The sequence below is a fragment of the Staurois parvus genome, unplaced genomic scaffold (genome assembly GCF_062004578.1).
Source record: "Staurois parvus isolate SC_StPar_1 unplaced genomic scaffold, SC_StPar_1.0 ptg000493l, whole genome shotgun sequence".
In the NCBI taxonomy this organism is placed as follows: Eukaryota; Metazoa; Chordata; class Amphibia; order Anura; family Ranidae; genus Staurois; species Staurois parvus.
In genome coordinates this window covers 687,389-754,908 of record NW_028318289.1, presented here as the reverse complement: position 1 = coordinate 754,908, position 67,520 = coordinate 687,389, and the positions used below count along the sequence as shown (strand labels likewise).

Below are 67,520 nucleotides of genomic sequence, written 5' to 3'. Positions count from 1 at the left end.
GCCCGCCTATGCACATGCACACTTCTTTGCGCGAATTGGCGTGGCCATATTGCGAATTGGCGCATTTGCCCGGGCTTCCTCGTCTTTTCCTCTGACGACCTCTGTGCTTCTACAGTGATTAGCACCCCATTAAAATGAACACTCACCAGATTATGGTGAATAATCAGCAGTATAAATTATCCTCCTTCTTTAAGTTATCAACCAGCAGTATAAGATCTCCTCCTCTTGGGCTCACCATCAGCCAGCAATCAGGCCAGAGTCACAGATCCAATGCATAAGTGGAGAGTAAAATAGACCACAAAAAGTAACTCTGTTTAGAAATGTTTATTGCCTCTGTCCCCTATTAAAAATTACTCACATTCAATAAACTGCAATGTGCATTTAAAACTTATGTGCAAAGATGTTCACCGCTTATTCAGTGCCTCTGACATTTCACCACGCTTCTGTGCACAGCGCCACTGTTTCACTTCCGTGTGTGGGAGGTCCCGTACTGCCGGTGAACGTGCTGACATCACGGATGGTCACGCACCGACGCATTTCATCTTTACAATTTCCTCTAAGGGTGTGGCCATACATGAAAGCGAGTGGCCTTATAAAGCTCCATTCAATTAACCATTTAATTAGCCATTCAATTAAACCGTTGCCATCTAGTAAGTGAAAAACTCCACTACACTTGCTATTTTTAAATAGCATTCTCAAACATCATAAAGGATACTGCATTATAAATATACAAAGCAAATTAATATATCAGCACCATGATCACAAATAATTTGATATAAGCCTTATGTGCCTCCCAGATAGTAACAACAGATACCTCTTCAGTTTCATTCAGAGCAAAAAATTGGTCTATTTCCTCCATTAAACTTTTCTCTATTTCAGGGTCTTGTATAAGCGTCTCGTTTAATCTCCACATAGCCCTTTTATTCCATTCACCTCCTACCCGTATTCTTGCCGTGACAGGAGCATGATCTGAGATAGACATAACTTCTATATTAGACTTAACCAGTAAGTCCAGTTGTCTATGCTCGATCATTACGTAATCCAATCGTGAATACAATCTATGCGCTGGAGAGAAGGAGCTTTCATCTCTTTCTCTAGGATGTTTCACTCTCCATATATCTATTAATTGACTTTGATCTAACATCTTTTTCACCGTTCTTATTATTCTACCACCCTCTCTTTGCTTTCTTGAAGACATATTCATCCATGGATCAAAACAAAAATTAAAATCTCCTGCCACGATCAGACTACCCCTCTTAAAATCCATAAGTTTCCCCAACACCCCTTCCAGAAATAATTCTGGATTTTTATTCGGGCAATAAATTTTATCCAGTGTACATATTTGTCCATGCATTTTCCCTCTTAAACACAAAAAACCAACCTTCTGAATCCACCAATTTCTCCTCCACATCAAAACCTATGTTTTTTGAGAACCCGATTGCTAATCGATTGGCGAGTCTGCGTAGTACCAGGTTGGATAGTGCCTCGAGTATAACTTAACATTTGTATCGTAAGATAAATGTGTCTCTTCTAAAAACACCACATCTATAGAGTGTTGGTGAATTTCCCTAAGTATCTTATGTCTTTTAGTTGGAGAGTTTAAACCTTTCATGTTATAAGTCATAAGATTGATCAAGCTCATTTCTGTTTACTATTGCTCTTCTCCTCTGTATTTCCATTCAAAGGAATAGAGAAAGACTATTCAAGTCATGGACATTCTCCCTACCCACCCAACACGACCCCCTCCTTTCTACTACCCCCCTCATTCCCACTACCCCCCCCCCCCACCTTCCCACCCACTCTTTCCCTTACCTACATTACTCTTAAAAAGCCCTGGCCTATATATTGCCCTGGAATCTGACGTGCAATTCCCCCACTGATGATTCCTATTTTGGGGTATAACTCTAAACATGCACGCCTACTCTGGCCCCCAGCTCGCAGCATAAGGGTTCTAGAGTTTAAAATCATATTTGGCCTCCTGATATCCCGCCATTTCTCATTCATCTTCCTCAAGATTGCCTAAGGATACAAGGGGTGAGGGAGTCATGTCAGGGGGGGGGGGGGTGCGAGAGAGAGAGAGAGAGAGAGAAAGAGAAAAAAAAGGGGGGGAGAAACCGGGGGCTCTCTGCCCCCTCCCCCCACCACCTCATCTCTCTCCCACCACCCATCACCCTGACCCCCTCCCCTCAGCCCAAGTCTGTGCAAGTGGGGGGTGGGTCACGGAGGGGAAGCGGGGAGAGAGAGAAGAAGAAAAAAAAGAGAAGGAAAAAACCCACTTCCCCAGACCAGGGGGAGATGCCGGGGTATTACTACTCCCTCCTCCATGTACTCTCTACTTCTTCATCTCTTGTTAACATTCGTCCCAGGTCAATATGAATTACCGCCTTTTAATTTTCATGGAAAGTTCCAATTTTGCAAACATTTCTGCCATCTGTTTTTGTAGGTATTTGTGACATAGCTCCGTTTTTCCGAGACATTTTGATCTATTACACTGTCAACACTTATGGATTCATTTGTCTTGTGTCCCAAATGACAATCTAGACTGCTCTCCATCATATTTTCTGCTTCCTTCCTGTTTCTCCAGGCTTTGGATCTCTGGGCTTTTTTCCTGTAATGGCATATATTTTTTTATTGTGCTGGTGTTTGCATTGAGTTGTGGGGTTTATGCACCCCCACCTTTAGCGGATCTGCTCTTCATATTGGTTAAGCTTAGCCACTGGTTTTCTGCTCAATACTCAATTGCGGTATTGTCTCACCCAGAGAAGATGACTCCTCCTTATTCTCCTCCGGTAACTTTTAGAGTCCCGAATTACTTTGGAAACGTAAACACAATCACTTGGCCTCTGAGATCACCCAGCACCTTGACCTTCCAACCACCTCACCCACTAATCAGGTGTACAATTGATTACAACAGAGACAGTAGCAACTTAAGCATCCTGCCATTGCCCATGGCAACTCACCAACACCCTCCGAGCCTGGAGTACTGGGTCCCTCCGTCTCTGTGCGCTCTTCTATCCCTGTCAAAATCTCAATTCCAGATTGACAGGATCACCTGAGGGGGGGTCTGGGCGGGAGCTCGAGATGTTCCGTTCTTTAGGGTGTCTCAGGGTCACCAAGGCAGGTTGCTTTTCCCGGCCCGTTAGGAGGTCCGACTGCCATCACAACAAATCCACGTGTAGACAGACACTCCTGGCGTCCCTCTCTCCAAGCTCTCTCCTTGATCTCCTCATGTGCCGCCACCATCCGCCTGTCTCAGCGCCCTCCTCCGCTCCACCAGTCACCTCCGTCGCCTCAGCCCTGGTCCACTGCAGCGCAGTCCTCCGCTCAGGACCCACGACTGCTACTGACCGCTACACAGTCTCCAGAGACACTGCTGGAACACTGCTCAGTCCTGGACGGGTCCTCAGGTAAGCTCTGGGGGTAAGATCCAGAGTAGTCTAAGTCTAGGCAGCTTCCATGTGGTGGGCGTCTGGTGCTCCTGCAGTAAGTAGTCTCACAGCGCCATGTTCAGGCCCCTCCCCAGGATGTCAAACCATATGAATTTGACAAAGGAATCTCCCACCATTTGTCATAAGGGGTGAGGTTGTCTTTTCTACAAGCTATAGATACTGGAATGGCCCACCTAGATGTGCCAGAGGGTGAGTTTGAGTTGCCCTCCACTGAACCTGTAGTGGAAAAGAACAGCTTTTTGTGAGTTGAAAATGGCTTCTTCAGAATTTTCACCTAAGGTATCGTAAGTCAGTCTTTTTTGGGGCTGAATTGTTCGCTTTTCTCTTTGTTCTTTGGATTCTGGTGACTCTGGTACAACTGGCTCTTCCTCTGGTGCTACAAGTGAATGGAGAGCTTCTGTGTCCTCTGTAGTAAGGGGGTTTGGACGGTCTTCTTTACTTGTCAGAGATTGGCTTTGGGGCATGAATTTTGGAGCTTCAAGCCTGAGGGTCCTAGTACCTGTCTCTCTAGAAAGGGAAGGAGTGTCAGTCTGCCCATACCCATTTCTTCTTCCTCATCATCCTCTTCATCTGTGTTTGGTGGCATAGATTGAGACCTCTTTGAGAGGTGGCTTGATTAGGCCGTGTATCTGTTTGTTGAGGTACACAAACCGCTTCTGATAGGGACAGTAAGTAATTACGGTACCAGTTCTTTTGTGGGCCCGTTTCCCTCTGGGCAAATCTAGTATATTGGCAACCCTGGTAACTGCTTGATATAGGGCTGTGACTTCCAGCGGTCAGCTAGTTTTTGTTTCCTGGGGATGCCTAGATTCTTCAGTAACTGTCTATCACTAGGCTGCATGTCATGCACCCTCACTTTCTTATCAAATTTCCTTATTTTTCTCTTCCCCCCGGTGTCTGAGGGAGCTTGGGCTTTCTCATAAGCTCTTTTTAGACTCTTCCTCAAACAGTCAACATACAGTATTTACTGTGGCCCCGGACTGAAAACTCATTGGGCCCCCGGGCAATAGGGGATCATGGGGCCCCTGTGTCCTCACCCACAATCAAACCACACCCAAAAAAGCCCATGAAAGGTACTAGTGGCATCTCATGGGGCCCCCTACTGATCCTGGGCCCTCGGGCAGTGCCTAAGTGTCCAAATGGTCAGTCCGCCCCTGACTGTGGGACATCATTGAGGTGTGATCTCGGCATGTGCCGAATGCTAAATTAACTGGTAGTCAAGCTTCTCTCTCAAACATCAGCCTGTATGGGGAAATAGCCAGTAGCATAATTTTTAGTACTGTTGTAGGACTGTACGATAGCTGCAGTTTGTCTGCTCCAATTCTGTTTCTTCTCAGCAGAAGAGTCCTAAGCATATCTAGGAAAGTCCAGTTACATTGCTTTGGCTGAGGATCCCTTTGATGGTGGTAGGGGGTTGTTCTTGACTTATGAATACCTAAAAGGTCTAACAGTCTCTTAATGAGTCTACTCTTAGAGTCTTCCTTGGTCAGAGTGAATGTGCTGACGTAGGACATAGTGGATGAAGTTTTCTACCAGAACTTTGGACACTGTAGATCAGTGGTTCTTAACCTTGTTGGAGGTACTGAACCCCACCAGTTTCATATGCGCATTCACCGAACCCTTCTTAATTGGAAAAATAAAATATGATTTTTAAAATTCAAAACATAGGTATATATTTAGGTATATATTTATACATAGGTGCACAAAATGAACAAAACCGTTAAGAACAAAGAACAAAACCATTAAAACATGATTTTCACACAAAAACAAAAACATAATAATGAATATTTACTGCACGAATCATATGAGTCGGGTGTGGGTCTTCACCTCCGCCGAACCCGCGAGACTGACTCACCGAACCCCTGGGGTTCGATCGAACCCAGGTTCAGAACCACTGCTGTAGATGCTTGCTGGTCTTCAGTTGGGAATGCTTAGGCATACTGAGTTAAGTGATCAGTTAACACTAAGGCATTTACCTGTCAACTCGGGTCAAGCTCTAGACACAGAAAGTCAATGCACACCAATTCCATTGGTCCTTGAATTTTGTAGATGGCCCATTGGGGCAGCTCTTCCTGGTAAAGTTTCATCATCCGTGAAGACTACAGAAACTTCCTCAGGTTCCGATGGTACCGCAATAATGATGTCAACGATGAAGTCATAGACTATCAAATGAAGGTACATGTTTTCAGTAACAGTCCTTCTCCTGCAGTAGCAATTTGTGGACTGAGGAAAACAGCTCAAGAGGGTGAGAAAGTATTTGGATCTGATGCAAGACAGTTTGTCGAAAGGAATTTCTATGTAAACGATGGACTCAAATCTCTGCCCAATGAAGAAGAAGCTATAGACCTTCTTACTAGAACCCAGAACATACCTCAGACTTCACAAAATCATCTCTAACAGCGACAAGATCATGATAGCCTTTCCTTCTGATGACCATGCTGTCAGTGTGAAGAATTTCCAACTAGGATCTGACTTTTCTGTTACACAACCCAGTCTTGGATTGCTTTGGAATGTTAAACAAGACACATTCACATTTCAAGCATCAGCCTGTGACAAGCCCTTCACAAAGTGAGGAGTATTGTCTACAGTGAACAGCATTTATGATCTGTTTCATTACTCCTCTCATCATTCAGGGTAAGATACTGTTGTGACAACTTACTTCTGAAAGCTCAGACTGGGATACCCCCTTACCCAAGGAGAAACAACAAAGGTGGGAATCCTGGAAACAATTTCTAAATCCTGAACAATGGCACTATGTTCCCACAAGCCTCAACCCTGCTGACTGCAGTACCTACTACTGCATTTTCGGGACACATCTTGGCTATATCCACCATGAAAGAAGGTTCTGCACACCTTTACTTCAGGCCTATAAAGGAACTAGTACTACTTTTGCCCAAAGAGGAAGACAAGTCATCAACCTGATTTAAAGCGAGGTAAGAAGGAATCGTACATGTTGCTGCCTTCTTCTCTGAATATGGATTTCCATGTCTCAGCCTGGACTTTTGAGACCAACATCTGCAAGTATTATGCTAAATGTTTGCATTGTTATCCTTTGTTCTTCCTTTCCCTCTTATTTTGCAGATGTTCCTGGAAAGAATCTTCAATATTTATATTGGACTTGAACTAAAGTTTATTATAATAGAAATCATATATTTGGACGAGGAATGTCATGTTTCACATGACTGTCATATTGACTGTCATATGCCTTTAAGTGTTTCTATATTTTGTTTCTGCTCCTCCCTTTCCTTTGGTTTAGTTAATGCTGTATAGATAGCTCTCCCCTTTTCCCAAAAATGCATTGCAGCTCTAGCCTCATGTCATGAAGTAAATCACATTATGATCTTTTGACCTATCAAATGTTCATTGTTGTAAGAGTCTCTCAGTTTATGGAATAAACATCACAAGATGTCTTATCAATTGAGTCACTGACTGTGGTATCCAACTGAGAGTAGGGTTATCGCTATCTCATCACAACTGTAAGTTACAGAGATCACACTATCAATGCTTAGATTGGAGAGACAGAACATAACTCTTCCTTCTCCCAGCCTATGACACCATACCTAGACATAATAAATTAAAATACAAAAAGTAATTGCTTTTTATTAAATGCACATTTTCAAAAATAAATGCAACATAGGAAAAAACAATTATTCTCTGGCTATAAGAGATTTCTGCACATTTTCTGCAACTGCTGTTGGAAAAAGATTAATATCTCTTTGAACTGTATTTTCAATATTTGAATTATCATTGTTTCCCCATGTTCTGTAGGTCCATTGCAACTTATTTCCTTTACAATCTTTACAAATGGGTAACATATAAATAAATTACACATATTTATGAGCGGGAAGGGGTAGTGAAACAAGGGAGCAAAAGAAAGTCATGTCTCTTTAAGATGAGGAAGTCTGGTATACTGTTGGTCCACCACCCATCCCATTTTGTGTCACATAAGGGGGTGGTTGCTGAGGAGGGTACGTAGGATAGAATCCAGGAACTGCAGATGGAGCACTGTTCTGTAACACAAATACCTGGGAAAAAATAATACATTAGATGCATAGATGTAACAAAAAGAGTTGTATTGCAGAGTAGGTGTAGCATAGAAATAGCTATCAGTATTTTTAGCAAATTCTCCCCTTGTCGCGGTTTTAAAATATACCTCTGACAAACCACAGTACTTTTTTTTTAAATTTAGAAAAAAATAGAAACAAACTTGTTTTAACCACTTCAAGTCGGGACACTTTCACCCCCTTCCTGTCAAGGGCAATTTTCAGATTTCAGTGCTATCACACTTTGAATCGCTGTGATTGGCCAATCAGCGATCACATGATCGGGACCTCACACAGAGGTCCTGTACAGCGATCAGTGGCGGCGCGCTCCCAGGGAGCACGGACAGACAGGGAATGCGAGTACCGTTTATAAACGGCAACCTGCTTCGGCACTGCTCCCATTCGGCTATTTATGTACATGGGCCAGACAGGAAGTGGTTAAAAGATATATCATAATAACCAGTCAGATTATTTCTTTCATTTTTTCCCAGAGAATAAAAGATTACATCTAATAGGGTAACAATATCACTTGTTTTCTTTGTGCTAACTTCACCCAGTAAATATACTTACACAGCACTTTGACAAGAATGATTTTGAATCTCACCTTAGCATGTTTCAATATATTCCTTCCATAAACAGTAATAAGAAAATACACTTTTCACAATTTTAATTTGCTATAAATTAAAAAATGCATTGAATAACTAAAGAAAATAAATGCTAAGAGTTAGAGGTTTTTTTTGGGGTAGAAGAGACTTTGCTTGGTTTTCTGCCAAAATATTACAGTACAAGCACAATGTGCACTGTTGGCCTAAGAAGTGTCAAGAATGGAGGTTGGTCCCAAGGCGATGAAACTTAGAGCGCATACATAAGTTTTACATCATCAGAGGCCATCCAATGGGCAAAGAAAAGAAGAAATTGGATGCAGGTAAAGCTGCAGAGATTGGCAGCAATGGTGGATGAAGCAGCGAGGGGAGTTGTCACATTTTAGCAGGTAATTCTGCCATAATGTGCAGGTGTCTCAAATGTATGGCAAATGCCTTATCTGGACCTCCACAGTGTTGGAGCTGATAACATTGATATAATGTAGATGCAGCTTTAATATAAGTTAAAATGTGCCTCCTTGAAATGAAGATTAATAGCTTTCCATTAAGGTGATCAACAAAAGGGTCTTCTAGCAATTACACTGATTAATGGATGAATTTCTGAGAGTCATAAGCCTACTGGACAGTTTGCCCATGTGAGGCTATTCATGAAGATATATCTGTTGGTGGGATCAATTGGCTGGAAGCTCTCTCTTGTACTGTTTCTACCATTTTCAGAGATTAAAGGAATATCCACATAAATGTACACAAATAAAAGGCACATGGAGGGGTGCCTATGTAGGAAAACGTGCTTGATTGTGCTACATGTTACGTGCTGATGTACACACCAAAATCAGAGCAATAATTCTAGGGCCATTATTCCTGGTAAAATCTAAACCGATGACCTTTTAAAGTTTTTAAAGCATATCCTATGGAAAATTTAGGGTACCAAACTTTGTGACTGTTTCATGGGCATGCCCAATGTGCGGTAAAATAACTTTTTCAGTTCACTCCTTAGCCAGGAACTTTTTTAAACAGCATTTCCCAACCTTTTTACCCTTGAGGAACCTTTGAAATAGCTTCCAGATGTTAGAGGAACCCTTATTTCAAAGAATTCTACTGGGTTGGCTGTCCTAACAATATGCCACAAATTGACTGAGGTGCCCCATGATAACACTTCCATGGCCTTTTTGCTTCATCTCAACCATCAAGCGATGCAAGAACTCACTTTTAATCCACCTAGTAAACACCTAAACCTAACAGGATATGACTTCTCTGGCACTTACCTGAGCAGCTGGTGTTGGATTTGAGTTCTCTTGACCTCGACAGGCAAACACGGAAAGGCTAACAGAAACGGAGAACTGCAGCAGATATGTAATAATGAATAATCCACGGATAATATGGCCTCCAACCTGTACAAATAAACACGTTAAAGGGTGAGTCCACCTAAATCTGACAATTCAGTGTTAGAAGACAGTGTCAAGTGGTGTAACTTTACAGCATCTACCAAACTCTTGAGGACTTATATTACAGAGATGTTAGCAGGAATAACAGAAACACTCAAATTTCCCCAGAAACGGAGTTGGGAATCATGAAAAGGACATCTCTTTGTTGGATCACATAAAACATTTACAGTTGAAGTTTAGCAAAAAAAAACATCCCTACAGCTTTATGAACATCACTTGCATGTAATTAAGTATTTCCCCTGTCCTGGCAGCTGGTTTCAGAAGACATCTTCACTGCAGGGATGCCTGTCTTCTTCCTGTCTCTGAACTTCCTCTGCTGAAATTGTTAGCAGTAGTGATAAGCCGACTTTTGCCCGTTTGGCTCCATGTTCAGCGGGAATGGATAATCATATATAGAAGCGATATTTCTAATGCCTCTATATTGGACAGTAGAAGTAAATATAGCGCCATTTATCCAACCGTACATCCAGAGCACTACAATTACATCAGTTTTTTTTTTCCTTTTCTTTTTGTCACTGGTTCTTAAGGAAGGTGTAGGTGCCACAAGGTGAAAGAAGCAAAAGGAAATAATCTGTTGCTGTAATTGCTTAAAAGGGGGTGCTCTGGATGTACAGCTGGATAAATGGCTCCATGCTTCTATTGTCCAAAATAGAGGCATTAGAAATATCGCTTTCCTGCTGAGCATGGGGCCGAATGGGCAAAAGTCGACTTATCACTACTGCAGCACAAAAAATTCAGAGACAGGAAGAGAAGAGGCACCTCTGCAGTGAAGATTTCTCCCGAATCCAGCCACCAGGACAAGAGACATATGTCATTACAGGCAAGTGATGTTACTAAAACTGTAGGGATTTTTTTTTCCGCTAAACTTCAGCTGTAAATATTTTATGTGTTCCCTAGGAACAGCTGACATCACTGGAAATCGCTACCATGTAAGCAAAGGGGCAGGAATAGCAGTGATACCACTGGCCATATGTGGGCATCTTTTTTTTTTTTGTGAATGAGTAGGTGTATTTTGTACCCAATACTCTTTCATGAAGGGGAGATCTGGTATCTGGAGCTCTCTTTATTATTATAGGTGGATTCTGAAAAGCCCCCCACCCACAGATCTTCACAACTGCTGGCCAGGGTTGTTGAGGAGAAGCCCATGGAGTCTGTTCAATCAAAGAATTCTCCCCACCATTCACAGATCATGTTACAGTCTAATCAGTAATAGAACATTTCTCATTGGAGGAGGAAGAAGGAGGAGGTGTGTCCCCATCAGACCATGAAGGCCCGAAGCTCCAAAACTGTTAACCATTGCAGCACTGGAAGTTCAGAGCCAGGAAGAGGACAGGGCATCCCTGCAGTAAAGATTTCTCCAGGAATATCCTTAATTAAAGGCATATGATGTAACTAAAAGGTATAGGGAGTTTTTCCAGCTAAACTTCAGTTTTAAGAAGCCAGGAGCTGGCTGAATGCATCTGGCTCCTCCTATGACTAAAATATCACTTTGTGAGATAACTCAATATTTAAAAGTATTCTTTAACCTGTAAATGTAAAATACATGTAAACAAGTCCACTTTGATGTGGATAGTCTGAAAAAATATCATTATTTTCCTGGTGTAGCTCTCTGCCTCTGTTAGGCTAAATTTAGTTTTTGGCTTCACTATAGTCAATGGAGCGGAGCAAGGGTCGATTTTTTGGTCTGGTCAGCGTTTGATAGTCTGAGTGTTTGATTGCTTCTGCCTGTTTCTGGAGGGAGCTTCTAGAAAATAGAGCAGGAAGGATCAATTAGTTATGAATATTTATCAGACTTTTGCCAATCTCTGGGAGAAGATGCCCAGAAGGTGGCTGAAGAAGGTGATAAATATTTGGTAGGCCCATCCAGAGGGTTCTTTCCTCTACAGAGAGGGTTCCAGTTCTCCTGGGGTTGCTGCCCCTGGGAGATAACTAGTGAGACAAGAATTGCAGTCTGAGCCTCAGCAGGTGCTGGGTCGATAGCCTGGAGAAGACTACTAAAGGATTTTTGCTGGAGGGCAGTATCCTGGAGTCCTGGTGGTCTGGAGAAGGATGTTTTGTCCCCCTCACTCAAAAGTGTCATGTGGAAGCCTGGTGGCAGTCAGCTCCCGGGACTCTGTGAGTCACACCTGGTTTTGGAACTTTCATGTGTGCCTGCAGCTATAAGGATTTTTGCTAAGAAGTTTGTTTTCTGTTGATTTTGATATTATTTTTGAGTATCCTGCACCCTTATTCCCTCCTGTTCAAGTTTCTGCAAAAAAAATTCACAAAAAGGCATCCCTTAGACTGAGCCTGTGTTGTCAGTGTGATTGGAGCTGTGTCTGTGGAAGTCAACCTCTGTACTAACAGAGATCAAGGCATATTCTTAGTAGCCCCTTCGGGAAGGAACACTACACTGAGGATAGTAAACCAAGGCTAACCGGCATATATGAAGGGGATCCTATTTGTAATGCCTCCTTTGGGGTGTGTATCTAAAGATTTAATGAATTACGGCCTGGACATAAAATGATTATACTCAGAAATCCACTGTATCTAAGTGGCTGGATTACAGTCCTCTGAGCCTTGGACAGAGGGGGCACTAGATAAGTACCTCTAGGGGGGATGGCTCAGCTTAGGTTAGTTTAAAGGGTTTAGAACCTGGGCAGGGGTGTCTTTAAAAAAATCCTTAAAATCTAATCTTTATTCAAAAATGTTTTATGCTTGGTAAAACTGGAAGTATTCTTTTGAACCATGTCCGAGTTTTGAGTAAAGTATTTTCACTAGCTGGTTAGACTATGAAAGGTACCAGGGGCATCTCATGGGGCCCCCTACTGACTCCGGGCCCTGGGGCAGTGCCCGAGATCCCAAATGGTCAGTCCGCCCCTGAGATAGATAGATAGATAGATAGATAGATAGATAGATAGATAGATAAATAGATAGATACTTACAACTAAATTATTACAGTCATAATAATAATTATTATAATCATAGCAATAATATTTAACAAAGAAATCCACAGCGTTCAGTATCACTCCAAGAACCGAGAAAATGGATATTATAATGCTCAAGCCAAGGGTTCCTTGTATCTGTAAAAAAAAAAGTTTAAAAACTCATGTAAATCTAGTATTTTGTTTCAGGCAGAACACACAGTCAACTTCTAATTATAATGTCACAATACTGTACACAGGCAGTACATATAGTCTTGGAAGAACCATAAAATCACTTTTTTCCAAGACTGTGTATGCTGTATTTTGCTGATCTGCATGACTATTGCACCAGAGATAGGCTCGTCCACTTTCCCATTACCACCATTACCGTTCCGCACCAACCCCCTTCCCCTTAACCAATTATACTAACAAAAGACATAACACCAATTTTGGAGTAAATGGCCAACATGGCCTTTTATTAACAACTCAAGTTACAATACACCAACCATTCCTTATAACAAAAACCCACAGAATTGTTGTTGGTCTTCGAAGGCACCCCAAAACGATCCGAAATGCACCTGCGGACAACCATATACACTAGGCCTCCAGCCGCAACCAACCAGCTAGGGAGACAACCATACCGTCCGCAGTGCAGCACCACCACCTTCCAGTTAAACCTTGGTTAACTGGGAATGTCCCCGGGCATCCCATACCACGGATGGGTCCCACACCATTGTTGTTTACCTTCCAAATAAGAACCGCCTCCAAAGACCAACAACCGCCACCAACCATTCCCTACAACAGAAACCCACAGAATTGTTGTTGGTCTTCGAAGGCACCCCAAAACGATCAGAAATGCACCTGCGGACAACCATATACACTAGGCCTCCAGCCGCAACCAACCAGCTCGGAGACAACCATACCGTCCGCAGTGCAGCACCAACCACCTTCCAGTTAAACCTTGGTTAACTGGGAATGTCCCCGGGCATCCCATACCACGGATGGGTCCCACACCATTGTTGTTTACCTTCCAAATAAGAACCGCCTCCAAAGACCAACAACCGCCCATGAACCAACATAATCCCCCCCTCTACCTGGAGGGACCCAAAACTCACCCAAACAGGGAGGGCGGGAGGGAAGCTCACACTCTTGCCGTCCAGCTAACTGACGCCCCTTCACAGAACCTCCCACCCTAAGATGCAGCAAAACCCCACCTACACCAACCTCTACCAATCAGCTACCCCCCACTAACAATAACAAATCCCCCTGGAGCTACCTTAACCCTTTCTGCTCTTCCTTCCCCCACTCTGGGCCTAGTCATGTATGCCCTGCGCTATTTCTTCTTTATTTCGCTACGGGCATTTCTTTCTAGAAACAGCAACATCAGAATGATCGAGCAGTATGGAACCTGGCTCTAGAGAATTGCACTCCTCCGCACTAAAATTTTTAGGCTGATTTACTAAATGTTCACATAATGAAATGTGAACATTCACTTTGATTATTCAATCATGTAACAAGAAAATCTTTTACTTATTACATCTGCACTTGATTGGATAATCAAAAGGGAATATTCATGAACATTTTCAAATCGTTTAGTAATTCAGTCTCCTTGTCTCTAGTTATAAACATTAGGACACCATTTTTTTTTCTAGGGCTGCTCCAATGTTGTCAAGGTATGGGGTCTTCCATAGATAGATGACTACATGAAAAGGAGTGAGGTCTTGTAGATAGGAAAAAGAACATTGTGATTTAGCAGCAGCATTGTCACCATACCGCACATGCTCCTTCAAATAATCCTTGCGTTCCTATTAGGACTGTGCATGCCTTCCACAGATCTGGTAGGCAGCCCAATGGCCAACTGAGTGCTCATGGCAAGCTGACAACGCTTAGAAAGCAGTAGCTTAGTGTTCTCAGCCTGAAACAGGAAGTGCTGTTATTGGCAGAATTTTCAGATAAGAAACTTTGCATCAGATTCACAAAAATAATTTGTTTAGTGACACTAAAGCTTTAGTTTTTTTTTTTAATAACAAACATGTCTATACTCTGTAATGGTTTTGCCCAGAGTAGTCTAGATCCTCTTCTTTTCGGGTCCCCACCAGTGCTACCATGGAAAGCCATTCGCCCTGGTGGCACCACTGCATGCTCATCCTTGAGCCACTGTTCTATGCGTCCGTAAAACACATAGAGCCATGGTTGGGCCCAGTCCCCTGCTCTCTCCTCATTTGCTCACTGGCTGTGAGTAACAGTTCCCACTGCTGTCTCAGCAAATGAGGCGGAAGAGTCCACAGACAGCAGCAGCTGTCGAGAACGTCACTTGATCAAAGGGGCTCAGGTAAGGATTGGACAGGGATGGGGGTCTGCTGCACACAGGTGGTTTTTTACCTTCATGCATAGAATACCTTGAGCCTTTAGAACCACTTTAAGAAAGCTATACAGTAAGAAATTGTGCTAAACATAGATACATTTATATGGCGTTCCATCCATCCATTTAACCTAGTGAAAAATATACCTTATGGCGCTGCTCCAACCTATGGATAGAAGGAAAAGGATCACCCTACCAGCAAGTGAGAAGAGGGGAGCATGAGTCCGAGCGATTCCAGTGTCAGCCAATACAAGTGAAGGGATGGACAGTGCAAAACCAACCCCAGGAGTCCAATGTTGAGGAATGGCCTCAGCCGTCATTCCAGCCACCCCCTCTGACTCGTTTCGCCCCCCACCACCACCAACAGAGGTCACACTCTGGACTCCTGTGGACAGTTGAGAAGCGTCCATCCCTACACATCCATTACCTGTTTTAAATCTCTCACTGGGTTTTAGTATACAGCTTTCATGCTTGTTTAAATTATTGTACAAATATAGACATTAGTTGATCATTCTCTAGAGATTCCAGATTTATTTTGATGACATCATCGCACATGCATGAATGATGACATCATGGAAGCATGATGTGGTGGTCATTTTGAGGGGATTCTATGAATTTAAGACAAGCAGGAGATAGTCATCATTTGCTATATGGTGTTTGCTGCACATTGTATTTTTAAAATTTATGGATACCCCTGATGAAGCTGTTTTGAGTGAAACATATAAGATCTATTTTTTTTCCTTTTGCTGCACTCATTTTTCTTTTTGGTTTCACATGCTTTGGTGGGCGAGGGTTTGATTGCCCCATGGTTACCTCCTTTTTTTATCTGATTGACATATACAGAGGGTTTTTTTTTATTAGAAACAGGATTGGGATTAGGCATCAGTATTTTCTTAGGGGGATTATTGATTACTCCTATGAAATGTCCCACCTGTATGCAAGTGTTGTACTTTTAGTGTATTTGAGCACTTTTACCATTGGAGATAAAACCTAAGTGTGTGTGCACCCTAGGGGATAAGCAATATTTGATATTGATACCTCTTTAGTATGGTCATCTTGATTTCTGTGTGTGAGTTACTCATATACTGTTTGGAGATCATTAGGGGGATTCTCTTTTACGTTAACCACTCCCTTTAAGTAAAACACAACAATCACTTTATTCAATAAAGTCCTTATATATTTAGGCATTGTCTTTTGGGCCTTGATATGTGAATATGCACATCCCCATTTGTACAGATTGGAACCTTGGCACACAGGTAACATTCATTTTGGTTTTAAATTCAGCAAAGTGACTGCTATGAGGTCAGCATTAGGGAATCTTCTTAAAGGCCAGAGTTTAAACTCAACCAAAGACCCAATCTATGTGATGTTTGTTTCTGTCTGTAATGGCTTCCACTCAATAGTGTCCTATTTGCGTGTATTGCTATGATATGGAAGCTAGAAGGCAAGTTATACTATGTTCTCTATACAACATCTTGGTCAATGCGATGGTGAAATTATTGGTTGGGAATTATTTGTATCCACCTGCAGCCTTATCAAGGGTGCACCACTCTCCCTGTTGAATTTGCAATCTAAACCAGGAAACTAAATATCAAACTTTAAAATGTATCAAAAGCCATTTTCTTTAGCTTTGAAAAGAGTGGTGATGAGTTAGAACCTCTTTGAAGATTTTATTGCCACCAGTGTCTCAGTTATAGAGATTCGTTCTCTCTATTTATCTCAATGACCACTGTCTGCACGCCCCACACAGGGAGAACACAATAGCTTCATTGGAGGGATACCGCCATCAACACTGACTGTGTAGATGGGGGAATGGAGCATTTTTTTTCCTGCAAATCTGCATAATCTATGGCCTGCTTTAATCTGTCTACAAGCCGTTATCCTCTGTGCAGCATCCCTCAGATTGGAAGAGGGAAGGTCAGTGCTCTGAGACAACCACCACGCTACTTAGGGGCATACTTACCACAAAGTGTTTGCCTTGGATGGCATTTTTCTGGGGGGTGGCGCCGCCCCCCAGAAGAAGAAACTTTGGTTGTCCTGTGCACCCTGTGCTCTGCCTTCAGCCCCCAGTTCTTGTGTGGTGATGTCGTGCTGGTGACCAGGAGCTGATGGCGCTTTGTATGAGGAGGTTCCGAGGGGCACTGGGGCTGGGCGGCAGGTGGAAGAGCCAGGTGAGGGGAGCAGCCGTGAGACTCTAGGAAGGGAGCTGGGATTCCAAAAAGCTATGATGGTGAGTCTCTCTCCTCTCCTGGGGCAGCACAAAACCTAAATACACCACTAACTCGACTGCTTTATACAGTACCATTAGTCAAACACAATGAACATGCTTACAGGAGATTATAATCTGGCTGGAATGATGGTTGAAATTTGTGAATCCTTCTGATAGACAAGGAGTGGGATTCCACAGAAAGATAGGGGTGGATACAGAAAATATATGAGATGATTTCAGATTGGGGTTTCAAGGAGATATAAGGGGCCAGATGGTGATTCAACACACCCACAGCCCAGCCACCACCTATGCCAGTTTTAATGTGATGACTTTTTAGCTTGCTCTGTGACAATATAAGCAATCATAACTTAATGTGTACGAGGAGTTATATTGGTTCACTTACCAGACACATGGAAGACTTGGACACAGCTGCCACAGATAAAGACCCTGCAATGATGTTCTGAAAAATATAAGCAAAGTGGACTTTAACTGAAAATGGTGGATCCATAAATTTAGACTTTGCCATGTGAGTAGAATTGTGGTTCAACCGTTGTTTTGTTCATAATGAACGTATTCACTGATCTGAGCTGTGTGCTGGGAGACAGACAGCTAGCATTTTCAGAAGGTAAGAAATAGCAGCTTACTTTTTCACTTAGCAAGGTTCAGAAGAAATACTGGAGTCTGGTTATGATCCACTTTGACCTTGCTTAAAATCAGAAGAATACAATAATAACAGGAGCATGTGCTATAAGTTTTAAACAATGACGTCAAAGAGGATCATAATCAAACTCCAATGGTTTTTCATTTCTTTGAATGGATTGCCATTGTGATTGGACAGGAATTCAACTGTGGAGATGGCATGCCATGGGCTGCATAGGTGGAAAGGTAAAGTTATTTTTCTCTGTTTATCAAGGGTTTACTTTAATTAGTTGCCTACTGCCCTATAGCAGCTTTACTGTACGTGTACAGTGAGAAACAGATGTATTTGAACACCCTGCGATTTTCTCCCACTTAGAAATCATGGAGGGGTCACATTGTAGGTGCATTCCCACTCTGAGAGACAGAATTAAAAAAAAAAATCAGGAAATCACACTGTATGATTTTTAAAGAATTTATTTGTTTTGCACTGCTGAACATAAGTATTTGAACACCTAAGAAACAGCAAGAATTCTGGCTCTCAAAGACCTGTTACTGTGCCTTTTAAAAGTCCACCTCTACTCCACTCATTAATCTAACTTAGTAGCACCTGTCTGAGCTCTTTAAAGATACCTGTCCACCCCACAGTCAGTCAGACGCCAACTACTACTATGGGCAACACCAAAGAGCTGTCAAAAGATACCAGAGACAAAATTATGGACCTCTACAAGGCTGGAAAGGGCTACAGGGCAATTGCCAAGCAGCTTGGTGAAAATAGATAAACTGTTGGAGCAATTGTTAGAAAATGGAAGAGGCTAAAGACGACTGTCAGTCTCCCTCGGACTGGGGCTCCATGCAAGATCTCACTTCGTGGGGTATCACTGATGATAAGAGAGGTGAGGAATCAGCCCAGAACTACAAGGGAGAGCTGGTCAATGACATGAAGAGAGCTGGGACCACAGTTTCAAAGGTCACAGTCGGTGGAACACTACGCCGTCATGGTTTCAAATCATGCATTGCACGGAAGGTTCCCCTGCTCAAGTCATCACATGTCCAGGCCCTGCCAATGACCATCTGGATGATCCAGAGGAGGCATGGGAGAAAGTCATGTGGTCAGATGAGACCAAAGTAGAACTTTTTGGTGTAAACTTTACTCGTCGTGTTTGGAGGAAAAAGGATACGTTGCATCCCAAGAACACCATCCCTACTGTGAAGCATGGGGGTGGTAACATCATGCTTTGGGGGTGCTTTTCTGCAAAGGGGACAGGAGGACTGCACTGTATTAAGGAGAGGATGAATGGGGCCATTTATTGTGAGATTTTGAGCAACAACCTCCTTCCCTCAGTCAGAGCATTGAAGATGGGTCGTGGCTGGGTCTTCCAACATGACAACAACCCGAAGCACACAGCCAGGATAACTAAGAAGTGGCTCCGTAAGAAGCATATCAAGGTTCTGGAGTGGCCTAGCCAGTCTCCAGACCTAAATCCAATAGAACATCTTTGGAGGGAGCTGAAACTCCGTGTTGCTCAGCGACAGCCCCGAAACCTGACAGATCTAGAGGAGATCTGTGTGGAGGAGTGGGCCAAAATCCCTGTTGCAGTGTGTGCAAACCTGGTCAAGAACTACAGGAAACTTTTGACCTCTGTAATTGCAAACAAAGGCTTCTGTACCAAATATTAACACTGATTTTCTCAGGTGTTCAAATACTTATGTTCAGCACTGCAAGACAAATAAATTCTTTAAAAATCATACAATGTGATTTCCTGATTTTTTTTTAAATTCTGTCTCTCAGAGTGGGAATGCACCTACAATGTGAATTTCAGACCCCTCCATGATTTCTAAGTGGGAGAACTTACAAAATCCCAGGGTGTTCAAATACTTATGTTCCTCATTGTATATAGCGAGTCTGCTTTTCCAGGCAGGGGGTGTGCGTGCGTGTGCACACCTACCCATGCTCTCATTGACTCCTGTACATGTCAATCACTGGGACTCTGTGATCAGTGGAGAAAATGTCTTTCTTGTCAGTGTGGATGTGCCGGTTTTTGCAGGGAGATAAAAACCAGTACTAGTAAAACACCACACAGTACACACAAATAACATTGAATAACACACCCCTTTGATTGCTTCAGTTGTTAACCCCTTCCTTCCCTGTGTCATTAGTACAGTGACAATGCTTTTTATTAACACTGATCACTGTATTAGTGTCACTGGAGATGGCAGTGGCAGTTCCCACCCAATGTCAGGTAGTGTTAGAATGTCTGCCATACAATCACAGTTCGGCCATTACTAGTATTAAAAAAGAATTCAGTATCTATACCATTGTTTTTAGACTCTATAATTTTCACTCAAACCAATTAATTACAAATAATTATTAATTAATAACACTTATTAGCAGAACACAAATTTATGAAGACATAATATTTTTATATTGGATATGTTTTATAGCAAAAAGTTAAAAATATTGTTGCGTCTTTTAAATTTTCCATCTTTTTTGTTTATAGAGTAAAAAATAAAAAACCCAGTAGTGATCAAAAAACATCAAAGGAAAGCTCTATTTATGTAAAAGAAATTATATAAATGTCATTTGTGTACAGCGTTGCATGGCCGTGCAATTGTCAGTTAAAGTAGCGCTGCTCATATAGCAAAAAATGGCATGGTCGTGAAGGGGGGCAAATCTTTCGGAGGGCAAGTGGTTAAAAAGCTTTTCATCCAAAATTCATCGCTATTCTATGTGAGTGTGCATTTATATAGATGGATATCAGATGCTCATGGTTGGTGTCTACAGCAGCATGATACATGAGGTGTATAGTAGCTCCTTGGAGATAGCAGCTATGTATTGTTTTAAAGTACATGCATTATTTTGGCACCTCCCAAGTTAAGAACATTGAATGTTGATTTCTTGAAAACATTATAAGTATTTTTTTCACTTACAAAAATAGCTCCCCAAAATGAGATTCCACTGTACATTGCAGTATAGGATGATGTGTACAAATGACCAATACCCATGCCAATGTGTACGATGCCCACAATGATCAGGATAATCTAAAATCAGAATCAGAACAATAGTTATTTCCATGCTGACTACACTTAGGTCATTTTTATGTTACATAGTTACATAATTAGTCTGGCTGAAAAAAGACAAAAGTCCATCCAGTTCAACTATAACAAAAAGTTATAATCCTACACCCAGAGTTGATCCAGAGGAAGGCCAAAAAACCCAGCAAAGCATGATCCAATTTGCTCCTGCAGCAGAAAAAAATTCTTCCTGATTCGCCGAGAGGCAATCGGATATTCCCTGGATCAACTTTACCTATAAATGTTAGTATCCAGTTATATTCTGTGTATCCAAGAAACAATCCAGGCCTTTTTTAAAGCAATCCACTGAGCTGGCCAGAACCAACTCTTGAGGGAATCTATTCCACATTTTCACAGCTCTTACTGTGAAGAAACCTTTCCGTGTTTGGAGATGAAATTTCTTTTCCTCCAGACGTAAAGTGTGCCCCCTTGTCCTCTGTGATGACTTCAGGGAGTAGCTCTACATCGAGTTCACTATATGAACCACTGATGTATTTATACATGGAGATCATATCCCCCCTTATGTATTATACATTGAGATCATATCCCCCCTTATGTATTATACATGGAGATCATATCCCCCCTTATGTATTATACATGGAGATCATATCCCCCTTATGTATTATACATGGAGATCATATCTCCCCTTATGTATTATACACGGAGATCATACCCCCCCTTATGTATTATACACGGAGATCATATCCCCTCTTATGTATTATACATGGTGATCATATCCCCCCTTATGTATTATACACGGAGATCATATCCCCCTTATGTATTATACATGGAGATCATACCCCCCTTATGTATTATACATGGAGATCATACCCCCCTTATGTATTATACATGGAGATCATATCCCCCTTATGTTTTATACATGGAGATCATATCCCCCTTATGTATTATACACGGAGATCATACCCCCTTATGTATTATACATGGAGATCATATCCCCCCTTATGTATTATACATGGAGATCATATCCCCCCCCCTTATGTATTATACATGGAGATCATATCCCCCCTTATGTATTATACATGGAGATCATATCCCCCCCTTATGTATTATACATAGAGATCATTTCCCCCTTATGTATTATACATGGAGATCATATCCCCCTTATGTATTATACATAGAGATCATTTCCCCCTTATGTATTATACATGGAGATCATATCCCCCCCTTATGTATTATACATGGAGATCATATCCCCTCTTATGTATTATACATGGTGATCATATCCCCCCTTAATCTCCTCTTCTCAAGAGAGAATACATTCAGTTCCTCTAATCTTTCCTCATAGCTGAGCTCCTCCATGCCTCTTATCAGTTTGGTTGCCCTTCTCTGTACTTCCTCCAGTTCCCCAATGTTCTTTTTGTGAATTGGTGCCTAAAACAGAACTGCATATTCCAGATGAGGTATTACTAATGATTTGTACCGGGGTAATATGATATCTCTCTCTGGAGTCTATACCTCTTTTAATACAAGAGAAGATTCTGCTCACTTTAGAATGCACAGCTTGGCATTGCATGCCATTATTAAACTTACACTGTATTATGTATAAATCAAAAATGGTAACAATGGTTAATTAATGTATCTTCATCCAGTACTATATGACAATGAACAGATTATGCAGTGGTAAACAACCTCTACTCCTGGGGAGCACATAAAGCCTGCCTTAGCCATGTCCAGCTGACACTGACCAGGGTATATTACATAAAACACAATTCCTATCCACATGCTTAAAAATTCAACAAACAACTTTTCATTGGTGCAGGGATTGTGCTGTGCTCCCCTCCTTTGTATCCCCACTCACCGACTGATGTGGACTCTTGATCACCAAGAGTAAATATCGCTTGGATAAGGAACTTTTCTAGATGTGGATTCTCCTTTCTTCCATTTCTCCAACACTCCACCAAATTCAAAATAAACTTTAAAATCAAATTACAGTGGCAAAGTAATGATAAAGCCTGTATATTGAGCTGGAAATGGCTTCTGAATATGCCCAGTGGGAAAGGGGAAACGCGTTAGCAGGGACTTCTAGCAGCATGACGTCCGGCCATTGGACAGCAAAAACAAAGAGTCCTTTGCACGGTTGAACTTTTTGTTACTGGACTGCACTTTATTTATGGACTGCACTTACTACACTTTTATTGAATTTTTAAGCACGTGGGAATTGTGTTTATGCAACATAAGAGCAGCGCTGTTAAATTGTATGCGTTATGCTATTTGAAGGGTCTGCCCTTTTCAGACAGCAGCAGCTCTACATCTCTTACTTTGTTGTAGACACACACAGGTTGATTTATTAAATGCACATTAGCCATAGTATTTTGCATTATGTAAATAGTTGTTATTTATCAAATTGTTTTACTACTCAATCAAATTTTGTAGGTCCTGTTTAGGCTTCTATGGGATCTAGCATAGTCTAAATTTTATTTCATTATTAAGCGTGCAAGGGACTGTAGTGTGGGATTTCCTCCCTGTGATGTTCTATGCCCAGTAAGACGGTACTATACTTTCTTATTAAGGCAACATTTTATAGGAAAATGTAGTGTAGCACCCTCCTAGATAGCTAGGGGAGCTAGATTAAGTTTTCAGCTTAGAGAGGCTCCATAGAAGCCTGGGCCAAATTAGAGGGGGTTATTTCAGGGGGTCAGGGCTGAGAGGCTCTGCAGGCCAGTTCCTTGACACCTCCCTCTGCTTTAGAATCTTGAAGAAGATTCTAGAAGCAGTGGGTTGTGGTATGAGGGACTGGTCTGCACACTTAGAGGACCTTGACCAATCCCCAAGCAGGAGGCTTGGCATCAGTCCAGGGCAGCCTTCAAATGTGGTGGGTCCTGCTGAGCAGCAGGAGAGTTTGGGTAGAAGATAGAATGAGAAGGCAGGAGCCTGGAAGGGGGCACGTTTAGGAAGGGGCTCACCTCCAGGCAGTGATGTTGGAAAGGGAGGAAAGCTGAGGACCACCTGTTTAGCAGGGAAGGAGTGGCCAAGCCACCGACCCACCAGCTCATAGGCAGATGACTGAGTGAGTACACCTGCACCCCCTAGCCCAGGTAAGAGGAAAGAAGCACTCTGGTGGGAAACAGGATTAGCTCCTTGCCAGGGACTGTCCACCTTAATCCCTCCCCATGGATTCCTTCAGACAGCTGGATATAGCAGGCTTATCCGGGGTCTGGAACGGTACATCAGGAGACGCTGAAGAGCTCTCCAAGAAGATATTTTTGCTGTTTAAAAACATGTACATAGTTCCAGGAAGTTGTCCTCAGTTGCAGTTCCCTTGGGCATCCCATACACCCCTAACCCCATCTAAGTTCAATTCCTCTAATAAAATCCCCCCCCAAAAATAAGATCAAGAACTGGTTATAGTCTCCTGGATGCAAGTCTGTGGGGAATATGTGTTGCCTGTGCAGGACTATAGAGGGATCCAAATCTCTAACGACTCCTAAAGGGGTAGTGCTACAGTTTTATATTGTTATTATGTCCCCTTGACGCCGATGGCACATAATTATGCGGCCTCACGGAACTGGGCTTTTTTCCGTGGGGCCGCATATTTGCGTACCTGTCTTTGTGCTGGGAGCGCGCCCCTCGGCGCGCTCCCAGCACCGAGACTGCGGTGTCACTGAGAGCCCCGGGTCCCGTTCTAACAACCGGGACTCCCAATTCCGGGTCACGTGATCGCTGTGCTAGCCTCTGATTGGCTTTCACAGTGAACAGTCCCTTGTTTTTTCTCTCTATGAATGGAGAAGAGAGATACATTGTATCTCTCTAACTCCTGGCATAGAGAGAAAAAAATGTTTGTTAAAAAAAAAAAAAAAAAAAAGAAGATAAATAAATAAATATTAAAAAATAAAAGAAAAAATAAATAAAAATACCTAGATCAAGGTTTGATCTAGTTCAGTGCCAGGGTTAGTGTTTGGGTAAAGGTCAGGGTCAAAGGTCAGCGGCAAAGGTCAGAATTAAAAAAAAATGGTATCAGTGTCAGTTAGTGTTAATGTCAGTATGTTTTAGGTAAAAAAAAAAAAAAAGGACAAAAACAAAATGCGCACTATTGTTTCTGGGCTGTAGTACGGGTACAAACAACAAATAACATACACATATATAGTATCACTGCGATCGTCAGGAGCTGGAGAATTTATTTTGGGTTGTTCTTTGGTGGTAGGTTATGGTAGTAACAAGAAACACACAACTAAATAAAAAAAATGATTTTTTTTTTACTATTTTGGGCCAGTTTTCCTTTGATAATAAAAAAAAATTAGGAGCTATACATTACCATTTACCACCAAATGAAAGCCCAATTTGTCCTGAAAAAAGCAAGGTATAATCCACCTGGATGTACAAAGTAGTTGTGATGATATGTACGGTTTTACTATCACATGTCAACATTGCAGAATTGTGCTTAGGCATTTCGATTTGTTTTACCCTTAGGCGTGAAGGGAATATACAGTATATCCCCCCTGCACCCTCTACTACTAAGTCACATGTGTCAAACACATGGCCTGTGGGCAGGATCTTTTGGCACATGAGTGCAGCTCATCTTGTCCAATGGGCATGCTGGAAAATCGGCATCCAATCAGTGCTGGCAGCCAATGGCTATGAGCGTTCCTCTCCCTTTGAGAACACAATGGCTCAGATTGGATGTGTTACTATATATATTTTTTCTTTGTTCAGCCCGCTAAGTTGAACAAAACAAAACTGCCTGTGTGTACCCAGCATTACAGATACAACTGGCCATTTGAGGGCAACCATAATACTGATGGGGCCTGAAATGAATTTGACTTTGTCACCCCTTAATAGATAATGCAGATTCCCACTGAATCCCATCCACACATGGGTCTGAGATCTAGAAGTTAAAGTCCAATTTAACCCCTTTACCGATTTAAGCAGGAATGACCGGCAGAGTGGGCTCGCCCTATTGTGTCACAATAAGTCAGATTGAACAAGGCAGAGGTTCGTTGCCACCCATTAAAAAGCATAATTATATCAGTCTCCCCTATCATAGAGTAATGCCTGGTAGCCTTAACTCCTCCATGTGGGAGTGCATAGCAGGCATACAAAGTCAATTGGAGAGAAGTTGTCTTCAAGGGCGGTTTAAGTTGAAATACTTAGTAGATCATTTACTAATATATGGCTACCTTTGAATCTTCCTGAACACTTGCTTCACGAAAACACATTCATCCAAATCTAAATGTGCTTGCAAAACTCAGAACTTTTTATCTCTCCACACTTACCCCCAGAGCTTTTGGTTTACCCTGCAGAAATCTTTGATGGGACGTAGTTGACTGGGTCATCTGAGGTATAATGGTAACTGCTGGATTGTTCCATTGCTGAGGAGCAGAGGGGTTCCACTGTTGTGCAGCAGGGGCATTCCACATCTGAGGGTTAGGAGGTAGATTATATCCAGGGACACCTGGAGGAACATTCCACTGGGCAGTTGGGGGGGCAGTGGGATTGGGTTTTGCTAAATTAGTATTCTCTGGCCTGTTGACGAACTGAGTAGAAGACATTTTTCAACCTCACTAGTAAAAGAAAAAAATAACAGAAATGAATACCCAGATGGACTGAGGGAACATTCTTGTACACATTCCATGCAAATATTAAAAAATGCAAATGTAGCCACGATATAATATGGACATGTCATTTCTTGGAAGCAGACATTTTTTCTCAGCTGGTGAGCAGGCATAGTTTATTGTGATTATCATTGATCTACATTACTGAGTAACATGATTAATGATAGATTTACAATGTGGGCCTCTTCTTTTCTTTTTTTTTAATTACTAAAGTACTTTGTCGCAGTGTCAGTCTGTTTCTTACTATTTTCATTTTTTGTGAGTACTATGGAGTAATCAGGAGTAGTATGTACTAATTCTCATAGGGGGCAGTATCTGAGGGAATCAGGACAAGATGCTTTTTTCCAGGGTCCCCCCTCTTTAGGTTCCCCCCCATGTATGGAACGTGTGGCCCAGTGTGGCTCACATCCCTCCCTCCATTTCCTGGCCAGCCAGGCTACATGCTCAGCTGGTGTAGATTCACTTTTTTTTTTGTGGGGGGTATCCCTTAAAGTCCAAAGCAGACACTAAGGGGAAGATTTACTAAAACTGGAGTGCTCAGAATCTGATCCAGCTGTGCATGGTAGCCAATCAGCTTATAACTTCAGCTTGTTCAATGACGCTTTGACAATAAAACCTGAAAGCTGATTGGTTTCTATGCAGAACTGCACCAGATTTTGCATGTCCCTATTTTAGTGACTGTCCTCCTAAGGGTCTGTTTTTTCTTTTCTTTTTTTTTTGGGGGGGGGGCTTCCAAGCTTTTTTTTGCAGAGGTCCCTTGGGATAGCGGTCTGCTATGGATCTTGGGGGGAACTCTATGTTCATTTTTTGGGGGGTGGCTTTAGAACAAAATAATATTTAGAAAAAAGTATGCTGCTAAATGACATTTCCCTGTGAACTGCTAACAGGCAGGGTTCCGTGTGAACCCAATTGGTCAAGATCACCTCCTGAATGCTGCTCTGCCGCCCTTTGAACTGTGATTTATGGCAGATTGATTTTTTTTAGAGGGCAGTAGAAATTGTTTCATGTGTTTAAGAGGCCAAAGGGAATGGGTTAGAGGCAGGGCCAGGAAAAGGGGTGGGCATTAGGATCGGTGGCCTGTCACTGTGGTATGTGAGGTGGGGGAACACCACAAGGAGATTGGGGTAAGGGGGTTTGTGTTGGAAGGAGGAATTTGGGGGGGTGGCAGGGGGTAAGAATTGCTCTAGGAAGGGACATTTAGGGAGTGGTTATTTTTGAGGGCTGTTAAGATAGAGGGGGGAAGAGGATTTGTGTTAGGAGGAGGGATTTGGGGGGTGAGTGCTAGAAAAGCCAATATGATGGGGGGGGGGTGATTTTTGGCAGGATATTTTTTTTGGGGGGGGGGGTGTTGTGCTAGTAGGGATGATTCGGTGTCATTTGTGCTGAGAGGGGAATTTTTTTTGGGGGGGGGGATTTGTGCTAGGATGGGGGATTGGGGGAGGGAAATTTGTGATGGGAGGGGGGAATTTGGAGTGAAGGAGAGGAGGATTTGTGCAAGGAGGGGGAAAATTATTTGGGGGGGGATTTGTGCTAGGATGGGGATTGGGGCAGGGAGCTTTGTGCTGGAAGGGGGGGAAGTTGAAATGAAGGGGAAGAGGATTTGTACTAGGAGAGGGAAAGTTTTTATGGGGGGGGGGATTTGTGATGGGGGCATATGGGGAGAGAGAGGATTTGATCTGGGAGGGCAAGGATTTCATCTGGGGGGGCAAAGATTTGTGCTGGGAGGAGGGATTTGATCTGGGGGGAGGGACAAAGATTTGTGCTGGAAAGAGGGATTTCAGCAGGGGGCGGATTTGTACTGGGAGGAGGGGAAATTTATGTTTAGGGGATAAGCATACAGATTAATGCTTGATTTCTCTTTGGGGGGGGGATTTTTGCTGACCCATAATACTCATACATCTTGGGGTGTAGGGGGCGCAATTTGGCATGTTCGCCCTGGGCTCTAGATGACCTTGTCCCAGCATTGGTCAGAAGGTCAGAATTGGTGGATCTGTCAAGATTTACTTCCGGCTGCGGGCTATGCAACATAAATAACCAGACTAATGAATGTTTGTATAATTCTACAGCCGTTAACAATGAGTAACTCATTGCTGTTTGCACAGAGCAAAACCTTTGAACCTCTATCACCAAAGACCTCAGCTATCAAGGAAAAATTGTGCTCTCTTTCCCATTTATGATAATGTGCTGTGCATTGTCAATCTTTACTGTATTTATTACAGAGTTTATTTTGTGCTTTCATAAAATATGGTAATTCTGTTGGTTGATCAATTTATTCACATTATTTAACAACACTTTATTACATGATCAAAGTTTAGAAAAAAAAAGAAAAAAAAAGGAATTTAATAAAAGTGAATATGCAAAATAAAGTGTGATTTCTGTGATCATGTACTTTAACGTATTATTGTACAGTTTAGAATTTTTGTTCTGATGTGTATGTAATGAGCAAACCTTAGTGTCCCATGTATATGTACAGATACAGTGAAGGAAATGCGTATTTGATCCCCTGCTGATTTTGAATGTTTTCTCACTCACAAAGAAATGATCAGTCTAAAAATTGAATGGTAGGTGTATTGTAACACTGAGAGACAGAATAGCAACAAAAAATTAAAAAGAAATGCATTTCTAACAAATTAGGCACTGATTTGTATGTTCATGAGTATTTGATCCCCTATCATTCAGCAGGATTTCTGGCTACCAGGTGTCTTTCATACAGGTAACAAGCTGAGTTTAGAAGCAGTCTCTTTTGTTACCTGTATAAAAGACACCTGTCCACAGGAGGAATCAAATAATCAAATTCCAAACTCTCCACCATGGCAAAGACCAAAGAGCTGTCCAAGGATGTCAGGGACAAGATTGTAGACCCACACAAGGCTGGACTGGGCTACCAAACTATTTCCAAGCAGCTTGGTGTGAAGGTGACAACAGTTGGTGCAATCATTCGCAAATGGAAGAAACACAAAACAACTGTTAGTCTCCCTAGGTTTGGTGCACCATGCAAGATCTCACCTCGTGGAGTGTCAATGATCATGAGAACAGAGGAATCATCCCAGAACTACACATGAGGATCTTGTCAATGATCTCCAGGCAGCTGGGACCACAGTCACCAAGAAAACAATTGGAAACACACTATGCCGACAAGGATTGAAATTCTGCAGTGCCCACAAGGTCCCTCTGCTCAAGAAAGCACATGTCCAGGCTTGTCTGAAGTTTACCACTGAACATCTGAATGATGCAGAGGAGGACTGGTTGAAAGTATTGTGGTCAGATGAGACCAAAATCGAGCTCTTTGGCATCAAATCAAGTTGCCGTGTTTGAAGGAGGAAGAATGCTGCCTATGACCCCAAGAACACCATCCCAGCTGTCAAACATGGTGGTGGAAACATTCTGCTTTGGGGGTGTTTTTCTGCTAAGGGGACAGGACAACTGCACCGCATCAAAGGGACAATTGAGAGGTCAATGTACCATCAAATCTTGGGTGAGAACCGTCTTTCCTCAGCCAGGGTATTGAAAATGGGTCGTGGATGGGTGTTCCAGCATGACAATGACCCAAAACACACGACCAAGGCAACAAAGGAGTGGCTCAAAAAGAAGCACATTAAGGTCCTGGAGTGGACTAGCCAGTCTCCAGACCTTCATCTGATTGGAAATCTGTGGAGGGAGCTGAAAGTTCAAGTTGCCAAACGTCAGCCACGAAACCTTAATGACTTGGAGAGGATCTGCCAAGAGGAGTGGGCCAAAATCCCTCCTGAGATGTGTGCAAACCTGCTGGCCCATTACAGGAAACATCTGACCTCTGTGATTGCCAACAAGAGATTTGCCACCAAATACTAAGTCATTTTTTGTGAAGGGGATCAAATACTCATTTCCCTCATGAACATGCAAATCAGTGCATAATGTGTTAGACATGCTTTTCTTTTGAATTTTTTGTTGCTATTCTGTCTCTCAGTAATACAACACACCTACCCTTCGATTTTTAGACTGATCATTTCTTTGTGAGTGGGCAAACATACAAAATCAGCAGCGGATCAAATCTTTATTTTCTTTGCTTTACTGTATACAGTATATTGTACATAGATAATAAGTTTGTTTTAAACATACTACTACACATTGATAAGATATATTCTTATATATGAGTATATGTGTAAGATTTTTACATATTATGTTTTACTATTGAAGTGTAGTGATTAGCTATTATATTTGAAATACTGCAAATTAATATTTCATATTTAAAGACCAACTGAACTTTACGTTTAAATAAGCCAAACACATTCCAAGCGCATCAAAAACCATAAAAAATGTACAAAGTCTTGCAGTTTGAACTCTTTAGAAAGCAACTATAGCATTGAGTATAAAATACTACCAGTATGCCATACAGAAGGACTGTTGCTCACTGTGTAGAAGCAGTGGTCTCTCTGTAGAAGTCCAACACTCCCCATAATAAGTCAAAGTTACAGCTCTTCAATTAACAGAGAACTTGAACTTTACTGATAGCACTTAAAAAAAATACATTGCCTCAAAAAATACATTGCCTTAAACTCAGAAACTAATAAGCAACATATTCACTCCCTGGTTATCTCTCACCTTGACTATTGTAACTCCCTCCTCATTAGCCGACCTCATTGCAGGCTATCCCCTCTTCAGTCTATCATGAATGCTGCTGCCAGACTTATCCACCTTACCAACTGTTCCATATCTGCCACCCCTCTCTACCAATCCCTCCACTGGATTCCCATTGCCCAATGGATAAAATTCAAAACATTAACAATAACATATAAAGCCATTTATAACTTTGCCCCAAATTACATCACCGATCTTGTCTCCAAATATCACCCAAACCGTACTCTCTGCTCCTCCCACGACCTCCTGCTCTCTAGCCTTGTGTCCTCCTCTCTTACTCATCTCCAGGACTTCTCCAGAGCCTCCCCCATCCTCTGGAACTCTCTATCCCAATCTATCCGACTATCGCCTACTCTGCCCACTTTTAGGCGATTTCTGAAAACCTATCTCTTCAGGGAAGCCTATCCCGCCTTCAGCTAATAAACGGAATCTTATATACCTCCTACTAGTCCATTCCCCACAGTTATAACCTTTTGTACCACTAGCCCCTCCCTCTTAGATTGCAAGCTCCAAGGAGCAGGGCCCTCCTAACCCTCTTGTATTGAACTGTATTGTTGCTGTATTGTCTCCCGTTTTATTGTAAAGTGTTGAGCAAACTGTTGCCGCTATATAAATCCTGTATAATAATAATAATAATAATAATAAAAAAAAGCATTATAGTTGTCTTGTAAAATGTTTACAAAGTCTATAAGCAGTCTGAAATGGTTATAAAAACTGAAAGAACAGATGAAATATACACAAAAACATATTACTTATCACACAGTGCTCCAATATGTGTGAAATCCGGATCAGACGCTGTTGTGTAACTAACATGATACAAAATATTCCAATTCTTAGCATTCACCTAAAGCTTAAAAAATAGATTTTGGGTGGCTCAGGAGCAGGACTGAGAATCTCAGGGTAGCAAATACCCTTTACATGCAAATGCAAAAAAATTAAACGTAGTTCAAACCAAAAATCTGTTTTTCAAGAAATTTACAAATTCCTTTAACATATTTGGTAAATTGACTACATTACACCTTGTCCTTCTATCCATATACAGTAATATAGAGTACCATACCTGTGCAATGTTCATCGGTGAATGAGTCACTCGGTTCAGTGCCTTAACATAAGTATTAAATTCTGCACGCCTTTACAACCTTCCCTAGTTACACAGTTCACAGTAATGACGTGTGACAGAAAAACTAAGGATGTAAAACTTAACAATGAAAGCTATATAAAGATAAAGAGAACTTTGATAACAGAGAATGTAAAGGAAACCTAATCATAACAAAAATAATAATAATAATAATAATAATAAAAACAACATTAATACCACTTGCAGCCCAGACCAATTCTGGCATCTCCCTCCTACCTGTAATAATCATAATTAATTTAGCTAGAAAATTACTCAGAACCCCCAAACATTTTATATATATATATTTATTTATTTATTTTAGCAAAGACCCTAGAGAATAAAATTACTGTTGTTGCAATTTTTGGTCACGCGGTATGTGCATACCAATTTTTTAAACAATTATTTTGGAAAAATATACACTTTTATGAATTTTAATGCAAAACACAATATACTGTATAATCCAATTTTTTGGTAAGATATAAAAGATGATGGTGGGCCAAGTAAATAGACACCTTACATGTCACACTCAAGGAGGGACACCAAACTGTGATTAAAAAATCTCCATAGGCTGCTTTGAAAATTTTTACAGGTTACCAGTTTAGAGTTACAGAAGAGGTTTAGTGCTAGAATTATTGCTCTTGCTATAACATTCACGGTGATACCTCACATGTGTGGTGTGAACATATGAGGGCATGACCTACGTTTGTGTTTGCTTCTGCGTGCTAGCATGAGGGGACAGGGTCACTTTAATTTTTTATTTATTTATTTTATTTTTTATTTTTACACTGTACTTTTAATTTTTTAAATCACTTTTATTCCTATCACAAGAAATGTAAACATCCCTTGTGATGGAAATAAAGCATGACAGGTCTTTATGGAGAAATCTGGGGTCTGTAAGACCCCAGATATCTCCTTTACCCTGGAAAGCGTGAGATAAAAAAAACACTGATCTCAGTGCTTTTCAGAAAAAAAGGCAGGGTTTACATCTTCCAGAGCTGGAAGTGACATCATGACAGAGGTTTGGAAGAAACTATCATTTTTCTGTCAATGAGTTAAACAAAACAAACTACAGGATCAGTAAAAATTTGACTTTGATTTTAGAATGGGACCGCATCTTGGTCCCCTTGGATAAATTATATTTATTGAATTTATGATGGTGTCATTTAGATGACACCATCATAAATTCAATAAATATAATTTATCCAAGGGGACCAAGATGTGGTCTCCTTGGATAATCTATCTGGTGCCAGATGGTATAAAAGGCACTGTGGACCTGCATTGTACATGAGAATACTTGGGGCTTGCCCATATCCCAGGAGTGTTGATAAGCACAAAAGATGATAGCTCTAGAAGTTCTAGTAGCAATCACAGATGCACTAATACTAGTCTGGGTGGAACTGATAAATATTAGTAACAGTTACCTAAGAAGTAACAATGGAAATGTTGGTAGCAGCAGCAGTGTTGCTGGCATGTTGTGTCCTCATCTTCCCCAGCCTCAGTTTCAGCGACTCCTATGTCTGTCTTCAGCCTCGGAGTTCAGCAGTCCACTTAGAAGCTTGCCAAACATGGCTCAAATTTTGGCACAATTCGGCTACTTCTCCCAAGTATTTGAATACCACATATGTGAGATTTTTGCATAGCCTAGCCACAAAGAGGGGCCCGAAATTAAAGGAACACCTTCAAGCTTGCAAGGGACATAAATTAGGCATCTAATTTTCTGACTACCTTTCACACTTGTGAAGGCCCTGGAGCAGCAGAACAATAGTAACACCCACAAAACACCCCAATATATTTTAAAGAAGCATAGTGAGCATTTGAAAGGCTTCATTTTTTGGCAACACATTTTTGGAATATGCAGAAAGAAAATTAAAATTATTTTGTAAACAAAATTGTCAAAGTTGTCAAATTAATAAGATATTTTTCACATATAGCATGAACATACTTAGAATTTAATCACAAAACACATTCTGCTATTACGAGTATGAGGATACCACATATGTAAGACTTTTTCAGAGTTTAGACTGATTGTCTACCTGACATTGTATTTTGTGTATCACAAAAGTCAACTAACTTTAATTGTCTGGACTGTAATGGTCACTTCTGTACTCCTATATTCCCTGACCACCTCTAGTCAGGGAATATAGCTTAGTGCATTATCACCTAGAGATGTCTCCATTCCTATAAGCCAAGCAAGCCTAGCCTACTGGCATGTGGCTGCCCCCAGGAATGCAATCTTCACTGTCCAGGAAGTACAGGAGGCTGAAGAAGAACCTGTGGTTCCAAGAGTTCAGTTGTCCACATTGGATGGCTGGGACCGGTGTCTCACAGGAACATACACAGTTGGAAGTGCAGATACAGTTGCAAGAAAAAGTATGTGAACCCCTTGGGATTACGTGGAGTTTTGCATGAATTGGGCATAAAATGTGCTCTGAACGTCATCTAAGTCACAACAATAGAAGAACACAGTCTGCTGAACATAATACTACACAAATATTAGATGTTGCCATGGTTTAATTGCACATAACATGTAAACATTCACAGTGCAGGGAGCAAAAAGTATGTGAACCTTTGGACTTAATAACTGGTTGACCCTCCTTTTGCAGCAATAACCTTAACCAAACGTTTCCTGTAGTTGCAGATCAGACCTGCACAACGATCTGGAGTAATTTTGGACCACTCCTCTTCACAAAACTGTTTCAATGTAGCAATATTCTTGGGATGTCTGGTGTGAATCGTTCTCTTAAGGTCATGCCCCAGCATTTCAATCGGGTTGAGGTCAGGACTCTGACTGGGCCACTCCAGAAGGCGTATTCTGTGCTGTTGCAGCCATTGTTTTGTTGAATTACTTGTATGCTTTGGGTCATTGTCCTGTTGCATCACCCATCCTCTGCGGAGCTTCAGTTGGCGGACAGATGGTCGTACGTTTTCCTGCAAAATGTCTTGATAAACTCTGGAATTAATTTTCCCATCAATGACAACAATCCGTCCAGGCCCTGAGGCAGCAAAGCAGCCCCAAACCATGATGCTCCCTCCGCCATGTTTTACAGTGGGGATGAGGTTTTGATGTTGGTGTGCTGTGCCTTTTTTTCTCCACACATAGTGTTGTGTGTTCTTCCCAAACAACTCAATCTTGGTTTCATCTGTCCACAGTATATTTTGCCAGTAGTGCTGTGGAACATCCAGGTGCTCTTTTGCAAACTTCAAACGTGCTGCAATATTCTTTTTGGACAGCAATGGCTTCCTCCGTGGTGTCCTCCCATGTACACCATTCTTGTTTAATGTTTTCCTTATTGTAGATGTGTCAACAAAAATGTTAGCATGTGCCAGAGATTTCTGTAGGTCTTTAGCTGACACTCTGGGATTCTTCTTTACCTCATGCAGCATTCTGCGCTGTGCTCTTGCAGTCATTTTTACAGGACGACCACGCCTAGGGAGAGTAGCAACTGTGCTATACTTTCTCCATTTGTAGACGGTCTGTCTTACCGTCGACACATGAACATCAAGGCTTTTGGAGATACTTTTGTAACCCTTTCCAGCTACATGCAAGTCAACAATTCTTGATCGTAGGTCTTCTGAGAGCTCTTTTCTGCGAGGCATGGTTCACATCAGACAGTGCTTCTTGAAACCAGTAAACCCAAAACAGGTGTGTGTTTTTTAAGGGCAGGACAGCTGTCAGCAACACATCCAATATCATCCCACTGATTGGAGTCAAGGTTGGCTCACTCCTGGCTCCAATTAGCTCTGAGAGAAGTCATTAGGCTAGGGCCTCACATACTTTTTCCTCCCTGCACTGTGAATGTTTACATGTTATGTGCAGTTAAACCATGGCAACATCTAATGTTTGTGTAGTATTATGTTCAGCAGACTGTGTTCTTCTATTGTTGTGACTTAGATGACGTTCAGAGCACATTTTATACCCAATTCATGCAAAACTCCACGTAATCCCAAGGGGTTCACATACTTTTTCTTGCAACTGTAGGTCAATTTAGGTTACAGGTAGAGACAAGGTCATCAGACAGTCAAAGGATCAGTCCAGACAGCATGCAGAGGCAACACTGCACTGGTTTGGCTCAATTAGGGACATTGCAATTGGCTGCACTGGCTCTGGTGACACTGTACCGATGTGCTGGTGATAAAGGACACTGTTGATGTCTGCACTGGCTCTGGTGACACGGACAATGGTTTGGCTAGTGATAGGGAACATTATTGCTGGCTGCACTGGTCTAGTGACATTGCCATTGATGTGGCAGTGATCAGAAAAACGTTGTTCTGGAGAAAATAAATCAGGAAGGGTTTGGCTTGGTGAGAATCTACTTGAAGTTGCAAGGCAAAGATTCATACTGCTGCTATGAGTGCTGTACTGGGTTCTTTTTGAGAAAATAGCAGACCAACCAAAATGTTGGGAGTTTAGACATTAAGACCAATTCTGGTCAGTAACAAGTGGTGGACTAGTAGAGTAAGGTCCCCCCTGCTTAGTGGTAATGCCCATATCTCATTAGCCTTGAGTGTTCAGCAGGACCCCATTCAGACTAGGCCTTTAACCACTGAAAATGGAGAGGCCTCTTGTAAGTATATGAATGAATGTCTGTCTTCATGGCTTAGGGCTAAAATGAGTGGGAACCTGAGAAAGTAGTAGACTGGATGGATAGTTATTGGAGTCCCAGACCTGCCACCACTGAAAATTGGATTGTAGGCCTCATTGTGGGAACTGGCTTAACCACTTCCCGACCGGCCGTTGTATATAAACGGCCGGACGGTGGCACTGCAGGGTCGGGTGGCCGTCTATAAACGGCCTCCCCGCACCCTGCTTGTGCGCGCTCCCTGGGAGCGCGCAGCACCGCGATCCGGCGCCCGCTGTGTCCTCCGGACACAGTGAAACACCGATCGTCGGACGGGACCTCTGTACGAGGTCCCGATCATGTGATCACTGATTGGCCAATCAGTGATCACATGCAAAGTAGTAAGCAAGATGTCACTTCTGACATCATTGCTTACTATGTGTGAAATCTGTGAATGATCACAGAGGTCACATGGTACAAGGCTATTCACAAAAGCCTTGTACCATGTGACAAGCTGTGACCAATCACAGCTCACTCAGTTCTTCTCAATGAGTGCAAGAATGCAAACAGAGAGAAAGAGAAATGATTGCTTTTACATCCTATATGGGTGTAAAAGCAATCAGTGTAAAAAAAAAAAAAAAAATCTTCATCACCCCTCACAAGTAGTACAGTGTCACCATGGTGACACTGTACTGCTAGGGTGACAGTATGTAAAAAAAAAAAATAAAAATAAAAAATAATAATATAAAAAAATTAAATAAAAATGTAAATAAAAATGTTTAAAAATTATAATTTTTGCTTATAAACTAATTTGGATTTTTTTTTTTTACTAAAAAGATAACGGAATAAATTTTGGCTAAGATTTATGATGAAATATTATTTATTTGCAAAATTTTATTAAAAAAACACTTTTTTTCAAAATTTTTGGACATTTCATTTACATAGCAAAAAAAATACAAATCCCAGTGGTGAATAAATACCACCAAAATAAAGCTTTATCTATCTCAAAAAAATGGTAAAAAATTCATTTGTGTACAGTGTTGCATGACCGCGCAATTGTCATTCAAAGTGTGATAGCGCTAAAAGCTGAAAATTGCCCTGGTCAGGAAGGTGGTAAAAGTGTCCGGTCTGAAAGTGGTTAATGATCTGTTGTGAGGGGGGGATACATGCATGTAGCCTGGTATACTTGAGAGGGCAGGCGAGCGCACACTTGCTGCCCCTCCCTTTCTTGGCCATTCATGCTACAAAATTATCATATGGAGTCTGGTATGAATTTTTTAAGGGGAATCCCATGAAAAAAAAAGAATTAAAATGGCATGTAGTCCTCCAAAAATCCATACCAGACTCTTATCCTAGATAGAAGTCTGGTCTAGATTTTTTTGTTCAATACATTTTCATTGGTTTTCATAGTTTGCAAAGTTGAATTTAGCAATCACAACAGTTTCATAAGGAAATAATAATAAGCTCGCGTGAGCAAAGGTGCCAATAATGAAGGATATAAAAAATGTTGCACATACAAAGTATGAAAACATAGCAAAAGATGGTACACAGGTAGAAGATGAGCCCCTGTTCTAAAAGATAATTAAATAAATATATTGTATAACCAATGAAATACATTAAGCTTGGATATCAACACCTTAGTCCCTGGTATAGATTTTTAAGGGGGATCAATTTAACAAAAACACATAAAAATGCACAGGTACCCCCAAAATCAATATAAGAGCCTTTTCTGTGCAAAATCCTGGCTAGCTAGAAAAAAGAGGGGCCGTGAGTGTACACTCCCCCTTCCAGGGACCACATGCCATCAACATTGGGATGGGGCCATAGCCTCATCCTCACATTCCAGTGAATCTGGGGGTCTGTAGGATGGAAGATTATCGAATTGTAGGCTACCCCTTCAAAATAACAGGGCCCCCAGACATCATGTGAATGAGTAAAATGTACAAAGAAGCTGTTATTCATTCATAAAAACAAAGGCAAAGTAAAAAAACACACCATGACAAATTCCTTTATCAAAAGAATAACAAATAATTTACCCTTCCTGACCAGGCCTTTTTTTCCCAATACGGTGCTGAGTTACTTTAACTGACAATTGTGCGGTCATATAACGCTGTACATAAATTAAATGTATGCCATTTTTTCCCACAAATAGAGCTTTCTTTTGATGGTATTTGATCGCCTCTGCATTTTAAATTTTTTACATATAAACAAAAAAGTGACAATTTTGAAAAAAAATAAATATTTTTGACTTTTTGCTATAAAACATATCCAATAAAAAAAATGTAAAAAATCTAATTTCATCATAAATTTAGGCCAAAATGTATTCTGCTACATGTTTTTGCTAAGTAAAAAAAAATTAATTGGTTTACGTGAAATTTATAGCATCTACAAATGGACATGGTATATATACTGGAATTTTTTTTTTTTAAAATAGTAATGGCAGCGATCACCGACTTTTAGCAGGACAATGGGGGGGAACTGACTTGGTGTCACTGATATCCCCAGTGATACCAATACAGTGATCAGTGCTAATAAAAAGCACTGACACTGTATTAATGGCACTGAGCAGGAAGGGGTTAACTTTTGGGCGAACAAAGGGTTAACTTTGTTCTGTTTTACTAGGGAGACATGCTGTGCAGAGAAATATAAAACAGCATGTCCATGCCTACAAGGAAGAGACCTGTGTTGTTTACACACAGGTCTCTCCCCTTTCAGCTTTACATGGTGATCGCCGAGTGCCGACCAGGAATTGCCGACCGGGACCCAGTGATTGATATCCCTAGCCGCAAACAGCTGCGCGGGTGGGGCAGCAGCATGTGCGTGCCCCCTACCTGGAAATGCAAATCACAGCTCTCTCTTACCCAGGGCTCCTGCCTGGGGAAGGCTGTGTGCTGGAAGTCTTCTTCTCTTAGGCCTGTTGCCTAAGAAGGGCACTCGCGTATTTATGAGATGAGGTCTGAGTCTGGGGCCTAGGTTCACACTGCCATGATGGAGAAGAAGAGCCAATCCTGGGGATGAGCACAAGAAAGGAACTTCATCTGGAGGTGCCTAAAAAGCTGGAATCTGGCTTGGATCTCACAGGACATCTGGTGTCTCACCCAGGGAGTCTGTACTGCATCTGCTCTACAGTCTGGTGCTCAAGAAGGCTATGAGTATGATTTTTCCTGGAGTCTTTCATGTTCTTTGCTCAGTGCCCTGAGTTTATGATGGCAGTAGCAGATAAAGGTTGTGGCAGATAAAAGTGTAAATCTTGACTCTAAAATTACTTTCGCCTTTTCCACCTGACCTCAAGCCATCCCTAACTGCTCCTAGAGTATGCGAAAAGAAGAAACTGTGGTACATTGTGAGGATATATAGAACTTACTGTGCAAGTGCCTTGAGATATTGCATGAATGAGAACTGGGGCTGATCTACTAATGTCACTGCAGAGTGAGGTATGTCTCTGAAAACATGTGTGGGCAATGCAGAATGAGAAATGTCTGTGGAGGAGAGTGCACACTGCACAGTTAGGAATGTCTCCGGGGGAATGTGGACACTGCTGAGTGAGGAATATCTTTAGAGTAGATGTAGGCAAAGCAAAGTGTGAAATGTCTCCAAATGAGGCATGAAAAATGGTACGGAGGGGCAGTACACTGTAAAATGAGGAACACTTGTGGAAGGGCCATGGAGAAGGTAGAGTGAGGTGGCCAAATGACCCTGAAGATTAAAGAATTTCTTCTTCACACATTCTCTATGCAAAAACATGTGTCTATCAGTATCACTCCACTGTGCCCTTAATCCACACGCCACACTCACCACATGATGTTGACTTCTTGCATAAACAAAGAAATTAAACTATGCTTTGCAACTAATGTGCCATGTGCTGGGTCCTCCTCCAGTATGATCAATAATCCACTGTCCCTCTAAGATCCTCAATAATGGCAGAAGTTGTACAGCAGGAACAACAAAATAAAGTGGGAAAGCCACTCATGGTGTAATAAGTTTATTAAACCCACATTAAAACTGTAGTGCATTTACATGTATTTTAAAACCAAGAGCTTGAAATTGAAACTGAAACCACTGTGCTCTCCAACGTGTGTTCCAATGAAGCAGAAGTGGCATCACCCGAAGCCCCATCCTACGCATTTAGTCATCTGAATGTGATGTCCTCAGGAGCATTTGCTACGATGTTTGGCTGTGCTGTCCTTAGTGGTGCTTAGAATTAATGGTACATAACTGAGTGGTGCCACTCATACCTCAAAGCACAGTAGTCCACAGGAACATAGTTCATTATAAGTGGACACCCTAAGAACAGGTCCCAATGGAAGTGGTTGCTGCCTGAAGAAAAGCTTACATACTGTAGTAACACAAGTTTTCACTGTCTGATTCCCACCCTCGACTCCCTCTCAACAAGGTCAGCTCCCCTGAATTTATGCCCTTCAAAAGGGGAAGTGACACAACTGCAGGGGAAACTATGTCACAAATGACCCAACCCCTACATATACTGTATCTGCCAAAACTTCAAAGTAATAAAACACATTGGCAAGGTTTAACACAAGTACCCATAACATAAAAGTAGGCACCTGCCCACAAGCCTCTGACACCCGAAAGAGACATTCATGTACATTTTCTAAAATAATTGCAATATAGACAAAAGCGATTCTTCTCTGGTATTAAGAGGATTATCTACATTTCCTACATCTGTTGCTAGAAAAAGGTATATCACTCCAAATTTTATTTTCATTTGAATTATCCTGGTTTCCTTAGTATTTTCTTAGTATGTGCCATAAGTCCATAGCAACTCATTTCCTTTCTTTTCCTTCTGTAGTCATGTATATACTGTACTCAGTTCTCACCTAGCCTGCACACGTGTGAAAGTTCTCTTTGGGACACTACAAATGTTGATATAGTGACAGTATCCATGAAGGGAAGACAGGAGGAATCTTTGCAAGTGGCCACCAAATAAATTCTTAAGCTTATATGAGGGAGAAGAGGTTGTGTAACAAAGGTGTAAAATAAAGTCATGTCTCTTTAGGATGAGGGATTCTGTTGCACTGTTGGTCCACCACTCATCCCACTTTGTGTCATGTTGTAAGAGGGTGGTTGGTGTAGAGGGTAGGTAGGATAGGATCCAGGAACTAAGGATGTTTGCAGAACTGCAGGACTGCTCTGTACCACAAGTACCTGGAAAGAAAAAATACATTAGATGTATGGCTGTACAACAAAACACAGAGGTAAAAGAAAAGTGACCTGTTCACTTCAGTCCTTGGCCACGACTTTCTAAAACAGAATTTCTCAACCTCTTACCCTTAAGGAATCCTTATAATAGTTTTTAGGTGTTCAAGGAACCCCTGCTTAAAATAATTCTATTTACTCATGTTTGTACTGAAGACTGCGCTGGATTGACTGGATCAGTCACTGGTGGGTAGCTGTGTGGATGGGTAGGGAGATGTCCTTCCAGTCGGTTGTAACCAATGGTGGATACTGGCAGTAAACCCTCTTAGTGTTTGGGCTGCTGCCTTTTAGGTATGGCCTTAAGGTCGTTTCCACACGTAGACTTGAAATAATAGGAAAGAAGGAGCGCTGATGTCCAAAAGAATGCAATTTTGATGGTAGATTAAGAGGCATTTATTGAAAAAATCAGCAAGTACATCAATCCAACACGTTTTGGGAGAAAAGACTCCCTTCTTCAGGGCAAATGCTGCCCGCTATTAAATGGGAAATATTCCCACACTGGTTGTATATTTTCCAGGTTTCGTAGGAAAAACTAACAGAGTGACAGCTGTCATTCCAGGAGTAGGTCACGTGCAACAATAGCCCTAAAAAAGGGAGAGCCTTTTTTTCCTGAAACGCATTTGTTTGATGTACTTGTTGATATTCTCAATAAATGCCTCTTAATCTACCATCAAAAGTGAATTCTTTCAGACATTCGATGCACCTACAGCTCAGGATAAATTGGTGTGATCAAAAAAGAATAAGTAATGCGGCGTAACTAGCATATTTGTCACCCAGGAAAGAATTTTGTTACCAACTCCCTAAAAAATAATTTTAGTAATATTCTTAAAATGAATACATTTAGAAAAGAAAGGCAGAGAGTGAACATTGTGGTGTCCTCTATCATTAGCAATCAGTATAAAAGGACTGAACTGAAGAGCTTAGGTGCTCATTTAGGACAGAATGCACTGCGGCACTTTGTAGCACCCTCTATTAGGCAGCCTCTATGAAATGACTGAGCTGTAACATAGCTCAAAGTACAAAAAATTGTGCATATATTATTTTTTGTTGCAGGAGCCTGTAAAGTATTGCAGCTGCCTAAAATTTGTGGGTCAGATTACGGGAACATGTTAAAAACATTAAAAAAGGTAATCCTAAACATAATGTATCTAAGCATTTTGCTAGCCACCATAATAAAGAACCCCTCTAGTCTAAAATTTTGGGGAATAGAACATTTTAGAAAACATTGGAAAGGGAGTCATAAGGTCAGAACTATCAGTCAGGCTGAATCTAAATGGATTTTTTATATGCAGACGCTGACCCCTAGTGGATTAAACGTTGAGTTTGATCTTAATTGTTTTATTAGTGATTTTTAATTTCCACTTGGTTATAGAGAGATTTGTTGTTATCATTATATATTAACTTTTTATTGCTACAGCATTTTAGTATATTTTAAAATTATTTGTATTATTATGTCTAATATTTATGTAAACATGTGCTATGGGTGTAAATAGGTAGCATTTTTGTATATAAAAAAGATTTTTTGTATATACAGGGTATATTTTTTATATATAGAAATATAGTTATGCATTTTAGGTATATATTTATTTATATATATTGAAGAATAGATATATACTTTTTAATATTATATTTTTTTGGGCTTCCGGTAAGAGATTTTTGGGGGTATGAATAGGTGGATTTTAAGGTTTGTTAGAGATTAATAAATATATATTTTTTTACACATAAGTTATAAACGTCTTTTTATATATTCTGTTTTTTTGGTAGTATTTTATGTATTGGGATGAAATAGGTTTAGATTAGACTTATTGGGATGAGGATATGTATATATACATATTTTTCATTTGGTTCGTTTGCAATTGGCTATGATGTAATTTGCTATCATTCACATGTATTGTGATGCGGCTCCGGTAAAATGGAGGAGCAAGACACTCCCCCTGAGCAATTACCTGGATAGTATAAATGGAAGTCATGACAACCAATGCGCTATCCTGAAGAAGCCACGTGTCAGTGGTGTAACGCGTGGAGCGCATTGTTGTCATTTCCGGGTGGAGCTCGGTGACATATTTCCGAGGATGGACTTCCGGTTTTTCGCCATTTTAATTCCCTCAGTACACCCATAACATATGGGAAATCGCCTGATTTATACTTGGAGCATGTGAGTGGTTTTATTTGGCTTTTATATCTAATAAACAAGCATATTGCACTATGGAAGTTTTTCTTTTTTTCTATCCTTCCATGGCCCTGAAATTTCATTGCTGAGTCTTCCCATTCCTAAATAAATGGTTGAGTGGATATCGATGTGGTAGAGGAGTTGTTGTGGAGCCATTGGGACAAGGTTTATCTTGATGATTGAGAGTCCAGTCGGTGTGGAACATCATTATATGATTTGTGGCCCCTAGGGGTCGAGTGAAGGAGGTGAGGAGGCACTCTAGCCACTGGAGGATTTAAGCACTAGAGTGACACCTTGATTAGACCACAGATTTGAAGTGGAGGAAGAAGAAACACTTTTTTTATATATATTTATTCACATCACATGAGAGTGTTAGCATGCATTTTGCACTTTATTATATATTATATTTTTATATTGATTGATTTTCAACTCTTGTCACTTTATTTAGTGATTGTTCACTGTGTACACATTTAAAATAAATTTTAGGTTGTAATACACATATATATATATATATATATATATATATATATGTGGTTTTGTGAGCACTTGTCACTTTGTATACACTGAGTGTGTGCACATTCTGTACTATTTTAGCCACTTGGTGGCAGACTGGCTGTTTTCTGCTTGTTTGCACATTTGTATTGGATTTAAGCACTAGTCACTTTTATCCTTATTTGTTATATAATTTATATTATGTATTTGTAATTAGGTTAATTAGTGTTGCACCTTCAAGGCTGAGCGCTTCATCGATTTTGCGACTTTGCTCAGCGATGTGCGAACTTGGCGCTATATTTCAAATTTCAGTGTTTTTGGTTTGGTTATATTATTGAATTAAATTTATTATTATTATTTTTTTATGATTATTTATTAAATTATAATTTATGATTTTGTGTTTCAAGTTTTATCATATCCGGAATGTTTACTAGACTCTTGTTCGGACAGATTTCAGTGAGTTATTCCTAAAAATGACAGGCCTACAATAAAAAAAACTACATATTTCCATGCAAAATAATGGTACCACTTTCAGCACCAAAACTCTGAAATAATCAGAGGGCCAGGGAGGTTAAGGCCGCCTGGCAGGGGGTCTTCATGAGGAATTTGAGGTGTGAATGTGCATTAACATATCTTTTGTTTCCAAGGGTGGGAGAGGTCTGAGGTGTGAATTGGTCATTACAATGTATGACAAGCTTGGTAGGAACATCCTGTGCTCAGTGTTTTGTCCCTCTGAGTACCCTGAAAACACTTTGCATGCATTTTTCATGACGAAAAAAGGCTCTGGACAGCATTGGGAACTGGAAGAGTTAGAAAAAAATTCAAACGCTTATAAACTCGATTTGCCACGTTTAGCCACATTTTTCGTCTGAAACGCTGATAAAATCAACTGCTGAACGCAAGCTTTCTGCGTTCAAAAAAATGACTGTAAACTCAAATGCCTGTAAACGAAGATGTGTACATGGAAACATAGGAAAACATTAGGGTGAGTTCAGGGGCTGCTGAAAAAAACGCTGAACATCTCCTAAACATGAGTTTATTGGCTGCAGTGTACATGAGCCCTTAAAGTTCTGCCCACCTTAAAAGTCGGGTTGCACCGACACCTGTTTTTTACCAGCAAGTACGAGTACCGATACTTGTGCTCAAGTACTCGCCAATATCAATTACCAATGCCTTTGCGGTGCGATTTGAGCCCATACCAATGAATGGGCTCAAATCGCACTGCAAAGAATCACACATGATTTGAACGGGAATGAAGATTTCCTGTACAAATCACCCGAGGTTTCCTGCACCACTCGTGTGAACCCAAGCTGAAGTTACTATGACAAGCCTAGGTTAACGCAGGAGCAGTGGGGGAAACCGCATGTAATTCGGACTGGAATCGCACCGCATTTCTGTTCAAATTACCTGTGATTTTTTTTGCAGTACAGTTTGAGCCATTCATTTTGTATGGGCTCCAACTTGCATCTCAAAAGTATCAGTTTTAGGTATGGGAGCATTTGCACAAGTACAAGTTCCAATGCTTAGTATATGCAGTGATACCAGTATGGGTATTGGTGTAACCCTACTAAAAAGATATGACTTCTCTGGCACATACCTGAGTGGGTAGTGTTGGATTTGAGACAGCCCGACAGCCAAATACAGAAAGTCTAACAGAAATGGAGAACTGCAGCAGATATGTAAAAATGAAAAATCCACGAAGAACATGACCTCCAATCTGTAAATGCAGAAAAAAAAACACATTAAAAAGGTGCATGCACCTAAACCTGCTGTTTAGATGCTGTGGAGGTATAACACCTGACAGGTTTTGCTTTCTCTTTGTAGATATTTTAGCAGGAAAAGCTGTAATACGCAAAACTCCCCAATGATAAGGTACTTGGGAAGTTGGGAATCATGGCAAAGACATCTATTCGCTGGAGCACATAAGATATTTACAACTGAAGTTTAGGTAAAAAAAACCCTACAACTTGAGATACATTGCCTACTTTCATTGAAGTTTATCCAACATTGTGTTGGCAGCTGGGTTCTGGATAAATCTTCACTGCAGGGATGCCTATCCTCTTCCTGTCTCTGAACTTCTGCTGCTACAATAGTAGTGACAAGCCAACTTTTGTCCATTCACCCCTGTTCCGTGGAAATCAAGAATCATATATAGAAGCAGTTTTTCTACTGTTTCTATACACTCACTGGCCACTTTATTAGGAACACCTTACTAGTACCTGGTGGGACCCCCTTTTGCCTTCAGAACTGCCTTAATTCTTCATGGCATGGATTCAACAAGGTGTTGGAAACATTCCTTAAGAGATTTTGGTCCATATTGACATGATAGCATCACGCAGTTGCTGCAGATTTGTCGGCTGCACATCCATGATGCAAATCTTCTGTCCCACCACATCCCAAAGGTGCTCTGTTGGATTGAGATTTAGTTGGTGACTGTGGGGACTTTGGAGTACAGCAAACTCATTGTCAGAGATGATATTCTGCTTTACTTGGTTGTAACGAGTGGTTATTTGAGTTACTGTTGCCTTTCTATCATCTCAAACCAGTCTGCCCATTCTCATCTGACATCAGCAAGGCATTTTTGTCCGCACAGCAGCTACTTACTGAATATTTTCTTTTTTCTTACCATTCTAAGAGATGGTTGTGCATGAAAATCCCAGTAGATCAGCAGTTCTTGAAATACTCAGACCAGCCCGCCTGGCACCAACAACCATGCCACGTTCAAAGTCACTTAAATCCCCTTTCTTCCCCATTCTGATGCTCGGTTTGAACTTCAGCAAGTGGTCTAGATACCTAAATGCATTGAGTTGCTGCCATGAGTTTAGCTGATTAGCAATTTGTGTTACCAAGCAATTGAACAGGTGTACCTAATAAAATGGCCAGTGGGTGTATATGACAGCTTCCTGCTATCACTAGTTCTTAAGGATGAAGTGTGTGCTTGTATTCATAGCATCCCTAAGAACAGCTAATGTCTCCAGGGATCCCTGCCATGTAAAGAAAGGGCCATGGATATCAATGACATTACTGCCCAAGCATGGCCACTGGCCGTATTATGGTAATTATGTTACCTCTATCCCCTCCCCCCTTCCTTTAAACAGCTGATGACAGCTCCAGGAATCTGCCATTTGGCTAGTTTTATCTTCAGGGCTAGTCGTGTGCACTTGGTTGTTGTTTTTTTTTCTCTGGCAAGTTGGCTGGTGAAGGGCATCATCATTTATTTCTAGGTGACATCTTTTTTTTTTGTGAATGAGTAAATGTATTATGTACCCCATACGCATTTGTGTAGGGGAGAGCCAGTTTCTGGGGCCCCCTTTATTATTAAGGGGCTTCTAGATTCCAATAAGCCCCCTATCCACAGACCCTCACAACCACTAGCCAGGGTTGTGGGGAAGAGGCCCTTGGAGTCCAATCTGTCACAGGTTTCTCTTCCCCATTCACAGATTATGTTACAAGCAGTGTAATCAATGAAAAAAAACTTTCTCCTGGGATTAGGAAAGAAGTGCCTGGTCCCCATCAGACCATCTGTACTGCTGTTCTGCCTGAAGATCTGAAGCTGATAACCATTGCATGGCTAGATGTTCAGAGCCAGGAATAGGACAGTCATACCTGCAGTAGCGATTTCTCCAAGATCCAGTTGACTGCACAACATGAGACATACTTCATTACAGATAAATGATATGACCAAAGATGTAGATTTGTTTTCTGATAAACTTCAGCCTTAAGAAGCCATATCATGTTTCACATGCTTGTCATATGCCTTTAAGTGTTCTTTGTATTTTGTCTCTGCTCCTCCCTTTCCTTTAGTTTAGTTAATGCTGTATAGATAGCCCACCCCTTTTCCCAGTAAGGCATTTCAGCTTCAAGCCTCATGTCATGAAGCAGATCACATTATGATCTTTTGACCTATCGAATGTTCATTGTTGTAAGATTCTCTCAGTTTATGGAATAAACTTCACAAGATCTACAAGATGTCATCTGGATTGAGTCACTGCCTGTGTTATTCAACTAAGATTGGAGTTATCGCCAGGGGCGGACTGACCATTTGGAAACTCTGGCACTACCCGAGGGCCCAGGGTCAGTAGGGGGCCCCATGAGATGCCCCTGGTACCTTTTTCATAGGCTTTTTTGAGTTTGGGCAAGGACACAGGGGCCCCATGATCCCCTATTGCCCGGGGGCTCCATGAGATGTCAGTCCGCCCCTGGTTATCGCTATCTCATCACAACTGTAAGTTACAGAGATCACACTTTCAATGCTTAGATTGGAGAGACAGAACAAGCCATGACACAGTCTGCTTTGCTCTGAGCCTTGGAAAGAGGTAGGCAGGAGGTAAGTACTTGTAGGTGGGGGAGGGGGGGCTCAGGTTATTGTAGTTTATGGGGCTAGGTACCTGGTCTGTTGGTCTGGAGAGTCTTTCTAAAAAAACCTGAACTTGTCCTTCTAAATAATAACTTAAAACTTCAGGCAAAACTTTATAAAACTGGAAAAAGAGAACCCTTGCCAGGTTTAGAGCCAAATGTTAGAGCCTCCCAGCCCTTAAAGAGGTTTCTGATGCCGGGGAGTTTCTCATGTGACCGCCATGATTGGCTTTCACAGTGGTCACATGATTGGAAAGCTCCTGATCACAAGTAGAGACCATAGCTTTCCATTAACTGCGGGTAACTGTGCTGGGAGTAAGCTCTGTTAAAATTCTGGTACGCATATATGCGGCCTCTCTGTGTTAAGGCCCACCACCCGAGAGGCTGAGTATATGCATACTGATGGTGCAAAGAGATTAATAAATTATTTTCACTAGCAGGTGAGATAGATGGATGGATAGATAGATAGATAGATAGATAGATAGATAGATAGATAGATAGATAGATAGATAGATAGATAGATACTTACAACTAAATTACTACAGTCAGAATAGGAACCATAGCAATAATATACAACAAAGTAATCCACAATGTTCAGTATCAGTCCAACAATAGAGACAATGGATAAAACAATGCTCAAGCCTAGGGATCCTTTTATCTGTGAGAAAATAAAGACACTTTGCTTAAAAACCCATCTTAATTATTAAGTATTTTGTTTCAGTCAGAGTATGCATTGTTAATTTTTAATTATAATGTCATAATACCAGGTATAAACAGGCAGCATTCAAAGAAGCAAAAAAATATTTTTTTAATTAGCTTGTATGTTTTACATTTTGTTGATCTGCAGAAAAAGTAACCTCAGGTTCATCAGGAGGTATGTAACCTGACAATCGAGTATTGTTCTTCTCCGCACACATTAAGAAATGTTGAGGCTGATTTACTAAGGCTAGGTTCACATCTGTGTGGGTGGGGCTGCTACGGATCTGCACAAAAATCCATGCAGCAGTACTACCCAAACTGAGGAATGCGGACCCGCGGGAGGGTGCCTATTATTTTTAATGGCACACCGCCGGCACTGGAAAACGCAATCATACTGGGAACCGAGGTTCCTTTGCAGGCGGCATTTTCAGACTTTTTCCCTGCATGTCACGGGACACGGAAGTCCATTAAAATGAATGGGCTCTCGTGCCTGTGCAAAATGCGGCCCTCACGGCCGCATATATGTGAACCTAGGATAAAAGAGTTGAGAATGTTCACACAATAAAAAGAGAAGATTTTCTTTAATTATCCAATCATGTGACAAGAAAATCTTTGTTTACTTATTTCATATGCAAGTGATTGGATAATTAAAATGAATATTTAATATTGTGTGAACATTTTCAAATCCTTTAGTAAATCAGCCTTCTTGTCTGTCTTCTATAGTCTTCAATTTCTACAGCTGCTCAAATATTGTCATGGTCTTCCCTGGGTTGAAGATTAAGATTGGGTCTTGTAGACAGAAAGTGGAGCATTGAGGTTGTCACCCTACCACTCCTAGATTGTAAGCTCCAAGGAGCTCTTGTCCTATCCCTCTTGTATTGAACTGTATTGTTGCTGTATTGTCTCCCGTTATATTGTAAAGTGCTGAGCAAACTGTTGGTGCTATATAAATCCTGTATAATAATAATATTGCAACATGCTCCTTCAATTACCCCTTGGGCTTCTTATCAGGACTGTGCATGCCTTCATCAGGTCTGGTAGGCAGCCCAATGACCACTGAGTGCTCAAGGTACTCAAGCTAACAACTTTGCTACTATTTGCACGGCATTGGCTCAACATTGTCAGTCTGAAACAGGAAGTGCTGTTGCTGGCAGAATGGTCAACTAAGATGTTTGCATCAATCCTATTCTGACACTTCTCTCCTACATGTAAAAATCAACGTTTATTTGCTAGAAAATTACTTAAAACCCAAAAGAATTATATATATTTTCTTTAGCAAAGGCCCTAGAGAATAAAATGGGAGTCATTACAATTTTTTATGTCACACGGTATTTGCTCAGCAGCTTTTCAAACACAATTAAAAAAAAAAATACACTTTAAAGAATAAAACAAAAAAACACAACATATAGCCTTTTTTTGTTCTAAAATATGAAAGATGATGCTACGCCGAATAAATAGATACCTAACATGTCATGCTTTAAAAATGCACACGCTCATGGAATGGGGCAAAAGTATGTTACTTAAAAATCTCCATAGGCGACACATGAAAATTTTTTACAGGGTATCAGTTTAGAGTTACAAAGGAGGTCTAGTGCTAGAACTGCTGCGCTCACTCTGACTTTTGCAGCAATACCTCCAATGTGTGGTGCGAACACAGTTTACATATGTGGACGTGAGCTACGTATGCATTCACCACTGCGTGCAAGCAGGGGGGGGGACAGGGGCCCTTAAAAAAAGTTTTTTTTTATATAAGATTTTTTTTTTGTAGTTTTGGTGCTTAAAAAGTTCCTTTTTCTTTTCTGTTTTTTATGGCTTTACAGGAGATTATAGTTTGGCTGGAATGATGCTTGAAGTGTGTGATAGAGGTGGAGTGAGATTCCACAGCAAAATAGAGGTAGATTTAGGAAATATATTGGGATAACGTCAAGGAGATGTAAGGCGCCAGAGGGTGATTCAACACCTCCACAGCCCAGCCAACATCATTGACAGTTTTAATGTGCTGACTTTTTATCTGCTCTGTGGCAATAGAAGCAAATCAGAATTCTGCTGTGTATAAGGAGTCATTGTATTCACTTACCAGAGACATGGAAGTCTTGGACACGGCTCCCACTGACAAAGACCCTGCAAAGATGCTCTGCAAAATATAAACAAATGGAAAAATGGTGGAGAAGTTGTTTTAGGCTTTGTCATTTAGGACTTGTTGAGTTCATAATGAGCTTTTTGAACATATTCGTTCTAATAAAAAGTAATGATTTTACTGGCTGTGTACAGTTTTACAATAGCAGCTTGCTTACTCACTCGGCATGAAATACAGAAACAAAAAAGCTGGAGTCTTCCTATGGTCCTCAACGACTATTATTTAAAGTCATTGAGTACTTTGGTAAGTTGAGCTGGGAAATGTTCATGTGCTCCTTGCTGCAAAGGCCATTTATAGATTGAGGCAGTTGCCATTTGTACTGTTGGTATATTGGTGAAGGTAAACACCTTTGCTGGCATTGTGCTATATCCTGGGTGTCCAGTGTGCCCCTGTGCTTTTAAGAAAGGGTGGGCTCCCTCCAGGCATACCTGCCCTCAATCTTTCCATTATTATACCTGTGCATCTACTATCGGTGAAGGGCACATTGGACACCTTTGCTGCCATTGTGGGGGTTGGCTCCCTCCAGGCATACCTGCCCTCAATCTCTCCATTATTATACATGTGCGTCTACTATGGAGGCTATCAAGATGAATAGAGTTAGGAACTGCAGAATACTGGAGTGCCATGAACTGGCTCTGCAGCTATAATAGCTATAATGTTATAATGTATAAATTTGCAAATGTGTGCAAACTAAACCTTTGTTTTTAATGTGCACTATTAGGATAAATCAGTTGGTTGCAGGCTGGTTGGTAAGTGAGCTGGGAGTTTTTCTTTGTTGTTGCTTGACATGCGTCGCCCTTCCATGTGCTCCTTGCTGCAAAAGCCAGTTATAGGTTTGGGCAGTTGCCGTTTATTTGTATTATTTAAAAGTCAGCAGCTTGCACTAATAACAAGAACATGAGCCATGATTAGGCTGCAAAGTCTTGATGCTGCTGATTTTTATTAATAAATTCAAAAAGGATCATAGCCAGACTCCAGCATTTTTTGCTTCTTGGATGGATTGTGGTTTGACAGGAACCCAGCTGTTGGGAAGACATTCCTTGGGCTGCATAGGTGGTGAGGTAGTTTTTTTTCCTCTGTATTTGGCAAAGGTTTCCTTTAAATATTTTTTCACTCATTTCTGTTCTATGTGGGTGTGCAGCTGGAGATCAGACACTCCTCAGGGGAGGTGTGTATGTTATGATGCCTGATGTTGTAGCTTCTCGCAGCACCTGAAGTGTTTTTTTTAATCATCATCGTTACTTTTTACTAATCGTTTTCTGAATGGTACATTGTAAAAACAAACAAGAAAGAAGAAGAATACCTAAATCTTGACCACATTATAACACGTAACCATTTATTTTGAGACAAATAAAATAAGAAAATATATTGATTAAGCATGATCACAAATACTAAATATTATCATTCCAACAACACCTAAACAAAACTAAAAGAATAATCTTTATCTTCAACATACAGCAACCCCTAATAATTCCCAAATCCATGTCACTTAAAGTGTTACTAAACCAAGGACCCTGCATTTACTATATCTGGTCTTCCACAGTACATAGAACATGGAAATGCAATTATTGTAGTAAATATAAACTGCTAAATACGTTTTCTCATCAGCAGTTAGAACAGTTTTGTGACTTCTATCAGTGTCCAGCAGAGCACTGGTTACAGTTTGTAGGAGGAGTTTTCATTCTCCCCTGGTTGTCCTATGCGGCTGCATAACCCCTGACCCTCTGTCTGGACAGTGCTGATTGGCCCTATGCTGACCACATGCACTCTCCCAAGAAAATAAAAACCCTCTCTAGCAATACAAACCAACCTGAGCATATGCAGAGTGTATCCATGCAATATGCCTTATCAGGAGATAAGAGGGGGGCACTGGAAGAAGGGGAGGATCAGAGAAGACAGGACCAAACAGCATTTTTACACAATGCATAGGATCAATCCCTTAGGATCTACAGTGAGTATAACAAGCATTTCTACTGCATATACAGACTGATTTTACTGTTATGGGTTTAATTTAACTTGAAATTACTAAATTGATAAGTAATTGTATTGCTTTAAAGTGCATGTAATATATTGGCATCTTTTAATACAAGAACATAAAATGTCACTTTCATGCAAACATTATAAGTATTTTTTTTCACTTACAAAAACAGGTCCCCAGAATGGGATTCCACTGTACACTGCAGTATAGGATGCTGTGAAAATCAGGCCAATACCCATACCAATGTGTAAGATGCCCACAATGATCAGGAAATTCTAAAACCAAAACAATGAGAGTTATTTTCCATGCTGACTACACCTAGTTTTTTATGCATAAATTGGAAAAATGTAGACAAAGTATAATGAATGTATCTTCCTCCAGTAGCATGTGACACTGAACAGATGAAGCAGTTGTGTACCAAAGCCTGGGGAGCCCAAAAACCCTACCTAGCCATGTCCAACTGAGACTGACCAGGTGATCATACTGTATGCAGACCTTCTACTTAGGTGATAGGTTTAGAAAATGATGGCAAAGGCCTATTGTACCTCAAAATCTGCAGAACAGAAGATGGTAAAATCTGCTACAGACAGATGAGCTTAAACCCTGCAATGTAAATAGTTGACCTTCAGGAGATTGTTTTACTACTCAATCAAACATTGGCACCCTGGTTTAGGATTTACGGGATCTAGCATAGGGTGCAAGGAACTGTGGAGAGGGATTCCCTTCCTGTGATGTCCTATGTCCATACTTTCTTATTAGGGCAATATGTTATAACAAAATTGAGTGTGTGTGTATATATATATATATATATTTATATACACACACACACACAAACACTCACCAACCACTTTATTAGGTACACCTTGCTAGTGCCGAAAGAATCTCCCCACCCCATTACACCACCACCACCAGCCTGAACCGTTGACACAGGATGGATCCATGCTTTCATGATGTTTATGCCAAATGCTGACCCTTCCATCTGAAAGTCACAGCAACCAGTCTGCCCATTCTCCTCTGACATCTGACATCAACAAGGCATTTTCCTCCACACAACTGCCACTCACTGGATATTTTCTCTTTTTTGGACCAGTCTCTGTAAACCCTAGAGATGGTTGTGCTTGAAAATCCCAGTAGATCAGTCATTTTTAAAATACTCTGACCAGCCCGTCTGGCACCAACAACCATGCCAGGTTCAAAGTCACTTAAATCCCCTTTCTTACCCATTCTGATGCTCGGTTTGAACTTCAGCAAGTCTTCTTCACCACGTCTGGATGCCTAAATGCATTGAGTTGCTGCCATGTGATTGGCTGATTAGCAATTTGTGTTACCAAGCAAATGAACAGGTGTACCTAATAAAGTGGCCAGTGCGTGTATATTGTATATACACAGTATATCACCCTAGCACCCTCTGCTACTAGATAATGCAGATCCCCATTAGATCCCATCCACTCACGAGTCAGAGATCTTTCAGTTAAAGACTGGTTCCAATTGATCCCCTCTACTAGATTAAGCGGGAATTATCAGTAGAGTGGACTTTCTGAATCATGTCACAATCAGACTAGTCAGACTAATTAAGTAACAATAATAATGAAGGCAGAGGATCATCATTGTTTCCTTTGCTGCCATTCATTAAGAAGCATAACTATATTGACTTTCAAATACAGAGAGTAATGCATGGTAGCCTTCACTCCTCCATGTGGAAGTACATAATAGGTATCCAAAATCAATAAGGAAGAAGTTGTCTTCAAGGGAGGTATAAATCCAAATGCCTCGTGGATCATTCACAAATATATGGCTACCTATGAATCTTCCTGGACACTCGGTTCAGGCAAACATTCACCCACCTTTAGTTCAGGCAAACACTTTCACCCAATCTTTTAGGAGCTCATGCTTAGGAAACACAGATTTTTTTTCCTTCCCCACACTTACCCCCAGAGTTTTTGGTTTGCCCTGCAGAAATACTTCATGAAACGTAGTTGACTGGGTCATTGGTGGTGGTATAGCTGTAAGAGTTGGATTGCTCCACTGCTGAAAAGCGTTGGCATTCCACATCTGAGGGTTTGGAGGTAGATTATATCTAGGGGAGCCTGGAGGAACATTCCACTGGAAAGGTGGGGGGGCATCAGGGTTGGGTTGTGCAAAGTTATTATTCTGCGGCTTGTTGCCAAACTCGGTAGAAGACATTTTACAGCCTCACTAGAAAAAGAAAAAAACATGAAATGAAAAAAAAAAAGAACCACGTACACGCCCTACCTGCGCCGCCATTCGCGCCCGTGGATGTCAATCACCGTTTCCCGGACCGTAATTCCCCGCCGGCGCCTGGTGATTACCAGCAATCACCGACGGGAAGGAAGACTATTTTGTTTCCAATCTTCCTCCCTGTCAGCTCGAGCACACTGCTCAGGATGGCTGTGCACAGCCATCCCAATCAATATGCTTACAGTGAAGAACACCCCCCCTCCCCCTAGTAAAACACTTCCAGCACACAGTTAACCCTTTGATCACCCCTCATATTAACCCCTTCCTGCCCAGTGACATTAGTACAGTGTCAGTGCTTTTTTTTTTTTTTTTTTAGCACTTATCACTGTATTGGTGTCATTGGGGTGTCTGTGACACCAAGTTAGTTCCCCCCAGTGTCCGAATGTCCTGCTAAAAGTTGCTGATTGCCGTCATTACTAGTAGAAACAAACAAAAAAAATCCCATTATCTATACTGCCATTTGTAAACGCTATAACTTTCACGTAAACCAATTAATTTACACATATTGGGATTTTTTTTTTAACAAAGACATGGAGCAGAATACATTTTGGCCTAAGTTTATGACGAAATTTAATTTTTTAATTTTTTTTTACTTTACATGTTTAATAGCAAAAAGTCCAAAATATTATTTTTTTTCTCAAAATTGTCTTTTTTTTTTGCTTATAGTACAAAAAATAAAATCCGCACAGGCAATCCAATACCACCAAAAGAAAGCTCAATTCGTGGGAAAAAAAATAACGTAAATTTAATTTGGGTGCAGCATTGCATGAGCGTGCAATTGTCAGTTAAAATAACACGGCGCCGTAAAGCAAAAAATGGGCTGGTCAGGAAGGAGGGTAAATCCTCCGGAGGGCAAGTGTTTAAAGGATAGATTTTGGGGGGCTTAGTAGCATGAATGACAATCTCAGGGTATCTAATACCCATTAACTACAAATGTAAACATTTTATTTTAGTTCAAAGAAAAAAATTTGATTTTCAAGAAAGTTACAAATCCCCCCAACATATTTGGTAAAATGACTTATAACATCAATGGATTACACCATATCCTTCTATCTATATAGAGTAACATAGTATCATACCTGTGTAATGGTCACTGATGAATGGGTCACTCTGTACAGCGCCTTTACACGGGTCCTATTTGTACTCAACTCTGCCCAATTTTACAACCTTCTCTAGTTGCACAATTAAGCCGTGTACAGTAAACAGTAATGACGTGTTGCGGAAAATCTAGCGTTGAAGGCTACACACCCAAAAGATAAGGAACAGGAAACTTTGAAAACAGAGAAAGAAAAGGAAATCTGTAATATTATTAATAACTAGAAAAGCTACAATTTCTGGGGAAATTGTGTGAAGTGTTCTTGCCTCCACCAGTAGACTACAACTGGAGTGAGCGGAGTAACTGGGTGGAGTGGCTTGTCACTCTGCTGCCTGCTCACACACCTGGGTTCCTATGGCAACTCACTCTTCAGCAAGGGCAGAGAAGAGCGGTTAAAAACAAACTGCTCCAACTTGCTCACTTCACTGGCTGTTGCCATCTTCAAACGGTTGTAGTTTAATAATTATAAATCATGTACCGAAGAGCTTTATATTGTGAGAATCACAAGACCCAGACCTACATTTTGATGCATAGTATGTCTCTGAAATATTAAAAATAAAGGCACAGTCACAGTTTAGAAATTGCCCTTCAAATTTGAGGTGGCTAGAGTGGAGTTTCAATGAATGTCAATGGCCGGCATGAGTTGCAAACAAATGGTCATATTGTGAAAACTATCAGGACTATGGCTTAGCCGTGGACATTTTTAGTAGCAGCAGGGATAGCTGAACGTTTTGATATAAGATTTGTGTAGGTGGGCTTGAAAATGAGGGAGTGATGGCAGTTTAAAAATCATGTCCTGATTTTTCAGCTCAAACTCTAGCTTTTGTCAGCTCCCACTCTAGTTTTGAACATTCCGCCATTCATTACTATGGGAACAATTTCACCACAAAAACGCTGATATTTCGTGAACCATTCAGCGAAACATTCCACAAAGTAATAGCACACCAATCGGGAACAATCCGCACATTTCGGTATATTACTGTCTATGTAGTGTAAAAACTGTGGGAGGAGTTAGGGTGGTAAATTTGGCTATAATAATAAGAATATATATATGAGCTAACAGTAAGTGGTCTTGCCATGCAAGAACACTTAATAACTAGACTATCTACAATTTCTGGGGAAATTGTGTAAAGTGTTCTTGCCGCAACCTTTACCAAATGATTGATGAAATGTAAGCAGGGCACATTGCAAGCCTGATAGTGAGAAATGCATTTCAGCTTGTATTTTGAAGCTCACAGTCCAGCCTCGTGAGTCATCTGCCTCTTGAGTGACCTTTGGTTGCTGCACCTGGAGAGGGCGGAGTAGGCTCACTGTGCTGAGACAGCTGGGTTGCTATGACAACTCACTCTGAGAGGAATGTCAGCATGCCTGTTCTAAACAGGCTTTTTAAACTTGCCAAGTTCAATTGCGTGCTAAAATTAGTATTAATTAAATATTAAAGAAAAGAAACATAGTGTCTTATCCGGGATATCAATTATTTATTTTTATTTTTATTTTAATTTTTTTTTTATTTTAATTTTAATTTTTATTTTATTTTATTTTATTTTTAATTTTATTTTTATTTTAATTTTATGTTAATTTTATTTTTATTTTTATTTTTTTTTTAAATTTAATTTTATTTTTATTTTAATTTTTATTTTTATTTTATTTTTAATTTTATTTTAATTTTAATTTTATTTTTTTTTATTTTAATTAAATTTTTATTTTATTTTTATTTTTATCCAGACTGAATAATAATACCATCTCATTTATACAGAAGGAACTGTCATTCCCACTGCAAATATTTTTTATTTATTTTAATTTTAATTTAATTTTTATTTTATTTTTAATTTTATTTTTATTTTAATTTTAATTTTATTTTATTTTTATCCAGACTGAATAATAACACCATCTCATTTATACAGAAGGAACTGTCATTCCCACTGCAAATATTTTTTATTTTTTATTTATATTTTTCATTCATAGTTTTTGTTTTTTCACATTGATAAATTAATTTATTTTATATATTTACACAAATCATATATTTAAGTATAATTAATTGATGTAATTATTTGATTATCGGTGGTACACCTATGAATTCATTATATCACATAAGGTAGAATATATTGGAGCGCGGTACACTACTGGCATTCGTGAACATTTTTAGTGACAGCAGGGTTAGCTGAACGTTTTGATATAAGATATGTGTAGCTGGGCTTGAAAATGAAAGAGTGATGGCAGTTTACAAATCATGTTCTGATTTTTCCTTTCACACTGTAGCTTTCTCACTCTAATGTGACTCAGCTGCCCCCTGAGTGACCTTTGGTGCACCTGTGACTCAGTCAGTCACAGGTGTGTGAGAAGCTCTGCTCTAAACACACTGCTCAAACTTGCCAAATTCACTGGCGATTGCCATCTTCAAACGTTTGTAGTTTTAAAACTATAAATGCTACCGTGAAAAGGTTTATATTGTGACAATCACAAGAAACAGACCTAAATTTTGATATATAGTATGTCTCTGCAATATTAAAAATGAAGGCACAGTCGCAGTTTAAAAACGTCCCTTAACATTTCAGGTGGCTGTGAGTGAAGTTTCAATGAAAGTCAATGGGAGGGGTGAGGTATAAACACATGGTCATATTCTGAAAACTATCAGGAGTATGTCCTAGCCGTGAACATTTTTAGTGACAGCAGGGTTAGCTGAACGTTTTGATATAAGATATGTGTAGGTGGGCTTGATAGTGACATAGTTATGGCAGTTTACAAATCATGTTCTGATTTTTCCTTTCACACTGTAGCTTTCTCACTCTAATGTGACTCAGCTGCCCCCTGAGTGACCTTTGCTTGCACCTGTTACCTCAGTCAGTCACAGGTGTGTGAGAAGCTCTGCTCTAAACAGGCTATTTAAACTTGCCAAGTTCACTGGCGATTGCCATTTTCAAACGCTTGTAGTTTTAAAAGTATAAATGCTACCGTGAAAAGGTTTATATTGTGACAATCACAAGAAACAGACCTAAATTTTGATGTATAGTATGTCTCTGAAAGATAACAAATGAAGGCACAGTCGCAGTTTAAAAACGTCCCTTAAAATTTCTTGTGTCTAAAGTGGAGTTTCAATGAAAGTCAATGGGAGGGGTGAGGTCCAAACAAATGGTCATATTCTGAAAACTATCATGAATATGGCTTAGCAGTGAACATTTTTAGTGACAGCAGGGTTAGCTGAACGTTTTGATATAAGATATGTGTAGGTGGGCTTGAAAATGAAAGAGTGATGGCAGTTTACAAATCATGTTCTGATTTTTCTGATTTTTCCTTTACACACTCTAGCTGTGCTCTGCTGCTCAATGCATTCCTATGGTAAAATTTCGCCGCAAAAACCGCGATATTTCTTGAACGATTTGGCGAAACGTTCCACAAAGTAATAGCAATCCGATCGGGAACAATCCGCACGTTTTGATATATTACTTGTCTTTGTAGTGTAAAAACTGTGGGAGGAGTTAGCGTGGCAAATATGGCTATAATAAGAAACGGAATAAAAATAAGAACTAGAAAATCTACAATTTCTGGGGAAATTGTGTAAAGTGTTCTTGCCGCAACCTTTACCAAATGATTGATGAAATGTAAGCAGGGCACATTGCAAGCCTGATAGTGAGAAATGCATTTCAGCTTGTATTTTGAAGCTCACAGTCCAGCCTGGTGAGTCATCTGCCTCTTGAGTGACCTTTGGTTGCTGCACCTGGAGAGGGCGGAGTAGGCTCACTGTGCTGAGACAGCTGGGTTGCTATGACAACTCACTCTGAGAGGAATGTCAGCATGCCTGTTCTAAACAGGCTTTTTAAACTTGCCAAGTTCAATTGCGTGCTAAAATTAGTATTAATTAAATATTAAAGAAAAGAAACATAGTGTCTTATCCGGGATATCAATTATTTATTTTTATTTTTATTTTTTTTTATTTTAATTTTAATTTTAATTTTTATTTTATTTTATTTTTAATTTTATTTTTATTTTTATTTTATTTTATGTTAATTTTAATTTTATGTTAATTTTAATTTTATTTTTATTTTATTTTAATTTTATTTTATTTTTAATTTTATTTTTATTTTTATTTTTAATTTTATTTTTATTTTTATTTTATGTTATTTTAATTTTATTTTTATGTTAATTTTATGTTAATTTTATTTTTATTTAATTTTTTTTTTAATTTTATTTTTATTTTAATTTTAATTTTTAATTTTATTTTAGTTTTAATTTTATTTTTTTTTATTTTAATTTAATTTTTATTTAATTTTTATTTTTATCCAGACTGAATAATAATACCATCTCATTTATACAGAAGGAACTGTCATTCCCACTGCAAATATTTTTTATTTATTTTAATTTTAATTTTGATTTAATTTTTATTTTTCATTTTATTTTTATTTTAATTTTAATTTTAATTTTTAATTTTATTTTTATTTTAATTTTATTTTTAATTTAATTTTATTTTTATCCAGACTGAATAATAACACCATCTCATTTATACAGAAGGAACTGTCATTCCCACTGCAAATATTTTTTATTTTTTATTTATATTTTTCATTCATAGTTTTTGTTTTTTCACATTGATAAATTAATTTATTTTATATATTTACACAAATCATATATTTAAGTATAATTAATTGATGTAATTATTTGATTATCGGTGGTACACTTATGAATTCATTATATCACATAAGGTAGAATATATTGGAGCGCGGTACACTACTGGCATTCGTGAACATTTTTAGTGACAGCAGGGTTAGTTGAACGTTTTGATATAAGATATGTGTAGGTGGGCTTGAAAATGACATAGTTATGGCAGTTTACAAATCATGTTCTGATTTTTCCTTCCACACTGTAGCTTTCTCACTCTAATGTGACTCAGCTGCCCCCTGAGTGACCTTTGGTTGCACCTGTTACCTCAGTCAGTCACAGGTGTGTGACAGCTCTGCTCTAAACAGGCTATTTAAACTTGCCAAGTTCACTGGCGATTGCCATTTTCAAACGCTTGTAGTTTTAAAAGTATAAATGCTACCGTGAAAAGGTTTATATTGTGACAATCACAAGAAAAAGACCTAAATTTTGATATATAGTATGTCTCTGCAATATTAAAAATGAAGGCACAGTCGCAGTTTAAAAACGTCCCTTAAAATTTCTTGTGTCTAAAGTGGAGTTTCAATGAAAGTCAATGGGAGGGGTGAGGTCCAAACAAATGGTCATATTGTGAAAACTATCAGGAGTATGTCCTAGCCGTGAACATTTTTAGTGACAGCAGGGTTAGCTGAACGTTTTGATATAAGATATGTGTAGGTGGGCTTGAAAATGGCAGAGTGATGGCAGTTTACAAATCATGTTCTGATTTTTCCTTTGCACACTCTAGCTGTGCTCTGCTGCCACTCTAGATGCACCATTCATTCCTATGGGAAAATTTCGCCACAAAAACCGCGATATTTCTTGAACGATTCGGCGAAACGTTCCACAAAGTAATAGCAATCCGATCGGGAACAATCCGCACGTTTTGATATATTACTTGTCTTTGTAGTGTAAAAACTGTGGGAGGAGTTAGCGTGGCAAATTTGGCTATAATAATAAGAATAAGAACTAGACAATCTACAATTTCTGGGGAAATTGTGTAAAGTGTTCTTGCCGCAACCTTTACCAAATGATTGATGAAATGTAAGCAGTGCACATTGCAAGCCTGATAGTGAGAAATGCATTTCAGCTTGTATTTTGAAGCTCACAGTCCAGCCTGGTGAGTCATCTGCCTCTTGAGTGACCTTTGGTTGCTGCACCTGGAGAGGGCGGAGTAGGCTCACTGTGCTGAGACAGCTGGGTTGCTATGACAACTCACTCTGAGAGGAATGTCAGCATGTGTGTTCTAAACAGGCTTTTTAAACTTGCCAAGTTCAATTGCGTGCTAAAATTAGTATTAATTAAATATTAAAGAAAAGAAACATAGTGTCTTATCCGGGATATCAATTATTTATTTTTATTTTAATTTTTTTTTTATTTTAATTTTATTTTAATTTTAATTTTTATTATTTTATTTTATTTTATTTTATTTTTAATTTTATTTTTATTTTATTTTAATTTTAATTTTATGTTTTTTTTTATTTTTATTTTAATTTTATTTTTATTTTAATTTTATGTTAATTTTATTTTTATTTTAATTTTTATTTTTATTTTATTTTTAATTTTATTTTAATTTTAATTTTATTTTTTTTTATTTTAATTAAATTTTTATTTTATTTTTATTTTTATCCAGACTGATTAATAATACCATCTCATTTATACAGAAGGAACTGTCATTCCCACTGCAAATATGGCTATAATAAGAATAAGAATTAGATTTCAAATATGGCAGAGAAGAGCGGTTAAAAACAAACTGCTTCAAATTGCTCACTTCACTGGCGTCTTCACAATTTCTGTGGAAATTGTGTGGTGTTCTGGCCTCCACACAACTGGAGTGGGCAGGTTAGCTTTTGTCTCTCTGCTTCCTGCTCACACAGCTGGGTTCCTATGGCAACTCCCTCCACACCAAGGGCAGAGTCATGGTTATAAACAAACTGCTCCAAGTTGCTGACATCACTGGCGATTGCCATCTTCAAACGGTTGTAGTTTTAAAAGTATAAATGCTACCGTGAAAAGGCTTATATTGTGACAATCACAAGAAACAGACCTAAATTTTGATATATAGTATGTCTCTGCAATATTAAAAATGAAGGCACAGTCGCAGTTTAAAAACGTCCCTTAAAATTTCTTGTGTCTAAAGTGGAGTTTCAATGAAAGTCAATGGGAGGAGTGAGGTGCAAACAAATGGTCATATTCTGAAAACTATCAGGAGTATGTCCTAGCCGTGAACATTTTTAGTGACAGCAGGGTTAGCTGAACGTTTTGATATAAGATATGTGTAGGTGGGCTTGAAAATGGCAGAGTGATGGCAGTTTACAAATCATGTTCTGATTTTTCCTTCCACATTGCAGCTTTCTCACTCTAATGTGACTCAGCTGCCCCCTGAGTGACCTTTGCTTGCACCTGTTACCTCAGTCAGTCACAGGTGTGTGAGGAGCTGTGCTCTAAACAGGCTATTTAAACTTGCCAAATTCACTGGCGATTGCCATCTTCAAACGCTTGTAGTTTTAAAAGTATAAATGCTACCGTGAAAAGGTTTATATTGTGACAATCACAAGAAAAAGACCTACAGTTTGATGTATAGTATGTCTCTGAAAGATAACAAATGAAGGCACAGTCGCAGTTTAAAAACGTCCCTTAAAATGTCTGGTGTCTAGAGTGGAGTTTCAATGAAAGTCAATGGGAGGGGTGATGTGCAAACAAATGGTCATATTCTGAAAACTATCAGGAGTATGTCCTAGCCGTGAACATTTTTAGTGACAGCAGGGTTAGCTGAACGTTTTGATATAAGATATGTGTAGGTGGGCTTGAAAATGGCAGAGTGATGGCAGTTTACAAATCATGTTCTGATTTTTCCTTTGCACACTCTAGCTGTGCTCTGCTGCCACTCTAGATGCACCATTCATTCCTATGGGAAAATTTTGCCGCAAAAACCGCGATATTTCTTGAACGATTCGGCGAAACGTTCCACAAAGTAATAGCAATCCGATCGGGAACAATCCGCACGTTTTGATATATTACTTGTCTTTGTAGTGTAAAAACTGTGGGAGGAGTTAGCGTGGCAAATTTGGCTATAATAATAAGAATAAGAATAACTAGACAATCTACAATTTCTGGGGAAATTGTGTAAAGTGTTCTTGCCGCAACCTTTACCAAATGATTGATGAAATGTAAGCAGTGCACATTGCAAGCCTGATAGTGAGAAATGCATTTCAGCTTGTATTTTGAAGCTCACAGTCCAGCCTGGTGAGTCATCTGCCTCTTGAGTGACCTTTGGTTGCTGCACCTGGAGAGGGCGGAGTAGGCTCACTGTGCTGAGACAGCTGGGTTGCTATGACAACTCACTCTGAGAGGAATGTCAGCATGTGTGTTCTAAACAGGCTTTTTAAACTTGCCAAGTTCAATTGCGTGCTAAAATTAGTATTAATTAAATATTAAAGAAAAGAAACATAGTGTCTTATCCGGGATATCAATTATTTATTTTTTTTTTTTATTTTAATTTTTTTTTATTTTAATTTTATTTTAATTTTAATTTTTATTATTTTATTTTATTTTTAATTTTATTTTTATTTTATTTTAATTTTATATTTATTTTTATTTTAATTTTATATTTATTTTTATTTTAATTTTATATTTATTTTTATTTTAATTTTAATTTTATTTTAATTTTATGTTAATTTTAATTTTATTTTTATTTTTAATTTTATTTTTATTTTTATTTTAATTTTATTTTATTTTTAATTTTATTTTTATTTTTAATTTTATTTTTATTTTTATTTTAATTTTATGTTAATTTAATTTTATTTTAATTTTTATTTTAATTTTATTTTTATTTTAATTTTATGTTAATTTTATTTTGATTTTAATTTTTTTTTAATTTTTATTTTATTTTTATTTTAATTTTTATTTTTATTTTATTTTTAATTTTATTTTAATTTTAATTTTATTTTTTTTTTATTTTAATTAAATTTTTATTTTATTTTTTTTTTTTATCCAGACTGAATAATAATACCATCTCATTTATACAGAAGGAACTGTCATTCCCACTGCAAATATTTTTTATTTATTTTAATTTTAATTTTATTTTAATTTTATTTTTATTTTAATTTTATGTTAATTTTAATTTTATTTTTATTTTAATTTTAATTTTATTTTATTTTTAATTTTATTTTTATTTTTAATTTTATTTTAATTTTAATTTTTAATTTTATTTTTATTTTAATTTTATTTTATTTTTATTTTTATCCAGACTGAATAATAACACCATCTCATTTATACAGAAGGAACTGTCATTCCCACTGCAAATATTTTTTATTTTTTATTTATATTTTTCATTCATAGTTTTTGTTTTTTCACATTGATAAATTAATTTATTTTATATATTTACACAAATCATATATTTAAGTATAATTAATTGATGTAATTATTTGATTATCGGTGGTACACTTATGAATTCATTATATCACACAAGGTAGAATATATTGGAGCACGGTACACTACTGGCATTCGTGAACATTTTTAGTGACAGCAGGGTTAGCTGAACGTTTTGATATAAGATATGTGTAGGTGGGCTTGAAAATGGCAGAGTGATGGCAGTTTACAAATCATGTTCTGATTTTTCTGATTTTTCCTTTGCACACTCTAGCTGTGCTGTGCTGCTCAATGCATTCCTATGGGAAAATTTCGCCGCAAAAACCGCGATATTTCTTGAACGATTCGGCGAAACGTTCTACAAAGTAATAGCAATCCGATCGGGATCAATGCGCACGTTTTGATATATTACTTGTCTTTGTAGTGTAAAAACTGTGGGAGGAGTTAGCGTGGCAAATATGGCTATAATAAGAATAAGAATTAGATTTCAAATATGGCAGAGAAGAGCGGTTAAAAACAAACTGCTTCAAATTGCTCACTTCACTGGTGTCTTCACAATTTCTGTGGAAATTGTGTGGTGTTCTGGCCTCCACACAACTGGAGTGGGCAGGTTAGCTTTTGTCTCTCTGCTTCCTGCTCACACAGCTGGGTTCCTATGGCAACTCCCTCCACACCAAGGGCAGAGTCATGGTTATAAACAAACTGCTCCAAGTTGCTGACATCACTGGCGATTGCCATCTTCAAACGGTTGTAGTTTTAAAAGTATAAATGCTACCGTGAAAAGGCTTATATTGTGACAATCACAAGAAACAGACCTAAATTTTGATATATAGTATGCCTCTGCAATATTAAAAATGAAGGCACAGTCGCAGTTTAAAAACGTCCCTTAAAATTTCTTGTGTCTAAAGTGGAGTTTCAATGAAAGTCAATGGGAGGAGTGAGGTGCAAACAAATGGTCATATTCTGAAAACTATCAGGAGTATGTCCTAGCCGTGAACATTTTTAGTGACAGCAGGGTTAGCTGAACGTTTTGATATAAGATATGTGTAGGTGGGCTTGAAAATGACATAGTTATGGCAGTTTACAAATCATGTTCTGATTTTTCCTTTCACACTGCAGCTTTCTCACTCTAATGTGACTCAGCTGCCCCCTGAGTGACCTTTGCTTGCACCTGTTACCTCAGTCAGTCACAGGTGTGTGAGGAGCTGTGCTCTAAACAGGCTGTTTAAACTTGCCAAATTCACTGGCGATTGCCATCTTCAAACGCTTGTAGTTTTAAAAGTATAAATGCTACCGTGAAAAGGTTTATATTGTGACAATCACAAGAAAAAGACCTACAGTTTGATGTATAGTATGTCTCTGAAAGATAACAAATGAAGGCACAGTCGCAGTTTAAAAACGTCCCTTAAAATGTCTGGTGTCTAGAGTGGAGTTTCAATGAAAGTCAATGGGAGGGGTGATGTGCAAACAAATGGTCATATTCTGAAAACTATCAGGAGTATGTCCTAGCCGTGAACATTTTTAGTGACAGC

At 39.7% G+C, this 67,520-nt stretch overlaps 2 protein-coding genes across 2 annotated transcripts; both read right to left on the bottom strand.

The window, feature by feature from the left end:
• Positions 1-7,033: 7,033 nt before the first annotated feature.
• LOC149452167 (membrane-spanning 4-domains subfamily A member 4A-like) lies at positions 7,034-32,042 on the bottom strand. Its single transcript, XM_089689693.1, has 7 exons — positions 31,972-32,042; positions 25,956-26,243; positions 20,581-20,691; positions 17,417-17,473; positions 12,464-12,601; positions 9,360-9,485; positions 7,034-7,474 (listed from the first exon to the last, which is right to left on the bottom strand). The coding sequence occupies exons 2-7, from the start codon at positions 26,229-26,231 to the stop codon at positions 7,337-7,339; spliced, it is 846 nt and encodes a 281-aa protein (XP_089545819.1). The 5' UTR covers positions 26,232-26,243; positions 31,972-32,042; the 3' UTR covers positions 7,034-7,336.
• An 8,558-nt stretch (positions 32,043-40,600) lies between these two features.
• LOC149452166 (membrane-spanning 4-domains subfamily A member 4A-like) lies at positions 40,601-55,825 on the bottom strand. The gene is made up of 6 exons (XM_089689692.1): positions 55,563-55,825; positions 53,798-53,908; positions 51,596-51,652; positions 49,349-49,477; positions 46,061-46,180; positions 40,601-41,750 (listed from the first exon to the last, which is right to left on the bottom strand). Exons 1-6 carry the CDS (start codon positions 55,815-55,817, stop codon positions 41,598-41,600), a joined length of 825 nt encoding a protein of 274 aa, XP_089545818.1. The 5' UTR covers positions 55,818-55,825; the 3' UTR covers positions 40,601-41,597.
• Positions 55,826-67,520: the final 11,695 nt, after the last annotated feature.

Bases quoted from the DNA above. Each gene is read 5' to 3' on its own strand.
- LOC149452167 (XM_089689693.1), bottom strand. From the start codon at position 26,231: ATGTCTTCTACTCAGTTCGTCAACAGGCCAGAGAATACTAATTTAGCA. The intron at 17,474-20,580 runs GTAAGTGAAAAA...TATATTTTTCAG, and splicing joins CATTTTGGGGAGCTATTTTT to AACATCATTGCAGGGTCTTT. The intron at 9,486-12,463 runs GTAAGTATCTAT...TTATTTGTACAG, and splicing joins ATGACTGTAATAATTTAGTT to GTTGGAGGCCATATTATCCG.
- LOC149452166 (XM_089689692.1), bottom strand. From the start codon at position 55,817: ATGTCTTCTACCGAGTTTGGCAACAAGCCGCAGAATAATAACTTTGCA. The intron at 53,909-55,562 runs GTAAGTGTGGGG...TTTTGGTTTTAG, and splicing joins GCAAACCAAAAACTCTGGGG to AATTTCCTGATCATTGTGGG. The intron at 41,751-46,060 runs GTATGTGCCAGA...TTTTCTTTCCAG, and splicing joins ATCCAACACTACCCACTCAG to GTACTTGTGGTACAGAGCAG.